General features: G+C 37.1%; 2 long non-coding RNA genes across 2 annotated transcripts; one reads left to right on the forward strand and one right to left on the reverse strand.

Annotated features, from left to right (window-relative positions):
- The first annotated feature begins 27,605 nt into the window (after positions 1–27,605).
- On the forward strand, positions 27,606–28,268 carry LOC125476963. The gene is made up of 2 exons (XR_007258247.1): positions 27,606–27,769; positions 28,014–28,268. It is a non-coding gene; the product is annotated as an uncharacterized LOC125476963 (long non-coding RNA).
- Positions 28,269–32,974: 4,706 nt separating this feature from the next.
- Positions 32,975–34,114, reverse strand: LOC103942946. The gene is made up of 3 exons (XR_007257964.1): positions 33,869–34,114; positions 33,741–33,778; positions 32,975–33,303 (listed from the first exon to the last, which is right to left on the reverse strand). It is a non-coding gene; the product is annotated as an uncharacterized LOC103942946 (long non-coding RNA).
- Positions 34,115–72,089: the final 37,975 nt, after the last annotated feature.

Consider the following 72,089-nt stretch of genomic DNA (forward strand, 5'->3'; position numbering starts at 1 on the left):
TTTGAGTGGTTTTGGGATGTTTTTGGGTGAAGAATGTTCATGGAGCTCTTATGGGTTTTCATGGATATTCTTCATTGTTCTTGATATGTTCTTGCCAAGAACAAAAGGTTTGGTGTTTTGATTCAAAGTTTTGATTTATTTCATAAAGTTTTTGTTTTGAAATATTTCTTATGTTTAAATATATTAGATATTTATTTTGAAAAATTAAAGAAACTTTAGTGGGTAGGTGTGTAATGATTTATTCCATTACACACACCCCACTTACAAAAACTTTGAAATTTTTTTTTTATATACTTTGCTTCAAAACCGGCCACCCTACTCAATTAGGGTCCTTGTGGGGCTTTTGTGCAATTATATAAAGTTTTGATACTTTTGTGTATTTGCATTTTGACCCAAAAGTTTACGTTTTTACGTAAAGGTCCAAAATCACTAAAAGGACAAATTGTTTTGCTCCTTTAATGAAGTTTTATTTTTGTGGAAATTTTTGGGTTCTAGTTGTAATTACATGAAGTAGTGGACTTTTGTGTTTTTACAAAGTGACCCCAAAAGTTTAAGTTTTTGCAAAATAGCCCAAAAGTTGAGGTTAATTGCACTATGGCCCAAACAAGTTGAGGTCATAGCATTTTGGCCCAAATTAGGTAGAGAACAAAAATTGTTTTGTCTCTTTAAATGAGAATTGGATTTTCATTTCATTTAGCTCCATTTAAATCAATTCTATGGATACAAAAACCAAATGAAAATGTTGCATTCAAGTTTAATTAGTTAAAGCGTTAATTAATTAAAGAAAGGGTGATTATGAACCTAAGCCTACTATAATTGAGCTATGTGAAAGGCCGTTTCAAATTTGTTTGAACCATGGGAATGTGTAGATTAAATTTTGGTTGTAATTTGATATGATCAATTGTTGTAAAAGAGCATAAGCTTTTCTTTACTTTAAAGTAATTTGATTTGATCAATTGTTGTAAAAGAGCATAAGCTCTTATTTACTTTGAAGTACTCCTTTCTTGTTTTATTCGATATGCATGAAATTGGAGTAGTTGGGTCCAACGCCCAATAAGACAACACGCCTTAATGTGATTAAATGCGTAACTAAAATCAATCACCATCCCTAGACCGAGATTCAACACTAGGCTCGTGTTGAATCGAATCAAAGGTTCATAGTCATCCTAAGGCCCTAAGGCAACTATATAGTCCATCAATGAATGCAAACCTCATGTTAGTAGTATCATATACTCTTGCTTTAAAAACCGTTTTAAAAGCTTAGTGGGAGTATTATATACAACTAAATCAATCAAATGGACCAATAGTTGTAATAGGACCAAAATGTTTTAATTGGATTAAAATGTTTGTTTATATGTGATGAGACCTAAAACCCTCAACAAACCATTATTAAGTTGATAAGCGAGAGATGCTTTGAATATCTCTTCGTGGCCTTCCACTGTGGTGGGCTCCAATCGTTTGTGACTTGTACACCGGCTTCACCCTATCATGGGGGAGTACAAAGTGCATGCTTACACTTAGGAGGAGTCCATAAACATATGATGAGGTAAGTGTAGGCAACGAGGATAGCCAACATCGTATCATCGTGAGGTTATTCTTGAACCCCTACACGAACTAAGCATGGTGGGAATAACTTAACTAAGTGCAATAGTGCCAACATCGTATCATCGTGAGGCAACATTCTCTAGAGGCCAAACAAGATGGGTAATTACAAACGTTGTAAATGAGTAAAGCGTTATTCTCTCATCATTATTTTTGCTAACCAACATCGTATCATCGTAAGGTGGGCTTGGTAATGGTGAGTCTCCCATACCCCGCTAAGAGTTCAATAAAACTCTCGAATTCCGATGAGGGATATGGAATTTGCCAAAAATAGTGGGTGGTGCTATTTGATTTAAAGACCCGAATCAAATGGCTTAAAATCAATCAATTTATATTCGTTATGTATTTGTTTACCAATATATTTGCAAACGCTATCCAAAACTTGACAAAGAAAAGCCGAATGCTTTAATTTCCGGACTTAGTTCTACAATCCCATAGATTGTCTTTAATGGCTTGTAGATGTAACTAAGTAGTCTCATCCTCACAATCTTCCTATTGATAATGTATCATTGGAAGAATATGTTAGATAAGTCTAACATGAGAAGGACAACACTTTTAATGTCATAATTCTTCAAATACAAATTGTTGTATGAAGAAATAAGAGTTGCTTTGAACAACCCTTAATCAACACAAACTTTAGTGCTTGTCTCTTTGTTACACGAGCAAGGAACTTGAGAAGTAAGCACAAGGGCATGGACACTTTATGTGCCATGATTCTTCACTTACAAATTGTTGTATGAAGAAATGAGAGTTGCCTTGAACAACTCTTGAGAGTTTGTTGTTATGTTTAGAACATAATGGTTGGTTGACAAAAATAGTCCATTTATATGGACTTATGATGATTTTGAATCATTGAGTGTTGAAGTGTTAAACCACTTAACGAGACGGAAACTAGGCAAGGACTTTACCTTTGTGTCCCTATCCTAATGGTTCACTAAGTTTATTGTAAACTATAGTGAACAATAACCGCACGCTCTCCAAATCGTTTGATGTGTATAACACATTTGAAATAAGTTTCAAGAGAGATAGTGGGAGTTTAGGGACCATGACTATTGTAGTCAAAAGGGAAGTCAAATGAAGAAGGCAAAATAACTCCAAGGGAACAAACTTTCTTTATGAAAGGATGGACATTGGAAGGGGTATTTGCAAGAAATGTCTTGCAAGTGTCAAGAACACACCTTTCGAAGGTGTTGTAATATGTTCTTGAAATAGTTCAAAACAGTTGGTTCTTCTACTTGAATGCTTGATTCCGTATTAGTAACTATGTTTTACAATTGTTGTAAAAGTGTGCTAATAAAAAGTAGAAGATTAATGAGAGAAGAGAAAGTACTTCACATTCGGAAAGTGAATAAAACATAGATCTCTGCGAAAGCGGATTGTACTTACTTCCTCATATGAACTACCAAAGAAATTGGAAAATACTAAAGATTGTCTTTACATTCCAATTTTAAGGAACTTAAATCCGTCACTATAGTAGAGATGGATAAATGTTTTGTTTGACAAAACATTGTTCTTTATTAATCAATATTTAGATTATTGTAATTTAATTGGTTGTCTCTATAGTAGAGATGATGTGGTAGTTTAACTGTTTAGAATACGATGATGCTTAAAACCCAAAAGGTTGCAAGGGAGTGACTAATCCCAACTGAGTTGTGAAACCTCTAAAACATAAATTACGAGTTGGTAATAGATGGATGCTTTGGATCGTTAAATCCGGATCCAATGCCTTCTTGTTAAAATTGTATAGAGGCGAAATGTTCGAATCTTTATTCTTTTAGAAGAAAGAATCACAAAGTTGTTGAGATTAATTCACTTAGATGTTAGTGGCCCTTATCCACAACATAATACTACTCATGTTGTATGACGTTCACCAAAGATCACTCTCGGTTGGACTATAGTTTATTTTGAATAAATACAAGTCCGAATACTTTGCAAAAGGTTTCAAAGAATTCAAGAAATGTGAGTTGATGAGTAAGACGTCTAAAGTATTTACCTCCTTGGATTTGATCCAAGGAAAGATAACACTTTAGATGAGTTTCCTTGAAAGATATCAAGGAAAATAGCATCATAAGATAATGAATTTCTCCATTAGGAGAAGAACGAACTTGAATAAAATTTAGTTCGTTGGATGTTATCTATTACCCATATATAGGATATATATATACTTCTAAAAACAATATGATTGTAAATTAGAAGATCTTCCAAAATTTTCATAACTCCATAAGATGTAGTTGGAAAGAAAGACAAATCTTAAACATGTTAAGATTTGGGGTTGTGTGCTAATAAGCAATATTTGTTTCATATGATCAACAAAATAACAACCTAGTTCCCACACCACAAGCTCCAAGGTAGTCGAGAAGGATTTATAAACCGTCTCAGTTGAATGGTTTGAACTTTATGACTATGTCATAGAGTTACACCTCTTAATTCGAAAGAAATAAGAATGAAAATCCTTATGACTACACTGAGTGTATATATATGATATATACTCAAGGAAATGGTAAAGTACCATTTGAATCGAAATAATGAAACCTTAATGGCTAATCAGTAGCTTAAGGTGACTACACTCAAAGAAAATGGTTGACTTTGAAGAAACCGTCTTTGACATAGTCTTAGTTTCAATTAATTTGAAGATTGCTAGAAACAACTAAATGGTGATTCAATGTTTGGACATAATATGGGTTTCCGAAACCATTATCAAGATAGTCTTGATAATATATGTCTAAAACTAAGAATCACAAGACATATAAGTTGTAGAGATCCATCTATCATGAATCTCAGCAAGTTAGTGGGAGCTATAAGCATCTTATGAGAAAAAGGATCAAATCGTTTGATTTCTCATAAAGATGTTGATAGGAGCATATTTAGGCGACTTACTTAGCTTGTTTTCGTGCATCTATGTTGTTAATTCATAGTTGTTTTAGTAGTTTAAGCCATTTTCGTGTGTTTTTAGGTTCATATGGCTAAGGAAGCAAAAAGATGCATTTTGGAGCATTTTGGAGCAAAATTGGGCTTGGAATGGATAGCATATGATTGGAGCCAAAGTGTTGGACGAATTTGAAGGCCTTGTATTCATTTTAGACATAAAACAAAGGGCCTAGCCCATTCTCTCTTAAACCAACCCCAAGGCCATGCATTTCCTTCCAATTCCAAAGCCCACAATCACTTCAAAAGCCATGCAAAGAACCATCCATTCCATCAAAAACAATCCATCAATTCACATGCAAAACCACCATTAACACACATGCACCCAACCAAAGCCAACCTAGCTAACCCTACATGTATTCTTTATGCAACTCTTCATTATTCCACCATTCATTCTTTATTCCACAAACAAGTCACATGCATTTCCACCTTCCTACTTCATCACTTCACCACATTCTCCCTCTTTAACTCATTTCATTATTCATTCACTTTGCATTCATTCAATTCCACCCCACATGCACCCTTTATTCTTCATCATTGCAACCATGGCACATTTACACCAACAAAACAACTCCCATGCCATGGCCTACTCATATTCCCATTTCCTTTCCAACATCTCACATGCATTTCCACCTTCCTACTTCATCATTTCACCACATTTTCCCTTTTATTTCCACATGCAATTCTTCATCATTGCAGCCACAAACACCTTAAACAAATAGCCATATACATCTCCACTCCTCCTATAAATACCCTTGCATTCACTCATTCACAAATCATCTCATTTCATACACAACACACCACAAACACTTCCATCTTCTCCCTAGCCGTGAGTTTCTCTCCATTTTCTGCACCATTTTCTCCACCACTCCTCATCCATTTCCATAATCCCCCAATCCATTCAACACACCAACAACATCCCTTAGTCCTTGTGCCACAATAAAGAGGAAGATAAGAGGGCCTAAACGTTCATACAATTCAAGTTTGAGTTGTTGGAATGTTTACGCGTTTCTTTGATTTCAATGTTTAAATTCAATTCTCTTTGTTTTGTAATATGAGGAATGGAAGAGAAGAGTGCCTAAACGTTCATACAATTCAAGTTTGAGTTGTTGGAATGTTTAGGTGTTTCTTTGATTTCAAAGTTATGAGGAACTAAACCCTTTTTGGCTAGGGGTGATTTCAATACCATGATTATTTATGTAATATGAATTGATGAATTCCGGTTATGAACTCTTGATTCGTGAATGCAATTGGCTTAACTATTTGATGATTAACTTATTTGTGTTTGTTGATTGAGGGTCGACACTTAATTAGCATGCATGAATATGTGGCTAAAGTTTAAGAAGGTTTCACATAATCGTTACTAACTTATACTTGAAAGTAGTGAAGGTCGCTTGTCACGATCGCGTTAAGTTTAATTCTTAGCATGAGTAACATGATGTCATAGTTGCAAATGCTTTGTCAATGCTTATGGTTTTCATTATTCTTAATGATCTTCGATTGTATCTCTATTATGATGACATGTAGGGAACTTTTGAGAATATTTTGGGTTGTCGAATGATGCCATCCAATCCAATAATATAAGGAAAATCTGAGGGTTAACTAGTGATGTCACGGTTAATTTGGGGCATTGTCGTTCATAATTCAATGAAGGAATAACTGGAAATTGATTCATATGCATAAATATCATGTGTGGAGAAAGAACCTCTAGCTAATTCACCAACCATCTTATTTCATCAATTACATTCTGTCTAGTTATTAACTTGTTTCATTATTTCAATTTTCGTCAAACCTCAATCCCCCTTTTGCTTTAATGTTCAATATAGTTAAAAATCAATTTAGTTTGTGTTTTCAAAGCATTTTGATTCTTTTGGTTTGTCTTAGTGTTTTAACGTTTAGTTTCACATTCTTTGAGTCTAGTTTAGTGTTTTATATTGTTTTTACGTTTTTAAGTCAATTTAGAAGGTTTTAGCAAGCCCTCCTAATCCCCGGTCTAGAACGATCCCTCACTTATCCATTCTACTACAATTGTCAAACGAGGATTTAATTTGAGTGTCAAGTAATTCTTGCATCAAATTTTGGCGCGTTGCCGGGGATTAGCAACTTTGCTAGTCCCTTGTCTTTATTTTTATTTATTTATTTTTTTTGTTTTTCTTATTTCAGATTCTTAGTTTGTTTGTTTTCTTGTTTTTCAGGTACTGTGTATGACTCGTAGCTCTCGGCCTATTATAGAGAACATCTCCGACTTTGACGGTGATTTTGAACGCACTTTGAGGAGAACGAGGAGTCAACAAGAGCCACCACAACCTCCACCACAACCTGGGCTTGAAGAAGACGAAGTAGGTGTAGAAGAAAAGCCCACGGATCAGATTTTTGAAGAAGAACAAGCCATGGCAGGAGATAATAGAACTATCAAGGAGCTTTCGGCCTCGGGTTTGGATAATGCATTGCCTCTTTGTATCCAATACCCCACGGCTGCAGAGGGAAAGACTGAGGTGTTTGAACTCAAATCCAGTTTGTTACACCATATTCCGAAGTTCCATGGCTTGTCTATGGAAGACCCCAACAAACACTTGAAGGAGTTCGAGGTGGTTTGTTCGAGCATGACCCCCGTCACTGTGGATGAGAGTATATTGATGATGAAGGCCTTTCCATTTTCACTTATGGACAAGGCCAAAGATTGGCTCTACGAACTAGCCCCGGGAACTGTGACTTCGTGGGAGAGTATGAAGCGTGCTTTCTTGGAGAAATTCTTCCCTACTTCGAGAGTGATTCTCCTACGGAAGAAAATTAGCGGTATTCAACAGAATCATGGTGAGACATTCCCGGCTTATTATGAGCGCTTCAAGGGCCTTGTAGCTTCATGTCCTCAACATCAAATGAAGGAGGAACTTCTCCTTCAATATTTCTATGAGGGCCTCCTTCCTATCGAACGTCAAATGCTTGATGCATCAGCGGGAGGAGCATTGGTGGACAAAACACCAAGGGATGCCAAGATTCTCATAGCCAACCGAGCGCTCAACGCTCAACAATATGAAGGAGTGGGCCAAAGGGAAGCCCCACGGCAACAAAGTGTAAATGAGGTGAGTGCTATTTCTGAAATTCAATCACAACTTGCTAATCTTACTTCTCTTGTTTCTCAGGTTGTGATTGGTCCAAAAGCACAAGAACACCAAGTTTGTGGCGTGTGCTCAATTCAAGGGCATCCATCCGACAAGTGCCCTCAACTAATCGAGACTGGTGGGTGGGAATCTGCCAATGCAATTGGTTTCCAAGGACAAAATCAAAACAACCCATACTCGAACACTTACAATGCCGGATGGAGGGACCATCCAAACTTCAAATGGAGGGAGCCACAACAAGCTGCCCAACAAGGAGGATTTAGGCCAAACCCCCCTGGTTTTTATTCCAAGCCGTATGCACCCCAACAACCCCAACAACCTTCGGCATCATCTCATTCAGGTACGTCCTTGGAAACTGATCAAGCTATGCAATTACTAACCTCTATTTCGCAGGGGTTGCAAAATCAAAACAACCGGATAGCAAATAACGAGAAGGAGATGATGGATATGAAGAAACAAATAGGGCAGATTTCTGAGTTCCTTGGACAGATTAGAGAGCCAGGAAAGCTTCCTAGCTCAACCACAGTCAATCCAAAGGGAGAATTCGAATCCGCCAAGGCCATCACCCTAAGGGGTGGAAAAGAAGTTGGGACCGAGCTAAACAATCCCAAATCTGCCCAGAAAGTAGATGAAGAGACGACACAACCTGAGGAAGTGTCTAGCTCACCCACGGCAAGGGTGAAAAACCCAATGCCGCAGGCCCCCAATCACCCTAACTCGGCCAAATCAGGTAATTTAAGTTCAAATTCATGTACTTCACGTCCTAATCTGCCCAATGTACCTTTTCCTCGCAGGTTCATGCAAGATAAAAAGGAAGAAAGCGAGAAGGACATTCTTGAAACGTTCCGGAAGGTGCAAGTGAACATACCGCTTCTCGATGCAATCAAACAGGTTCCAAAGTATGCTAAATTCCTCAAGGACCTATGCAATACAAAGAGAAGAAGGGCAAACAAAGAGGTAGTAAAGGTAAGCGAGAATGTGTCCGCTGTTTTGCAACGTAAACTGCCTACCAAGTGCAAAGACCCCGGTAGTTTCACGATTCCTTGTGTGATTGGACATAATCGTTTTGAACATGCCATGCTTGATTTAGGTGCATCCATAAATGTCATGCCTTATTCTATTTATGCATCTATGAATTTGGGTGAATTAAAACAAGATGGTGTAATTATACAATTGGCCGATCGTTCTAACGCGTATCCAAAAGGAGTTTTGGAAGATGTGCTTGTGCAGGTGAACCATTTAATTTTTCCGGCTGATTTCTACGTCCTAGACATGGAAGATTCGGCACACTCTCCATCATCACCACTCTTACTTGGACGACCTTTCATGAAAACAGCTCAAACCAAGATTGATGTGGCCAAAGGAGCAGTCACTATGACCTTTGGTGGTGATATGATTAACTTTAAGATTCCTGAATCGATTGATGATACTAATGATGTTCGTTCTTGTTGTGCCATGATGCGAGATTTATACGCACACAAATTAAACCCTCTTTTTGTCAATTGTAGTATAAGTATAAGTAGGGATCGTTCTGGACCGGGGATTAGGAGGGATTGTTAATCACTTGGATTTTTGACTCAAAAACGTAAAAACAATATAAAACACTAAACTAGACTCAAAGAATGTGAAACTAAACGTTAAAACCTTAAGACAAACCAAAAGACTCAAAATTCTTTAAAAACACAAACTAAATTGATTTCTAACTAATTTGACAATAAAGTAAAGGGGGGATTGTGTTTGGACGATATTAAATTAAATGGACAAATTGTAATTAAAGGCAAAACGTAAATATGAATGAGATGAAAATATTGATGATGGAATAGCCAAGGGGTTCATCTCCACACATGTTATACTTGCATACAAAATTGATTCTCAGTTGGTCTTTCGATAAATTATGGAACTCGACACTCCAAGTTAATTAGGTCCGCTTAAATTAACCTTCAAATTTCCCTAGAATCATTGAATTGGATGAATATGCATCGCAAACAAATTATTCCTAACAAGTTCTCTATATGAACAGCATGATAAAGATACAAGTTAGAATCATTACGTTCTTTGGAAATTATAAGCATCGACAAGGCATTTGTAACTATGAAAAGCATGATACTCGTGCCAAGAATTCATTTAACACGATTGTTTATAAGCAACCTCCACTACTTGTGAATATAAGTTCATAACGATTAGGTGAAATTCACTTATATTCTAGCGTCATATTTATGCATGAAAATTAAGCGCGCATTCTTAATAAACATTCATAAATAAGTTATCAATCAAACGGTTAAACAAATTGAATCCAACATTCATGAAATCCCAACCAAAAGTAATCAATTCATATTGCAAGTATAACCATGGTTTCGAATCACCCCCTAGCTAACTAGGGGGATTTAGCCTCTCATGTTCACAAAAAGAGAATTACAAATGAATTTAAACATAAAGCACAAAGGATTGATTACACCTAGAACGCCCAACGAATCCACGTGAATTGGTGCGCGTCGAAGCTCCTCTTTCCTCTTCTCCTTCTGCGGCAGATTGGTTAAATGGATGATTTGGATGTTATTTTGGGTTGGGGATGGATTTAGGGAGGATTGGTGGTGTAGGAAAGTGTGTAAGGTGATGTGTAGAGGTGTGGAATGGAAGAAAAAATGGAATGGGAAGCTACGGCCGAGAATGGAAATTATGGGATATGGCACGGCTTATTGAGTGAATAATGTGTGAAAAGTTTGGTGGAAAGGCTGCACGGTTTTTAGGTTATGGAATGCTGAAATTGATGGGAAAAAGCACGGATGATTTAAAAATGGAAAGTGATAGTTAGGTGGAATGGTGGATGAATCATTAGGGTTAGTGCCATGCACGGATTGTTTTCTTTTTGGTTTATTAGGGTTAATGGCTGATTTGTTATAGGTTAGTGGAATGCACGGATGAAGTGGATGTTTGTTTAAGGGATGGTGGAAGGGAAAAGGTAATGCACGGGTTTTGGGGGGATATGAATGGGATAATGGGAAATGGACGGTTTGAATGGGAAGTGGATGGCTTAATGTGGATGGTGGGAGATAATGGATAATGCATGGAATATTAGGTTAGAAAAATGGCAGATTATTTTAGGGTGAATGGATGCCACGGTTTTGGTTAGAATATGGAGGAATATGGTGGAATAAAATGGGATGAAAGTGTAATGGAATTAATGGGATTTTTGGGTGCATAATCAAATGGTTTATTAGGGTCCAATCTTAATGGGAGGCCACGGCTAGAAAGGCAAAATAGGTTTTGTGGCTAAAGTGCCTATAAGGCCGTCAAAGTGGCTAGAAAATACGGACGTTTAAGTTTAGGAAAGGTAACCAAAACGGGAAACTTAGGGTTAACTTTCCTAAAATAGGAAACCTTGTTTGAGTAGGATTCCTCGTTTTGGTAAGAATTCATCGTTGGAGTAGGATTTCATCGTTTCTTCAAGTCTTCAACTCATTCGTTCCTCTTTCGCTCCAAAAGGCTCCAATTTGCATCTTCTTGCATACTTTGGCCTTATAATCTGAAAATACATAAAAGTGGCCTTAAACACTAAAACAACTAAGTAAACACAACATAAATGCACGAGAACAAGCTAATTAAGTCGCATGAATATGCTCCTATCATGCCATTAATGTAATTGAACACATAGGGACGGAGTATTCAACAAAGATCAAGAAGGAGGTTTCTCGAACTACCACCGAGAAGGAACTTGGAGTAGAGCACAAGGAATGCACGGCTCCAACCTTGAAAGCACCACAATTGGCCATGAACAACCCTTGTGCATCCGTCCATTGTGCTACCACTTCTTTGTCGTACAAAGGTAAGCCACCTATTCCAAATTCGATTCCCATTTCAACTAATAGGTTGTTACCTCGTGTGGTGCAGGTACCTAATCGAATTCAACGTCGTGGGAGAATTCGTGTTGATGTAGAAAAGCAAAACACAACAATAAGAAAGGATCATTATCCCACTCCATTCAAGGACCCAAAACATGAAGTGGTTCGTCAGACAGATTGTAGTTGCACCCCTCCATGCCGTGGGGTTCCATAAACCTTCAAGGGAGCATCGTCCGGCTGTACGACGTTAAAGCAAGCGCTACTTGGGAGGCAACCCAATACAGTAAATAAAACTTTTGCTTGTTCATTGATTTTTTTCGATAAATTACAATTGTATCTAAACATGGCAGAAAGATGGAGCCTTTACAAAGGTTGTGTACGTAAGGCCCCACTACGTGGCAACACTCTTGGAGCAAGAGGCATCGGAGCATGAGGCATCGGAACAGGAGGTCTCGGAGCAGAAGGCATTGGAGCAAGAGGCATCGGAGCGGAAGGCATAGGAGCGGGAGGCACCGAAGATAGATCATTCAAGGTCCCAAACCTTGGTGGAACGCTGGATGACCCAGGAAAGAGGTGCCTCTGGAAGAAAGCTGCAAGCCTTTGACGGTCATCAAGCTCATCAAGTTTCCTCTTCATGCCTGACGAATAATTGTTGGCAAGCACGTGCAAACTTCGGTTCTCGTACTTAAGCTGTTTGATCTCCTGCTTAAGACTCTCCACCTCCGCCATCAAGGATTCAACCTGACGGGAGCGAGCAAGAAGGCGTTGGCCCATGTTGGACACAGAGCCAGCGCACTGAACACTCAGAACCAGGGATTCTTGAACGGCCAACTCATCGGACCGTCCTGAAAGCAGCTGACTGTCTTTGGGAGTGAGGAGGTTCCGAGCCACTATCGTAGCCGTTATGGGATCCGTCATCACAGAGTCCTCATCTGTAAGAGGGCCATGGGAAGATAAGAAAAACGGGCACCATACCTTACCCTGACGAGGCGCGACCGGGTCACTGCTTAGACTCAAATCTAAGCAAATGTTCGATGGGTTGGATGAGCTAGCCATTGTTCAAGAAGTTAAAAGAAAAGGGTTGGATGGAGGAAAATCTCGACGGGCCGAAGATGATTTTTGGGAAGTCTTCAAAGTGTGCAGATAGAGGTGATCGATCACCTCTATTAAAGGAGATGCGTTCACCGATTCAGAAATGAAGAGACGCCACTCTTCAAAACCGGATTTCCCGGCGTAAAGATCGCCAGCTCTTCAGACGCAATCCAGGCTTTTCAGAAAGCGTGTGCAAATTTGTCAAAAGTTCCCAGCTTTTCAGACGACGCGTGGAAGGTGAGAAATCAGCTGCACACTTTAGCCGACAAACGTGGGTGACAAAGCCGAAAGCTCCCGGCTTTCCAGAAAGCGAGTGCAATTTTGTCAAAAGCTCCCGGCTTTTCAGAAGACGCGTGCCACTTTATCAAAAGCTCCCAGCTTTTCAGAAGACGCGTGGAGGACATTGCCGCATCCGCACTGCCATTTGCCATTACAATTCCTATATACATCAACCTTCATGGCAAGGCATACACCCACAAATGCATAATTTTCCTTCTCGGCCGAAAATGTAAGCTGCAACCAACCCTCTCAAACATGCTCAGATTTCTCCTTCTCTTGAGAACACACTTTCAAACATGGATGTATCCCCCAAAGAAGATACCAAATGCCTGCAGTACGAATGAGGAAGAGGAAACGGTGGATCGAAGCATGTGGATTCATTTGCTGCCTCTTCGAAAGCAAAGGTATCTCATATCATCAAGGGCAAAAGCAAAGGTATCTCATATCATGCTCTTTCCCTGTCTTTTCCTTTGTCCTTGATATTACTTGCATGGCAAAGTTAAAGAAGCAATCAGCCGGCACTTGGAGTCTATCTGGACTCTATTCCCTGGTTGCTTACCTAGCTTTGCTGAGCTATCCTCTAACCCTCTTCAATACGAATTGGAGAGATTGAACAAAGAAACAGATAAGAGGAGGAAGCTCAGACCTTCGGGGGAGACCAAAGGAAGCCTGCTGCCCAGTTCAAGAGTAGCACAAAGGAAAATCAACGATGGGAGCAGCGCAGTTCAAGAGTAAGCCTGTGGAATCACAAAGATCCAAGCCTCACTGCAATCACCAAGGAGAAGATAGAACGAAAACTCCATAACCAGATTTGCATCTCTAAACTCTTCTCTTTGTTAGATACATTCTGCCATGTTTAGTATGTGTAATTGCTGTTTATATGTTTGTTTGTGTTTAGTGTGGTTTTTAACATTGAGGACAATGTTTGTTTTAAGTGTGGGGGAGTTACTAAAGTGTTTTGATGCAAATTCGTAGGGTTTTATCCACCATAACTTCAAATGTTGTTTCTTGCTGTTTTTAAGTGTGTTTAGTGTGTTTTGACTTAAAAATTCGAAAATCACATAAAAATTTGAAAAACATGTTTTGAAAAGCCTAAAAAGAGTGGTTTGAGTCGTTTTTGTGTCGTAGGTCACCTTCCAACACAATGATAAGGATTTGGTTTCTAATTGCATGACTGTTGAAAAGAGTTATAAACATGGAGAAAAGTTTGATTTACTCTTGGTATATGCTTGGTTATGGTTATAATGTATGACTTCACATGCAATCATAAAAGAAAAAAAAATTAGTTATGTAACATGCTTGAAGGAAGGAACTCAAACAAACGCTACAACCCTGAGAGACTTGAGCCTATAACGTTCTTTAGAGAGTATAATCTGTGATTTCTTGTTTTCTAAAGTTGTTGCATGATCTCATTATTCTTTGCTTGGTTACTACTTAGAAGGCGTTTCATCATATAGTTCCAAATGCTAGAACTCATGCCCATTTCATTCAAAGCATGTTAATGATTTACATAACATATTCAAGATGAAGTTGTGTAATTGCCACCATAGCCAAATAACCTCACTTCCCATATTTCGTATATGTTGTAAGTTTTACCCCCGTTAAGCTTTGTTTAGCCTTTATTCTTTGTCAACCCACATTATCCTCACCTAGCCTAGTTTAGGACAATCCACACCTTTGTTCTTAGAAGATAGTGAGCATGACTTAAATGAATTCCTTTTGAGTTACATTATGCAAGAAAATGAGTGTGGGAGAAGGAATGCTTGTTCTTAAGTATGTTTTGAGTTTCAAAAGAAAAGAAAAACAGAAAAGAAAAGAAAGAAAGAAAAAAGAGCTTGAAAAAAATGAAAGAATGAGTGATTGAAGTAAGGGCTCAAAACACCAATTCTGGCCCTAAATTGTCCCCCTTTTTGTTCCAAAGTTGAGTTTTCATTCAAAAGTGAATTCTAAGTTGATTCAATTGCCTTGCTCACTATTTCTTTAAGAACCTTTGTTTTCCATATCCCTTCTTTGTTATCCACACGCCCCAAGCTTCATTACAACCCGTGACTTCAATCTTGAGTGTTATGTGTTTCAATTTGTGGAGTTTGAACTTGGTATGAGCATATGGTGTCACTGGTTCTCGCGTCTAAGTAGTAGCATTCCATTCATGAGATCATAATCTAAACATGCTTATTAACTCCAAAAATTGCGTTCTTTGTGATACATATATGTGAGTGTTCGTTTTCATGTTTACATCAATCTTCTCACATATGACTAGATTAGGGTGTGTAGTTAGAAAATCTGAGTGAAAATTGAGTGCATATCTTGTAAGGAATTGAGCAAATTCTCTAAGGCATGTTACTACATTCAAAACATGGTTTTAAATGCTTAATTGTGAACTAGTATGCGGTGACTATGATTAAGAATGTACTTAAGGGTAAAGATGGCTAAATTCTGTGGGAATAATAATTTTTAACTTGTCATGTGCATTGGAAATCCCTGAAACGATTGTTGGAAGGTGTAGGTTGTGTTTTACATGTTTAGTGTCGTTTTGTTTATTTGTTTTTATTCTGTTTTGCTCGAGGACTAGCAAAAGATAAGTGTGGGGGAGTTTGATAGGAGCATATTTAGGCGACTTACTTAGCTTGTTTTCATGCATCTATGTTGTTAATTCATAGTTGTTTTAGTAGTTTAAGCCATTTTCGTGTGTTTTTAGGTTCATATGGCTAAGGAAGCAAAAAGATGCATTTTGGAGCATTTTGGAGCAAAATTGGGCTTGGAATGGATAGCATATGATTGGAGCCAAAGTGTTGGACGAATTTGAAGGCCTTGTATTCATTTTAGACATAAAACAAAGGGCCTAGCCCATTCTCTCTTAAACCAACCCCAAGGCCATGCATTTCCTTCCAATTCCAAAGCCCACAATCACTTCAATGCCATGCAAAGAACCATCCATTCCATCAAAAACAATCCATCAATTCACATGCAAAACCACCATTAACACACATGCACCCAAACAAAGCCAACCTAGCTAACCCTACATGTATTCTTTATGCAACTCTTCATCATTCCACCATTCATTCTTTATTCCACAAACAAGTCACATGCATTTCCACCTTCCTACTTCATCATTTCACCACATTCTCCCTCTTTAACTCATTTCATTATTCATTCACTTTGCATTCATTCAATTCCACCCCACATGCACCCTTTATTCTTCATCATTGCAACCATGGCACATTTACACCAACAAAACAACTCCCATGCCATGGCCTACTCATATTCTCATTTCCTTTCCAACATCTCACATGCATTTCCACCTTCCTACTTCATCATTTCACCACATTTTCCCTTTTATTTCCACATGCAATTCTTCATCATTGCAGCCACAAACACCTTAAACAAATAGCCATATACATCTCCACTCCTCCTATAAATACCCTTGCATTCATTCATTCACAAATCATCTCATTTCATACACAACACACCACAAACACTTCCATCTTCTCCCTAGCCGTGAGTTTCTCTCCATTTTCTGCACCATTTTCTCCACCACTCCTCATCCATTTCCATAATCCCCCAATCCATTCAACACACCAACAACATCCCTTAGTCCTTGTGCCACAATAAAGAGGAAGATAAGAGGGCCTAAACGTTCATACAATTCAAGTTTGAGTTGTTGGAATGTTTACACGTTTCTTTGATTTCAATGTTTAAATTCAATTCTCTTTGTTTTGTAATATGAGGAATGGAAGAGAAGAGTGCCTAAACGTTCATACAATTCAAGTTTGAGTTGTTGGAATGTTTAGGTGTTTCTTTGATTTCAAAGTTATGAGGAACTAAACCCTTTTTGGCTAGGGGTGATTTCAATACCATGATTATTTATGTAATATGAATTGATGAATTCCGGTTATGAACTCTTGATTCGTGAATGCAATTGGCTTAACTATTTGATGATTAACTTATTTGTGTTTGTTGATTGAGGGTCGACACTTAATTAGCATGCATGAATATGTGGCTAAAGTTTAAGAAGGTTTCACATAATCGTTACTAACTTATACTTGAAAGTAGTGAAGGTCGCTTGTCACGATCGCGTTAAGTTTAATTCTTAGCATGAGTAACATGATGTCATAGTTGCAAATGCTTTGTCAATGCTTATGGTTTTCATTATTCTTAATGATCTTCGATTGTATCTCTATTATGATGACATGTAGGGAACGTTTGAGAATATTTTGGGTTGTCGAATGATGCCATCCAATCCAATAATATAAGGAAAATCTGAGGGTTAACTAGTGATGTCACGGTTAATTTGGGGCATTGTCGTTCATAATTCAATGAAGGAATAACTGGAAATTGATTCATATGCATAAATATCATGTGTGGAGAAAGAACCTCTAGCTAATTCACCAACCATCTTATTTCATCAATTACATTCTGTCTAGTTATTAACTTGTTTCGTTATTTCAATTTTCGTCAAACCTCAATCCCCCTTTTGCTTTAATGTTCAATATAGTTAGAAATCAATTTAGTTTGTGTTTTTAAAGCATTTTGATTCTTTTGGTTTGTCTTAGTGTTTTAACGTTTAGTTTCACATTCTTTGAGTCTAGTTTAGTGTTGTTTTTACGTTTTTAAGTCAATTTATAAGGTTTTAGCAAGCCCTCCTAATCCCCGGTCTAGAACGATCCCTCACTTATCCATTCTACTACAATTGTCAAACGAGGGTTTAATTTGAGTGTCAAGTAATTCTCGCATCAGATGTAAATGAATCTTTTGTTTACTAGGTTTACAAAAGATTAGTGGGAGTTAATCATATTCCTAAATTTGAATATATATACATGATATATATTAATTTTGAAAATGAAAGGAATTCTTCATCGTTAAAGTTATGACTTTAAACATTCTATAATGATAGAATGTATATGGGAGACATAGTCTATATACATGGGATGGAAATCTATAATGATAGATTTCAAGATATAATTGGATTATATCAATCCCTAAAATAGACAAGAGATGCTAGGAAGTTGCTCATTTGATGATAAACTTCAATTAGAATGATAATTCTAGTGAGACTAGGAAGTTGTTCTTCTCAAAGGGAATGTACCCTTTGACTCCCAAAGAAATAATGCGTAAATAGAATCCTTTATGCATACGCAGAAAGGTGATTTATGTATTACATATTGTATGAAAACATTGATATAAGTTGTACCTAGAACGGTACAAGATGATATCAGTGCAAGCCCAGGATCAGAACCATGGCAACTGTCAAGTGAATCCTTAGGTATTTAAGAAATACTAAGGATGGATTCCTCAAGAATGAGGAAGAATTAGAGTAACGTAATGGAAGCGTAAATGAATTAGATTATGAATCTAATCCATCATAGAATATCTCTTCATTATGAATGAAGTGATAATGAGATATCTCTTTATTATGACTAAAGAGATATTTGGGTGGAAACGTTAAAAGTAATGACTTTAATGTGTTCCATCATGTATGCAAAATATATTGCCATATAGAAGCTTACAACATTATTGTTTGGATGGGAAAGTTCATTTATGAACTCTCCATTCGGTTCCAACCAGAAAGTGTATGACACTAATGGGGCGATAGCTCAAGCCAAGGAATCAAGGTCTCATCAAGGTCCGAACTCAAATGAGAGACTGAACCACATGATTGAGAATCATGTATAATGGTGACGTCGTTATTCTCAAGGTTGCTTCTATGGATAACATATAGAGAATGAGTTGGTGTGTATGACATCAAGACAAGTACGTAGGTGCTCAGTAGAGAATGAGTTCACTGAACACGATCAACGAAGAGTTCTCATATTCATGTCACATGAGAACTCATGGTTGGGATAATGCAAAGTAGTCCTTTGACCTGAGGCATCACAGCTGTTTTATGGTTAGGTACTTGATCTTTGATTATGTCAAAGTCACTCTATCAGGGTGTCCACGGCATCGTCGGGGTTAAGCCACTTAGCCATGGAGGCAAGTGAATGCGCAACAAGGGATCTCTAACCTTCAAACTGTTTGAGGGAGAATACTATATGATATGATTTAGAATCTCTGGCCAGAGTATGAATGAGATGTTGGAATGCGTTCCAGATCACAATCAAGGTAATCATATAAGTACAAGATTCACATTGGATAATAGACATGAATAAACTATCAAACCAAACAATGTGGTCAAGAGTATTGTATTAGAGAAAGACCGTATTGCATTTGTAATCCTAAAACTGAATAGGTTCTCCACCTCTTCTGATTAGCTTGGGTAACCATGACATGCTGCTAGGCGTCAACCATGGTTTGTGGAAGCCCTAAAAGTGTATTATCACTAACGGGAGAATTGAAAGTAAGTTTCAATTCACAATCGATTAGAAAGAGTTTTAATCGCCCACTGCCTCGCTAAAAGGAACCTAATGGATCGTTCACCGAGTAAGGTAGAGTTTGAAGAAACAACGGAGATGAGTAAGAATAATTAAATGGTTTAATTATTTATCTAAGGCTAGGATTAATTAATATGTTAATTAATCAAACGAATAAGTTCGTTAAAGACCTCGGGTTAGTTTTGGGCCGCAAGGCCCAATGGGATTTGAATATCAAGCCCATTAACTCAAGTTGTATGACAACTTGAATAAACAAAGGGCTTGAAAGCCCAATAAACCTATAGGTCGGCCATGTGTAAAAGAATAGGGCTTTTGGTCCATTAGGTCACTTATTTGAAGGGACTATATAAAGGACTTTATAGCCTAAAATTTACTAAGGGTTATTTTTGGGGGAAAGGATGAGAACACAAGCTCTCCTTTCTCTCTAAAATTTCGGCCAACCTTGGAGGGATCATCTAGCAATCAAACTCCTCCAATGTCACTCATTTCTTCTTCATTATGCCTTGGTGATGAATAATTAGAGGTTCTCAATTTTGGGAACTTGGAGAAACCTTTTCATCCATCCAAATCCATGGATTTAAGATGCAAGGAATGAAGGCCCTCTCTTTGGGTGATTAGCCTTTGCTTATGCAAAGAGGAATCTACAAAGGTATTGATTTCTCAACTCACTTTGTTTTGAGTTGAGTCTTGGTTCACCTATCTACTAGGCTTTGAATTTCATGGGTAAATGTTTTGTTTTAAGTGCATACAAGCATGATTCCGCCTTTAATTGTTAATTGCATGTTATTGATGTTGCTTAAATGAACATGTTTTTCACAAATTTTCCTTCACTTACTTGTGCGTCTGCAGCACCAAACATACATATATGCAACTACTAATGCATAAATAAATAGGCAACCGCTATGCATGGCATTTAAAACATATAAACACTCTATTTCATTTTCTGGGAAAAACCACAAGTATATAGGTATATACGGAAAACCAAAAGCCCACTCACTGATATGTGGAAAGGTCATAAACCCCTTGCCTCAAGTGACTACGCTCGTGCTCCGGATGGGTCTCACCTATATGGAAAACAACTATGAAAACGTCAATTTAAAGCACATAACCAAAACTAGGTAATAACTTCTCATACAATGCTCAATGGGGTGTGTGAATAACCAACGTGATCTACTCAACCTTACGAACATCCCCATATTTTAAAAATAATTTTTGGACTACCCAAGCACCGCCATGCGCGGGCACGTGCCGGGCACACATGTGGTAACTCTAACGGCGTTAGGGAATATTCCATCCAAAAATGTAATATACCGTTATATATACCCTGATGCCGTTAGTATATTCCGTCAAAATTGATGGAATATTCCTTGTCTTCTTTAGTGAGTCACGCCGGCCGCCGCCGTTCGCCACCTTTAGCCGCCGTCAGCGCTGCCGTCTGCAACACGAATTCTCGCTGAAAACTGGAAAATTTTCAAAACTTCATATCTTCTTTATTTCTCAACCAAATTCCATGAAATTGGTACCAAAATGAAGCTTCCAACAAGTAGAACAAAACCTTACCACTTTCAAGCCCTGAAATTCACGGAATCTCGCTGGAGAAACCACAAAATTTTGGCCAAACCTGCAACTCGCCACTCCAGGCCTTCCCGACGTCCAATTTTTTCCAAAATGATATTCCGAACTTCGTGAGAGTATTTAGAAGCTTCCTATGACCTTAGAAACTTCTAAAACCCCCACGATCACGTGTGCATGAAAGTGCACAAAATTGGGGTTCCCTGGTTCTTAGGTTTTCAAGGGTTTCACGTCCAACCAACACCACCAATCGACTCCTGAGCTCGAAGGGAGTCCAAAAACACCAACAATGGTCACAATCCGTGCCAGAAATGGTTGAATGGAAGCTCATCCGTACGAGTTGTAAGGAAAATGGAATGATGTCCGAGAGAGAATAGAGAGAGAGTCACATGAGTGTGTGGTATAGGTGTGTGTGTGTGTGTGTGTGTGTGTGTGTGTCATGTAGAGTCAACCACCAAAAACAACTAAACAACACCCCACAACACCAATTAACGTCCAAGGGCATTTTAGTCTTTTCGCACCTACGATACAAATAATTCGGGACAAGCTGTCATAAATTTAATTAAAAATAATTAAATAAATTGGCAAAGAAAAGAAAACAAAGGAAAATAGTTTTGAAAACCAAATTGTAAAAGCCTAGGGTTCTGCCGTCCCCTTAACAATCATATGTACATTTACCAATTACTTATGAATTACCCATGCAACTTTGAAGGTTAGGTTTTCCTAATGCATTTTCTACTCGTGGTATTCAAGTTAAAACGTATATCAAACATGCAATCCGTTCGTTGTATTCAGATAAAATATAAACATGCATGACTCATTATGCTTTGTGAAAACCCTTTGAAAAATCATGCAACCCTAAGACATGGTATTCATCCTAGGTGAAATTACAACTATCAACCACAAGAAGCAATACTAAATTCCCGGTGCTATTTCGACCGAATTGCATCTGATTACTTATTTAAACATCATAATGGTAGCTAAGCATTAAGATATAGAGACAGTTTAAAGCACAGTAATTAATAATTCAAAGCACGCATGCATAATATCATAAGCAATTAAATAAAAACTACATATTCACGCTAAGGCTTAAGGCATCGCCCTAGCAAACAAAAATTAGCTACTAGCAACCATAAAATAAAAGGAATTTATTGAAGTAGAAAAAGCATAGAAAACACCTTCAAAATACAAAGCGTCAAAGCCTAGCTAAATTCTCCACTTATGTTAGACCTAACATTCATGTCATGTTTCTTGTGTTCATGTCGTTTTCGTGTCATACCCGATAGCTTAACAGGTCGTGTCGTGTAATACCTGTTAAAGTAAACAGATAATATGACCCGACCTGAAATCAACCCATTAATATTATCAGGTAATATGACCTGACCCGTTACCCGTTAAGAAAAATATATTTTAAATCAATAAAAATGAAAATGAAAAACATAATTTGACCCAAAAAAATGTAAAACATAATACTAAATTAGTATATACATACTAAATTTCGGAGTTGAACCCTTTATGAAAGTTGAAAAGCTTTTCATTACGAGTGATTACATTTTTCACACTTTTACAATAATTATTATTAATTTTATTAATTTTGCACTCAAATAGAAAATAATGTTCATGAGATTTGGAGGGTTTTAAAAATCTAAACAAGCATGTAATCATCGTCTAAGTGTTGAGGATGCAATTATGAACGTTTATTATGCTTTCACGTCTTTCAGACTTATACATTAATGATTATGAATTTTGTTTATTTTGAACTCCCTTAAAAATACTATTCATGGGAGTTTGTATGGTTTTAAAAATTCAAACGATCATATACCCATTCTCAAAGCGTAGAGGATGCGATTACGAGCGTTTGTATATTTTTTTTCATATTTTTAGCATATGTAAATTAATTATTATAATTTTTTTATGTGTTTGGTATTTTTAAATTACTTGATATTTTTATTTTTAATGTGTTTTATGATTTTTAATCTCAATCTTTGCCTATAATATACTATAAAAATAAATAAATAAAACTTAAATTTTAAAATTTATATAGAATAATAACTAATAAACAATATATGCATATTCATTATATCTATTGCATTTTATAGTAAGTTTTTTTAGTAGTTTAAAAAATTAAAATCATCAAAATAACTTTTTTCTTATCGTGTCAAAACATGTTACTCGCGTGTTTGATAGGAGCATATTTAGGCGACTTACTTAGCTTGTTTTCGTGCATTTATGTTGTTAATTCATAGTTGTTTTAGTAGTTTAAGCTATTTTCGTTTGTTTTTAGGTCTTAATGGCAAAGGGAGCAAGAAAGTGCATTTTGAGGCTATTTGGAGCATTTTTGGACATGGATTGGATAGCTTAATCATGGAGCAAAGAGGATGGACGAAATTGAAGCCTTGTATGCTCTTTAGGACATAAAACAAAGGGCCTAGCCCAATCAAACAATCCTTTGAGCCATGCAAAACGCCTAGCCCAATCAAACAATCCTTTGAGCCATGCAAAACGCCTAGCCTAATCAAACAATCCTTTGAGCCATGCAAAACCCCTAGCCCAATCAAACAATCCATCAAAGCCATGCAAAACCACCATTCACACACATGCACCCAAACACTTCCTTTGTCGTGCATTCCCAATCCCTTTCCAGCATTTCACATGCATTTCCACCTTCCTACTTCATCATTTCACCACATTCTCCCTCTTTAATCCACATGCATTCATCATCATTCACTCTAGTTTCAATTCACATGCAAACACATGCATTTCAAGCACCAAAACCTTGTTGCCGTGCCTTTCCCTTCCACTTTCCAGCCATTCCATTTCATTATTGCAGCCACCATTCACTCTTTAACTCACATGCATTCATCACCAACCAACCTAGTTGTCACTCATATGCATTCCCTTCAATAAATCAGCCAACACATGCATTTCCAACACAAAACACCTTCCTTGCCGTGCACTCCCACATGCATTTCCAGCTTTCCTCCTTGCAATTCCACATGCATTTCCAACCTAGCAACACCCCTTTAATCATTCCTAGCTGCAATTCACATGCTCTCCCATCCATTCTCTCCCTATATAAACCACACACACTTCATTCATTTGTCATTCAATTCACTCTCCATTCACCTCATTCCATTGTACATACCACAACACAAACACAACTTCCCCTTCTTGTCGTGGCCTTCCTATCCATTTCTGCACCATTCTCTCCTCCATTGCATCCATTTCCATAACTCCCCACTCCATTCCACACTTCCATTCTCCCAAAACACTATCCTTAGACCTTGTGCTACAACAAAGAGGAGGAGAAGAGTGCCTAAACGTTCATACAATTCAAGTTTGAGTTGTTGGAATGTTTAGGTGTTTCTTTTCCTCGATTTCAATGCTTAAATTTACTTATCTTTGTTTTGTACGTATGAGGAACTAAACCCCCCTTAGCTAGGGGGTGATTCGAAATACATGTTTATGCTTGCAATATGATTTGATTACTTCCAATTGCGTTTCATAAGTTGTGAATTCAATTTACTTAACTATTTGATTGATAACCTATTTATGTATGTTTATTGAGAGTGCACGCTTAATTTTCATGCATGAATATGACGCTAGAATATAAGTGAGTTTCACCTAATAGTTATGAACTTATATTCACAAGTAGTGGAGGTTGCTTATAAACAATCGCGTTAAGTAAATTCTTGGCATAAGTTTCATGCAATTCATAGTAACGAATGTCTCGTCAACACTTATGGTTTTCAAAGAACTTAATGATTCCTGCTTGTATCTCTATTATGCAATTCATGTAGGGAACTTGTGGGGAATGCTTTGGGTTGTCGTATGCAATCATCCAATTCATTAACTTAAGGAAAACTTGACGGTTAATTTAAGCGGACCTAATTAACCCGGGGTGTTGAGAATTCATGGTTTATTGAAAAGCAATTAGAAATCATTTTGTGTGCAAGTATAACATGTGTGGAGATGAACCCCTTAGCTAGCTTTCCATTCCATTCATTAAATCCAAATTCGTATTTACAATTTGTTTTCTTTGCAATCTATCCATTTTAGTTTAATCTCGTCCAAACCTCAATCCCCCCTATATTTTTTTTAAATCTTAGTCTTAATCTATCTTATTTTGTGTTTTTAAGTATTTTGAGTCTTTTGGTTTGTTTTGATGTTTTAAAGTTTAGTTTTGCATTCTTCGAGTTTAGTATAGTGTTTTAAACTTGTTTTTACGTTTTTGAGTCAAATCCAAGTGATTAACAATCCCTTCTAATCCCTGGTCCAGAACGATCCCTACTTATACTTATACTACAATTGACAAAAAGAGGGTTTAATTTGTGTGCGTATAATTCTCGCATCAGTGTTACTTTCGTGTAAACTTGTTAAGAACCTGTTATTAACGGGTTATTATTGCGTGACCCGATAATGACCCGAATCGTTATCGTATTGACTCGAAACCCATTATTTTCATATCGTTTACATGTCGTGTTAACAGGTCGTGTGAGAAATTGACAAGTCTAACGTACGTTCCCCCAATATTGCTTAGAGAACCCTAATGGCTAACAAGCCTTACTAATACTACTCTAATTAAAATCCTCCTAGCAAAAGGTCTTAGAATAAAACTAGGAAACATAATTAAATGATAAAACAGAAAATAAAAGGTTTCCTATTTGAACTAGAATTCGGAGTTCTCAGAAAATCATCCTTTGGACTAACCAAATCAACTCCGATTTGGTCCCAAAAGGTCTCTTTTGAAAGCTGAAGACGTCCTCTACAAATGATCAGAAGGAATATTCCTCAAAATACGCCATCTTGACCTCCAAAATACCCAAAACGTCCAAAAACATCAATTTGGAAAAGCTGCGCGTTGGGTCTTTATTTCATCTCCACGATCAAACGGCTTAGTAGAAAAATTTGGAATTTTGACACAATTATCTTGAAAGGCACAAAAACATCCTCCAATTGGCACTCCAAAATTCATTGTTTTGATCACTTTTTGCTCCAGAGAAAGTTGAATGTCTTACATTGAAAATACATAACAAAATATCAAAATTTTAGTAAAATAACTAATAAATTAATAGGATAAAATATAAGCTATAATATGGACTCCAACTTGTCCGATCTGCACATATCTCTTGAACGGCATGTTTTCAGACGATCTGAAAAAATCGAGGCAGAGGAATCGAATAAGATGAGTGAGAGAGGCAAGAGACTCGCTGCCGTCTCCAATTGCTTGGATCTGGAGATTCTGTACCTGTTCAAGACCCCTGAGTGCACCAATGTAGACTCGCCGCCATACCTAATTGCTTTAGTGAGCGTCGTGGTCCTCGCAACCCAGCTGCAGACCCACCGCCTCCATCTCGCTGTTCCTGTTCCCTAGAATTTAAAATTGGAAATGAAATTATCGTGATTCCCAGGCCGAAACTCATTGGAAGTGGAAAATCGTTGATATTCAAATTGAGATTCCTGTCGAAGCCATTGCGGAGCTTCGAAACCTCAGAGGAAGTGCTAGCATTTACTAAACCTTTGAAGATCTTGGTGCTGTTTCAGCTGGGCAAGGTTTTGTAGGGGATTATTGTTGGGAGAATTGGTTTCCGGCGAACTGGGAAAGGAATTCGGTGGGGAGGAAGATGGAGAAGGGTTCTATTTTTATTAATTTTAATTTTATTAAAAATAAATCTTAATTTATTAATATTTAATTAATTTCTTAATCTAATTGGAGAGGGGTGGGTCCACGTCCATCGCTTCAGCAGTTAGCAGATATATTGATAAATTTTTTAACTGAAGTTTGACATTGCATCGAATTCGTAATTTTATTAAAAATAAATCTTAATTTATTAATATTTAATTAATTTCTTAATCTAATTGGAGAGGGGTGGGTCCCACGTCCACTGCTTCAGCAGTTAGCAGACATATTGATAAATTTTTTAACGGAAGTTTGACATTGCATCGAATTCGTAAGATGAGATATGACACTGCAATGTTTAAAATATGAGGTATGAGATTATTGTTCGACTCATCATTGAGATAGTTTTGTGTAATAATAACATTAAGTATGAGTCCCGTTTGTGTATGTGTCTAGATTTCTCGTATAAGTTTCTTAAACAATAGTTGATATAGGACTTTATGATTTGATGATGTTATTTGGACACACAAAGTTAACACACATTAATAACTCTCTATTACATATGTGACTCACATATTATAATAAAGTTTAATTATAATTAAAGAAACGGATATTACTTAATTAGGCGACGAAACAAAATCCTAAACTCTAAAACCTAATTAAGCCTTTACGCAAAGAAACTTTTTGAGGTTCCTCAGGCAAGATTTCACACCCTACGCACCAATTTTTTCCTTGATGCCAAATGTTTGCCTAACGCTGACTTGCCCTACTAAATGACTCAATCGCGCACAGCCTTTGACAAAGCCCTAAATGGTGACCATTTTTGCCCAATCAATTGAAATTTTCGACGGGTAAAATTACATTACCCGACGAATTTTGATTCGTAGAGCAAAAATTTGTAAGGCAAATAATAATTTTCTGGTAGTGTGACAGACTCCTATATTCTGGTCCAATCAGACTTTGTTTTTTTTTTCTTCCACGCTTAATTGCGTAATATATCAGGCATTGACATAGTGATCACTGTCGACATTGAAAACCTCATAAATAATAACAAGAAGAAATTTCATTGTGCATAAATCCATCAACACTTGATTTTGACAGTTTTGTTTTATTATCTCGAAATTATGTGGATGTTTTGTGGATGACGTTATCGGCATGCAGAAACCTTGACCTAGCAATAACATTTGGCTACCTAAAACGCGTTTACATTTGTATAAATAGCTTTCCTTAGGGGAATGAAGGAGAGAAACTTTATATCTCTATTAATGAAAATGGTTCCCTTCTTTGTATTGCTATTGTTATCGTCACAATTAGTCCTTGCCAATGTTTCAGAGGATCCAATACAGAGTTACCCTCTCTCTCTCTCTTTCTCATACATATTAAATTATGTTTAGAAGTTTGATAACTATTCTATCTTTAATTTCAAAAAATAAAAAATAAAACAAAAAGCTGAAAGCTATTTTGTGTGTGTGTGTGTGTGTTTTCATTAGTATGTGCTTTGATTTGGTTTTCAATTTTTATTAAACACTTACCAAGCAAGTTTCTAAAAACTAAAAATTAAAATAGTGAAAGTTTCTTCTGGTTATTGCAGAGGATGCAGGGAAGATGGTCATCCGTAGGTCGCATCTGCGTATGAGGATGGCTATGGCAAATACAGCACCAAGCGAAGACCCTCAGCACCCTGGAACGGGAAATTAGCTACAGTGACATGTGTCGCTGTTGTATTGGTTAAAAGTGCCACATCAACAAGCTTGTCAGAAGGAAGAATGGTTTATTAAGCAGTTAGGCGATCTCTTGGAGAAGAATGATTGGTATCTTTATTATTATTATCAATATTAAATATATATATATATATATATATATATATATATATATCTTTATTATTATCAATATTATGCTACCCCACCCCTTATCCACACGCTCACCACTAGGCTAGCCCTAGTGGCAGAAGGATTGGTATCTTTGTTTGTAAGAGAACTTTTTACATGTTTACAATAAAATAATTCTACATAAAAAAAATAATGAAAAGAATTTGAAAATTTTAAGTTTTAACCATAAGAAAAAAAATAAAGGGTAAAGTGAATATTACCAAGTTTGATTTTTTAGTGTAAAAATATAAATTTTCATTAAAATGAACAGTATTACGTTCTTTTCGTTAAAACTCTCTTCTAAATAAGCATTTATAAGAAAAAGTGTTTCTTCGAGATAAAGTCTCAAACGAATCCTTCATACTAGCTGTAAAGTTGGAAAGCCAAAGATAATTTTATTTTTTCAACGAACGTATGGACGAAAAAGGTAAATCCAAAATAAGAGTTGTTACCTACTATAATCTTTGTTTATTTTTTCAACGAACGTATGGACGAAAAAGGTAAATCCAAAATAAGAGTTGTTACCTACTATAATCTTTGTTTTTTTGTTTTTTTTTTTTTGGGGGGGGGGGGGCGGTGGTTTTGGGGGGGGGGGGGGGGGGAAGAGTGCTAATAAGAATGTTAAACTTTGCTGTAGCTAAATTTTGCGAGGCTTTCCAAGTGCAAGTGTTTAGTAACTCCACAATTTAAAGAAAAACACTTTAAACTCAACTTCGTCGTTATATAAATTTATAGGAGAGAAGGGAGAGAGATTGGCAAAGAGAAATTAAAGAGAGTAAAGACTTGAGGAATTTGGTTATTGATATTCCTAATACTTTGTACTTTTATTTATATTAGTGACGGAGAGAGAAACTTATTCTCTTAGTAATACAAATACTAATGGGAAAGATCTTTTAGGTCTTATAGGATTTATACAATAATCTTTATTTAGGATTTACACGATCAGATTTATAATTAAATTAGAACTGCAACAACACTGTCGAATAAAATAAAATCCATATTTTTGAGACAAAAACATACAATTTCAAAAGAGTACCATTACACTTACCATTTAAATACACCACATTCAGTGTACCACCTTACGTGGCATCCTAGTTGTACAGCCTAGTGTAATTCTTATTTTATTTACAAAATAGAAATTACACTAGGCTGTCTTCATTTGTTACAAAAAATAATATAAAGTTATGATATATTTAGATGGTAATAATATTAGTATTAATTACGAAACTTGCAATTGTCGAAGTTTTCGGTACCATATAATTGCTATAAAGACGAAATCTGACATGCAAAGTAATGAAATTCCCGTTGTAGAGTATTCCTCAGATCCTCCTCCTGGAGCACGCATTTGGTCAGTTGAGTTTGGAAGATTCAAAGTATGACATACTCCTATTTTCTGGTCCAATCTGACTTTTTCTTCCATTCTCAATTCTATGTAGTAGGCAGGTCTGCCCCGCTACTTGGCCATGAGTCATTGATTAAGGGACCCCTTAATTTCATCACATTTATATCTTCATCAAGACTAACAATATAGTAAAAAGTAAGGAAATATCCTAAAATAAGACAATTTCGTAATTTTGGGACAGAACTAAGACAAACTGACCATGCACAAGCCATGCACACCATGCACAAAATTAAAATTACTAAAATACGCACATATAAATACTAAAAATCATCAACCCATTGCATCACTGTTCTCATTTGGAAGAGAGGGTTGTCGAGAGAGCTTTGTGAGCTCTAGGTTTTTGGGTTGAGCTCAGATCTTTTAGCTTTGATTTCGAAAAAATGGAAGTCCAAAGAGAGGCAAGAAGAGTGAGCTGGGTTTTGGGTTGACCTCATATCTCTGATTTCAAACAAAGAGATGTGAGAGAGAGAAGAAAAGTGAGCTGGATTTTGTATCATATTTTCTGTTTTGGCTGAAAAGTTCCAATTTTTTTTCCAGTGCAACTTTGGCAAGCATAGTAAGGTAGGGTGTTTAGTTCCAAGTTCCTTCATCAATGATTTATGGAATAAATGGTTGTTTGTAAGATGAATTATTACTTAGAAGTTAAATTTAGGGTTTGTGTTTCATGTTGGCAGCATATAGGTTATGGAATAAATTTCAAGTTTTGACGTGCTAGAAAATTGGGCTGGAACAATTTCTAGTTCAAGTGTCCAACTGCAGAAATTTGTGAAATTTTTTCCATAATGTGCAAGTGGTGTGCATATGGTGTGCATGGCTAGATCTTAATATGAGTATCAGGAATATTCACTAGTTATGATGCAAGTATGTTGTGCCCTGGAATTTAGTGAGTATGACCACAACTTAGTTGGCCTCAGTGAAAAAAAAAATTTTAAAAAAAAACTTAGAGGACATTAAGGTTCATGCGTGTCCATGAAATAACGACAACGAGTATCATGTTTCCCAAGTGCACAGTTAAGTGATGGTTGACATACGTAACAAGACTTTTCAAACTGTCACTATAACCTTATATATGTAACAATTATGTTTTAATTGTATCCACTATACCAATACGTTGTTGTTAAAGTTTTTCCCGTTCTGTGCATATCATGTGCATGTATTGTACATATTTTGTGCATGTTGTGTGCATATAGCGTATATGGTGTGTATTTACATCCTCGACTCTCTTCGCATTAACGTAGCTTACTACTTTTTCCTTTGATTCAGAGGCAGACCTTGCAAATACAAAAAAAAAGCGAACGAGTTCGTGAAACAATTTCCTTTTATTCAGTCGGGTTCTTTCGTGCCCAATCCTTGAAATATTTGAACCCAATCAAACTGTATATCAAATTCAAATTAATGAATCATCGATTCTTCATATAAAGTTTGGGGTCATTTATCTGATTGCGTCATTTTTCTGATTTCGAAAAGAGGGTTGTGAGCTATGGGTTTCTGGGTTGAGTTCAGATTTGTGAGCATAATATGTGCATGTCATGTGCATGCCATGTGTGTGTTGTGTATATACAGTGTATGAGGGAGCGTAATATGAAGAGAGCAAACGAGTACGCGAAACAATTTCATCCATATCCTTTTCTCTCTTTTCCTTCAAATTAATCTCTTCTCCAAAAGGCAACTAACCTTTAATATGTTTTTTTCATTTAAATGCAGCAAAAGCCAAACCCTATTTTGGTATTTGTAAATTTGGATCGAGAAAGGGAGTAGAAGGAATGAGAAGACAGAAGAAATGAAAACCCACATATAAATCAAAGAAATGATAAAAAATAAAAAATAAAAAATGAAGAATTTGGGCCACCTCCAAGAAATACCAAACGAATTGCTTCAACTCCAAAAATCCATCAATTAAAAATCAAAATTAAGCAAACCCAGTTCACAAAACCTACAAATGAAAAGGTAAAAATCGAAGAAGATGGGTAGGTTAGAGAGAGCTCTTGCACATACTCGAAATATAGAGAGAGGAGAGAGAGAAATAAAGAAAGAAAGAGAGAGAGAGAGAGAGAGAGAGAGAGAGAGAGAGAGAGAGAGAGCTTGGATGAAGAAGATGGGTGGGTTAGAGAGAGAGCTCTTGGATGAAGAAGATGGGCGGGTTAGGGTTCTTCGAATTGGAATTGGGAAAGAGAGATTCTCTCTCTCTCTCTCTCCTCTCTATTTCTCTCTCTACAAAATGAGAAATGAATGCTGGAATTTCTAGATAACCTGTTTATATGTGAGGACAATTTGGTCATTTCAAGGTGTAGGAAAAATCCTATTTCCGTCCGATTGTTGTGCTTGGCGTGTACATATTCAAAATGTCCTATTTTTATCCCAAGATTAAGAAATTGTCCCATTTTAAGGTATTTTCCTAAAAAGTGTTGCGTGTGCAAGAAATAAAAATCTAGATTTGTGTCTCATTTATGCATGAGTTTAGATTTCTTGTTTAAGTTTCTTAAACAATAGTTGACATTTTTGGTCTTTCTCCCTGTCTCTAATAGCATAACATGTCACACATATTATAAATATGTACTCATTTTATGGCCTAAGAGTCATTACACCAAAGTTGAGCTATAATGGCGTGTGATTTATAGCATAGAAATATGCGGGTTTTTTTATTTTTTTTATTTTTTAATATATATATCACGGTTGGTCTCTGAAATTGGACCTTCTAATCAAAATGGTCTCTAAAGTAGAAAATTTATCACTTTAGATCCTAAAAAGGAGTTCTGCAAGTCAATTTGATAATTCCGTTGTCTTTCCATCAAAGTTTATGTTAGTGTACTGATTTCACATGAGTGGGGACTTACCCATCCGATCATATGGTGCCATGTAGATTAATCATAAAAACCAATCTCTAAAAGATTACCACATACATACATACATGTTGTATCAATATTTGGATATTGGATATAGTTCATCCATGTTGTACCAATATTTGGATATTGGATATAGTTCATCAGACCCACTAAAATTTTAGGTTCTAAACCTACCCCAACTTGCTTCAACCTTGGACCAAATATGAGTTTTAACCAAAAATTCATTTTTGGGGCAAATTTAGACCAGAATTCCCACTATTTATGTGTATTTTTTTTTGTTTGTTTTATTTCAACCCTTAACTACTACTCTAGTGTGTCACAAATATTATTTTCATCGGAAAAAATAAAATAATAGACATTTCCAATGGAAATTGAGGCAAGAAATATGTGATTTTTGGTAAAAATTCCATTGAGCATTGTTTAAAGATTGTTTTGTATGATCATTAATAAAAACAAACGTATATAAGATCAATGTGATAAAGCCAATACATTCATTACAAACCTAAGATATCTGTTTGAACATATTAACACTAGTCCTCAAACTCCGAATGCAGACTTGAATTCTTTCAAAGACGTGCAGATAAAAACATCTTCCCTTTTGTATATACAATGTAATGTATGTAGCTCCTTCATCACTCCTTCATATAGCTTTGTCATCACTTTCATATAGCTTTTTCATCACTCCTTCATATAGCTACTTCATGTATCTCACTACTTCATGCAGCTCGCTATAGTTTATGTAGCTCCTTCATCACTCCTTATATCTCACTACACCAAAACCACACAACCACAAATTTAATTATGATACAAATATCAGAACAATTCAAAGAATATATGTGTGTATCTGTGAAAACAAATGTCAAATTAAAGATGATAGGTTGCATGCCAGGCCAATCCTTGTCTCATGTCCTTGTCTATGGAATGCATCAATTTTAGATCACAATTTCATGGCAGCCATTTTTCCTCCCAGTGAAAGCAGTACAGAAAAACTCCCCAACAGAGCTAAGCCAATGCAAAAGTATATCCTTCAAGGCAAATACACAAGTAACTGCCTAAATAAAAAAGTTGTAAAATTTAAAGGAGACAGTAGTAGAGAGACTATTAACAATGAGTACTTCTATCACAATGAGAACACTTGTAATAAACAAATACAAAGGCATGTTAAAAAATATGCATACTAGAAATGAAAAAAAGTTTTGAGGTACCTCAAGCTCTTTGTCATTTATTATTCTACAAGTAAAACCTGAAAACCAGCAAAGAGAAGGAGAACTTTAAAAATAACATAAATGAAATAAAGATTAACACCATCACTAAATAATCATGAAACTATTACCAGTCTACCGCCGTACACATTGCAGATATTTGAATATAAGTCACAAAGGCTTGGATTCTCTGCTGACTCATCCTTATCCCTGACCCTTTCCTTAGGCACCTTCACTATGAAAAAATCAAAACACCAGCAAACCGAAAGTGAGAACCAATAGCAGAAATGTTCTAATTATAGTCTAAGCCATAGAGAGTTTGCCGTCGCCACTTTTAACACAAAATCTTATCGAAGATGTATGTAAAAAAAAAAAAAAAAAAACACCGTTTTCAGCTACAAACCTAAAATTGCAAACACATAAACGGCTTCCTGCAGAAGTTTAGCTGAAACTAAGAGGCTGGGCAAACATAAACAAAAAATTCCAATCTTTCAACCGAATAATCGAAATAAAAGAGGTATACTTGGTTGGCTTTTCTCCTCCCACCCCTGATTTCCTCCCCAATTATGCAGCATCGCCTACTCCTCATTTCCCTGTAACCTAACCACCAAAGTTCATGCCAATTTCCTAAAAATCGGATTTTTCCGCCATAATTGAACCATTCGATGAGAACCTTCTCAATTTTGCGCTTGAGGTGATGAAATTCAATCGAATTCTTAAAAAAAAAATTGCTAATCACCCAAATTTTAAGTCCAATCTAAAAGAGAAATTGCATCTCCAGGCATGAGAAAGAAGAGATTTTTACCTTTTCTGTTGAAACTGAACTAGGTTTACGTGAAGTTTGAATGGATATGAGCAAAAGGTATTTTAGTCTTGAAAACTCAGAAGCATTCTTATTAAACTAAAAGACTTCAACCAGCTATTAAATAGCTTTACATCAACAAAGGAATAACAGCCCACGATAACAACAACCCTAGAATCGTGGTAAATGACTAATTCAAAACAGATAACAAACTTGTCCCTCAAGTATAGGAGGGTTATTAGCACGTCCAGGGAATGAACCCTAGAAACAAGGAAACCTATCAGCTAGACTCTTTGACAACTTCAACATTTCCTCCCTTAAACTGAATACTGTTGATTCAGTTTATTCCAGGCCATCTGCATACACCCATTTGATCTCGCAGTTTCTGAAATGCTTCAAGTTTCAGTGGCTTTGTCATCACGTCTGCAATCTGCTCCTGAGTAGAACACTGCAGTAGCTCCACTACCTCATCCTTGACAAGATCTCGAAGAAAATGAAACCTTACATCTATATGTTTACTGCGACCATGCATTACTGGATTCTTTGACAGCTTAATGGTTGATACATTATCACAGTAAACCTTTGTTGGACCAGTTTGCCTCAGAGTCAAGCAACTCAAAATTCTTCTTATCCACACCACTTGACATGAACTTGAAGCAGCTGCAATGAATTCTGCTTCAGTAGTGGAAAGAGTGACCACTGGTTGCTTCTTCGAGGACCATGAAACTGCTCCTGAATTCATCATAAATACATAACCTGAAGTACTCTTTCTGTCATCTTGATCACCAGCATAATCGCTGTCTGTATAGCCAATGAGTTCTTCATTTCCTCCCTTCTTGTAAAATACCCCAAAGTCACCAGTTCCCTTCACGTATCTTAAGATCCTTTTGACTGCCAACATATGTGTCTCTGTGGGATTCTCCATATACCTGCTAATTAGACTTACAGCGTACATAAGATCAGGTCGTGTAGCTGTTAAATACATAAGACTCCCAACCATTTGCTTGTACATTGTGCTATCTACTTTTGCTCCCCCTTCATCACGAGTGAGTTTGAATCCAGGTACCACAGGGTTGTGCACTGAGTTGCACTGACCCATGTTGAACCTGTCTAACACTTCCTGTGCATATTTGCGCTGACTTATAAAAATGCCATCTGGTTTCTGTGTTACTTCAATGCCAAGAAAGAATCGCATACTCCCGAGATCAGTCATATCAAATTCTGTCATCATGGATCTCTTAAACTTCTCAAACAGCACACTATCATTTCCAGTAAAAATGAGATCATCAACATATAGGCATACAATCAAAATTTTACCTTCATTGGCTGTCTTGACAAACAGTGTGTGTTCAAAGGGACATTTGCTGAATCCCTCTTTGATAAAATATGCCTCTATTCGACTATACCATGCTCGTGGAGCCTGCTTGAGCCCAGATAGTGCCTTCTTGAGACGATAAACCTTGCCTTCCCTTCCCTTCTGTTCATATCCAGGTGGTTGCTCAACGAAAACCTCTTCATTGATCTCTCCATGCAAGAACGCTGCTTTGACATCGAGTTGGTAAATTTTCCAGCTCCTTTGTGCAGCAATGGATATTACCATTCGAATTGTATCCATTCGTGCCACTGGTGCAAATACTTCAGAAAAATCCACTCCATATCGTTGGCAATATCCCTTTGCAACAAGCCGGGCCTTATACTTGTTCACTTCCCCATTTTCATTCAATTTTGTCTTGAAAATCCATTTGACTCCAATGGTTTTTCCTCCTGTTGGTAAGTCAGTCAATTCCCATGTATGATTCTTCTCTATTGCTTCTATTTCTCTATCCATTGCTTGTTTCCACTTCTCACTTTTCACAGCTTCACAATAGCTAATAGGATCACCATTTGTAAACAAAGCTAAGTGAGCCAAGTTCATACCTTCTTCATCAGAGAGACCTTCACCCGTGTCATAGTCTCTCATCCAACTTGGTGGCCTTCGAGTCCGTCCCTCCGGAGGTGCACTGCCTTCAATTATGACATCTTCTTCTGATTCAAACGAATTATTGTCATCTGACCCATGAACAGCAGTTTCTTCCTCATTTCCTTCATCTCCAGTACCTGCTTCTTCATCAAGATCAGCTAGAATATCTTGCTCATGACTGTCATCCCAATTCCATAGTTGATCTTCTTCAAACACTACATCTCGACTTATGATGATTTTATTTGAAATAGGGTCAAACAGTCTATAAGCTTTGGACTCCTCACTTACCCCTAACAGTATGCATTTGAGGCTTTTGTCATCAAGCTTCAATCTCTTGCTATCTGGTACGTGCACATGAGAGATGCAACCAAAAACCCTAAAGTGCTCTACTGAGGGTTTGCGCCCACTCCATGCTTCCTCAGGTGTTTTGCTCTTTACTGCAAGGGTTGGACTTCGATTTAGCACGTGGACAGCCCAGTTCACTGTTTCAGGCCAGAAGGTCTTTGGAATTCGCTTCTCTGATAGCATACATCGAACCATATTCATGATGGTTCGATTCTTCCGTTCAGCAACCCCGTTCTGTTGGGGCGTATAAGCAGCTGTTAACTGCCTTTGAACCCCATTCTCATTGCAGAAATCTGTGAATTCATTTGATGTGAACTCACCACCTCGATCTGTCCTCAAACCTCTGATGAATGATCCAGTTTCCTTCTCCACTTTGGCTTTGTATGTTTTGAACACGGTGAAAGCTTCTGATTTCTCCACCAGGAAATAAACCTAAGTTCTTCTACTATAGTCATCAGTAAAAGTGATGAAATATCTCTTCTTACTGTTTGAGATTGGGTTTATAGGACCACAGATGTCAGTGTGTATCAATTGTAGGATCTTTGAGGCTCTCCATGTACTTTCCCTAGGAAAAGATTCACGATGTTGCTTCCCCACAAGGCAGCCTTCACACACGTTCTGAGAAGCTTTGAGCTTTGGCAGCCCCTTGACCATGTTCTTTTGTTGTAACACCTTCAGACCACTCCAACTTAAATGTCCATATCGACGATGCCAGCGATCAGCTTGATCTGTGGTTGTCATGGAAAGACAGCTTTGTTCATTTCCTGGGCAGCGAGCATTCAAGGCAAACATCCTGTTATATGTCATCTCAGTTTCGAGAATGAGACCTTTCTCAGGGTGAAAAATCTTACACTTTCCATGTTGCATGAGCACTGCGAGTCCCCTCTCTTGCAGTTGACCAATACTCAACAAGTTATTCTTTAATTCAGGGACAAAGAAAACGTCTGTAATCACATGCATGATCCCATGCACCTCCATTCGTACTTTTCCCTTTCCTTGCACACTGAGAATGAAGTTGTTTCCCAGCTTGACTGACTCTCGAAAATTAGCATCTATTTCGATAAATGCTTCCTTTCTGCCACACATGTGATTGCTACATCCTGAGTCAAGAAACCAAATCTGCTCCGTTTCAGTTTCCTTGTCATCCACCAACGCCATTAGCAGCATTTCCTCACTTGTTTCTGCAAAGTGAGCATTGGAGTCCCTAGTTTTCTTAGGACATTCCCACTGAAAGTGTCCTAGTTCGTGACAATTGTAGCATTCTATGATAGATTTGTCGAACCCAAATCTACCCCTTCCTCTACCTCTTCCCCGATAGGAGCCACGGCCACCACTCCTTCCTCCTTGTTGGAAACCAGTGGTGATTTGGAGAGCTTGTTCATCCATCACATGTTGACCCATCCTTTGTTCATGCACAAGCAAACTGCTCTGAAGTTCATCAATGGATAGAGTATCCAAATCATTCGACTCCTCAATCGAACAGACCACATAATCGAATTTTGACGTCATAGACCTCAAAACTTTCTCAATGATCACTATATCCTCCATTCTTTCGCCATGTACCCTCATCTTATTAGCTATAGTGAGAGTCCTCCCAAAATAATCATTGACGGTTTCTCCAGCCTTCATATGCAATACTTCGAACTCCTTTCGAAGTGCTTGCAACTGAGCTCGCTTCACACGTGCAGTCCCTTGGTACTTCTGCTTCAAAGAGTCCCATATGTCCTTTGCCGTGTCCTTCTTCAAGATCGTTTCAAGGATAGAACGATCAATGGCCTGAAACAGATAGTTCTTGGCCTTAAGATCTTTCAACTTCAATTCCTCCTGTGCCTTCTTCTGTGAATCACTCGAGTCCGCTCCTCCTGCGACTGCAGTGATCCCCGTCTCCACCAGGTTCCAATACTCCTTGGAACGCAGAAAGTTTTCCATAAGCATGCTCCAGTGATCGTAGTGCCCGTCGAGCCTTGGAATGGCCGGTTGCACAAAACTGTTCTCGGATGTCATATTCTTGTTCTTTCACGTAAGCAACTGTGTTTGCTGGTTTTGGTCAGGCCCCTGTGATGGGGCTCTGATACCAGATGTTGAAACTGAACTAGGTTTACGTGAAGTTTGAATGGATATGAGCAAAAGGTATTTTAGTCTTGAAAACTCAGAAGCATTCTTATTGAACTAAAAGACTTCAACCAGCTATTAAATAGCTTTACATCAACAAAGGAATAACAGCCCACGATAACAACAACCCTAGAATCGTGGTAAATGACTAATTCAAAACAGATAACAAACTTGTCCCTCAAGTATAGGAGGGTTATTAGCACGTCCAGTGAATGAACCCTAGAAACAAGGAAACCTATCAGCTAGACTCTTTGACAACTTCAACATTTTCGTCCTGATGTAAAACGATCCGGACGTGGACTTCATCCATGGATTGCCAGAACACAAAAGCCCCCAAAGTCATAGAGAAGTAGGTTGCCACGTCCTTCACCATCCTCTTAGCCTTCTCGTTTTCTAGTTCCAAATCTCAAATCCAGGCGAGACCTGAAAATATATATGTCAGACCTCATATGATATAAACTAAAAAACAACATGTGTGAGGATTTCAAGGTTTCTATCATCATCACGTATGGATACTAGAGGATGGAGGATAGAGGCTAGGGTTTTGTTTCGGAAGAGGAAATACAGAGAATGTGCGAGAAAGTGATAATCGGCGTTCTCTTTGGAATTAATGAGTTGAGTTTTTGGGCGCTATGCCAAAATTTTTAAAATAGAGAGCTAAAAATAAAGGCGCCATGCCAAAATTTTGGTAGCTCTCCAAAACAAACGGTAATGATTTAATCTCACATAAGTGAGATTAAATCCTATGATTATTATTGTAGTAAAGTTTTTCAATTAATGTCGAAGTGTGAAAAATATAAGAAAAATATACAAATGCTCATGATGACAATCTCTACAACTTTTGTGAAGAGGTCAACTCTGAAATTTGCCATTATCATCCCATAAATCGTAAATTAAATTTTAGCCGTCGATTGCCATTTAAGTTTACGCTCCATTCTTTTTACAAAATTTCATTTTTCAAATTTTCTTTTCAGAAAACATAATCTCTTCTAGTGAATTCAAAAATATGAACGGTTCGAATCGTTGATATCACGTTCAGATTTTTACGGTTAGTAAAACTATTGCTTTGAATTTATAAAGTCTCTAGACACTATATAACATCAACACATATTTCAGTTAACCGTAAATATCGAAACGTGATATCAACGATCTGAACCGTTCATTTGTTTGCATTCGCTAAAAGATCATGTTTTCAAAAAAGAAAATCTAAAAAGCAAAATCCGGTGTGAAGAATAGAGCGTAAATGACAATCGACGGTTAAATATAAATCTAGGGTTTATGGATTCTGGTATCAGATTTCGGATTTGACCCCTTCACGAAAGTTGTAAAGCTTGTTATTATGAGTGATTGTATAACTTTTTTTACATTTTTCACACTTCCACATTAATTATTATGAGCGTTTGCATTATATTTTTTCACGTTTTTCACACTTGTATATTAATGATTATGAATTTTTTCATGTGCTTTGGTATCTTAAAATTTATTTGGAATTTTTTAATCTCAGGTATGTGATATTCAGAGAATAAAATATTTATGAGTATGAGAGTAAAAAACTTTGCTAGATTAACTCTAAAATTGTCAGCCTAACAATCTTTTCATTGTATACAAGTTGATTTGAATAGCATCCCAGGTAAAATTTATCCCACTTCTTGTAATAGAATAAAAAATAAATAAATTTTAAATATATAATCATTTTTGACGGCATGTAGTTCCTCTCACAAATACACAATCAATTCTAACAACAACTAATAACCATAAAAAATAAAGAAATTACTACTAACGACTGCTTGTTTCCCTTAGAAACAAACAATTACTTTCGATAATTTAAACATGCCCTTGAAAAAAATAAAACTATTACTCACGAATACAAGTAAATAAATATGGCGCCAAAAATTCCCTCCAAAAAAACAGCTATTTCCTACGGTGATGGAACCCTTTTCCAAGGGCATTTTGAGTATAGAAAATAATACGCCTCTTGTCAAAATATTTTCGATGGAGCATGATTTTAGGTCGGAAATAATGATTTTTTCAAGGGTATTCGTAGGTCCTCGGAAAAAGTTGGTCGCAAATGACGATTTTTTTTGTAGTGTGTACGCAACGAAATTTACACGCCTACAACCATATTAATTCAATTAAAATAATAAACTATGTTTGGCCTATGATCCTTTGGCTCCCTCGGTTGGAGATGGTTTTTCGCCACAAGACTATGTTTGGCCTATAGCCCTTTGACCCCCTCAGTTGGAGATGATACAAAATATGATCTAACACTGTTCATTAAAATATAATTTCTTGGATGGCTATAGGGCTAAAGGGAACCCTCTGGTCCTCATTCGGTTAAAGATGGCCTTAGTAATGACGAATGAGTTAGTCGGGGGTTTGGAATATTCAAAGTATGACATTGACAGACTTGTATTTTTGGTCCAATCTACAGACTTTAGTTTTATTTTCTTCCATGCTTAATTCCACATTGGACATTTCGACGTTGAAAACCTCAACCATAATAACAAGAATGTTATAAATATGTCAAAGTTAGAGAGATAACCTTTTAATGATAGGTGTGAGGCAGATGTAAAATGTCACACTAAAACTATAGCACAAGAGGATAACAAATAAATACGGAGGAATAAATTATGTTATTGATCTTTCTTTCTTTCTGTCTGTATATTTCTCTGTATGTTTTTCTGTATCTTTTGATTGCAGTCGAGTGCTTTATTTATAGAGCAACTCATATTACTACATTTGAAATTTACAACACATATTACTACATTTGAAATTTACAACACACTTTTTGACAATATGATATCCTGCATTCCCAAAGTTAGTTTTCAATTTGTTATGGGAATTGACAATGTGTGTGTGTGTGTAGTCATAAACAATGCCAATGTTAAAAACCAATCTGTGAAGGCATTGAAAAACTCCACCAAGACACTGTGGGCAATCACTGCCCATCAGCATTTTCGACACTCCCCTTTGGATGCCCACATATCAACATCAGTTGCCTCGTTAAAACCTTGCTTGGAAAAACCCAGTGGGAAAAAACCATAGCGTAGGAAAAAGAGTACAACTTTTCCTGGATTGTTGATATAGTGTTAAGTATGCTTATGTTGCCTCGTTAAAACCTTGATAGGAAAAACCCAATGGGAAAAATCCTAGTCAAAGGAAAAAGAGTACAACAAGCATGTATCATGGATGCTCCCCCTGATATGTATCTCCTCCTGATTCCGCATTCTCTAAAGTTAGCTATTTGGTAAGTCAACGTAATCCAATACTTTGCACTAACTTCTGAAACGTGCATTTTGGTAGAGATTTGGTGAACAAATATACCGGATTTTCATTAGAACAGATTTGTCTGACTTCAATAACTTTAGCCTTCTGAAGCTTATGTGCACTGAAAAACTTTGGAGATATGTGTTTAGTCTTATCGCCCTTGATGAATCCTTCCTTCATTTGGGCAACACAGGCTGCATTATCTTCATGAATGACAGTTGGATTGTCTGTCTTCGAATTTAGACCACATGAATTCCGGATATGATGGATCATTGATCTTAACCAAGAACATTCACGACTTGCTTCATGTAAGGCAATTATTTCTAAATGATTTGAAGATGTAGCAACTAATGTTTGCTTGGTTGAGCGCCATGAGATTGCTGTATCTCCATTCTTAAACACATATCCAGTTTGTGAGCGGGCTTTATACAAATCAGAGAGGAAACCAGCATCTGCATATCCAACAAGGACTTGGTCATTTGTGGAGTTCTTTGAGTAGAAGAGACCCATGTTTGTTGTCCCATGAAGGTATCGCAATACATCTTTGATACCCTTCCAATGGCGAATTGTTGGAGCAGAGCTATACCTTGCTAACAAGTTAACTGAAAAAGTTATATCTGGTCTAGTACATTGTGCTAAATACAACAAAGCACCTACTGCACTCAGATATGGTACTTCTGGACCAAGGACCAGCTCATCATCTTCTTTTGGACGGAATGGATCTTTCTTAATGTCTAAAGAACGAACGACCATTGGTGTGCTGAGTGGATAAGCCTTATCCATACCAAATCGCTTCAGAATTTTTTCAATGTAAGCTGATTGATGGACCAAAATTCCACTAGCACAATGCTCGATTTGCAGGCCGAGACAAAATTTTGTTTTTCCAAGGTCTTTTGTTTCAAATTCGCTTTTCAGATATTCAGCAGTTTTATTGAGCTCTTCAGGAGTTCCAACTAGGTTTATATCATCAACATATACTGCCACTATAGCGAATCCAGAATTGGATTTCTTAATGAACACACAAGGGCAAATGACATTGTTGATATACCCTTCTTTGATCAAATACTCACTAAGACGATTATACCACATTTGTCCAGATTGTTTCAGCCCATACAATGATCGCCTTAATTTGATCGAGAGCGTACCTCGTGGTTTGTTAATTGTTTTAGGAAACTTAAGTCCTTCTGAGACTTTCATATATATGTCAGTATTTAATTTTCCATATAGATACGCAGTGATGACATCCATAAGTTGCATGTCAAGTTTTTCTGAAACCACTAAAACTTATTAAGTAACGGAACGTAATTGTGTCCATTACAGGAGAGTATGTCTCCTCATAATCAATTCCAGGTCCTTAAGAAAAGCCTTGTGCAACGAGTCGTGCTTTATATCTTGCAATCTCATTTTTCTCATTGCATTTCCTTGTGAATACCCATTTGTAACCCACAGGGTTTACACCAGGCGGGGTTTGGACTACTGGTCCAAAAACATTCCGCCTTTCCAAGGAATTTAATTCTGCCTGGATTGCATTTTTCCACTTAGGCCAATCCTGTCTTTGTTTGCATTCATTAACAGAGTGGGGTTCAATATCATCACTTAAGGTGATTTCAGTGGCTACTGCGAATGCAAACATATCATCGATGATTATTTCATTCCGATCCCACAATTCATTTGTACATGCATAATTTATGGAGATTTCTTTCCTTTCATGTACTTCTATCTCTTCAGGGACATGTGTCTCATCAAGGACATTTTCTTTTTTTGGAAGTCCAGAATCATGAATTATGGATTTATCATTCATTTTCTCTTCCTGAATTATTTCATTTAGATTCAGCTGTACCCTCGACTTTCTCTTTCAAGGGGCTGAATCTTTTGAACCTGGGGGTTTACCACGCTTTAGGCATGCACCAGATGAATCATTCGCTGCCACTTTATTTTGTCCAACACGGACATCAATTCTTGCAGGTGCATTTGCAGTTGGTATATGTGATTTTGTCACTCTCATAGCATCATTAAATACATCTAGCATTTGATCGGCAATGCTTTGAAGATGAACGATCATTTTCACATTGAATGCTGCGAAGATCAAAATGAGACAAGGTGGGAACAACCCATGTTAGCTCTTTCCGTTCTTCTGGAACGGTCTTTTCTCCCCTAATTATGGGAAGATTGTCTCATCAAAGTGACAATCAGCAAAACGAGCTGTAAACATATCACCTGTTAAGGGTTCTAAATATCTAATGATAGATGGTGAATCAAAACCCACATAAATTCCCAGTCTACGCTGAGGTCCCATTTTAGTGCGTTGCGGCGATGCAATAGGCACATAAACAGCACAACCAAAAACTAGTAAATGTGAAATGTTTGGCTGATGTCCAAACACGAGTTGTATTGAGGAGTATTGATGGTTGGCTATAGGTCTCAATCAAACCAATGATGCAGCATGTAAGATGGCATGTCCCCATGCAGAGATTGGCAATTTGGTTTTCATAAGTAGAGTGCGAGCTATTAACTGAAGCCGCTTGATCAATGTTTCTGCTAAACCATTTTGAGTATGAACATGAGGAACAGGGTGTTCAACATTAATGCCCAATGTCTTGCAGTAATCATCAAAGGTTTGAGACGTAAATTCACCAGCGTTATCAAGTCGGATTGACTTAATGGGATAATCTGGGAACTGTGCTCGTAACTTAATTATTTGAGCAAGAAGTCTCACAAAGGCTACATTCCGAGTAGACAAGAGACAAACATGTGACCATCGGGTAGATGCATCAACCAAAACCATAAAATATCGAAATGGTCCACAAGATGGTTGAATAGGCCCACAAATGTCCCCTTGAATTCTTTGCAGAAATGATGAGGATTCAGCATCAACTTTTAGTTGTGATGGTCTAATTACCAACTTCACTTGAGATCAAGCTTTGCAAGGATTATCATTTAAGATAGCAATGTGTTTGCTCACTAATGGATGTCCATTAGAGTTGGTAATGATCCTACGCATCATGGTGGATCCTGGATGACCTAGACGGTCATGCCAAAGCATGTAAACCTTTGAATCAATGAACTTCTGGTTCATGACAGCATGTGATTCAATTGTCCTTATGTATGTATAATACAATCTACTCGACATACCACGCAAGTTCTCCAATATATGCTTCTGGGTATCATTGGAGGTAATGCATATATACTCCATATTTTCTGCACTTTTCGTTTCAATGTGGTATCCATTTAAACGTATGTCTTTGAAACTCTACAAATTTTGAGTAGATCGAGTAGCATACAATGCATTCTGTATGGACAATATTGTTCCATTTGGTAACATAATCTGGGCTTTCCCTGAACCTTCAATTACATCTGAAGGTCCTGATATTGTTGTTACCTCTACTCTTGTAAGTATTAAGCTTGAGAAATACTTTCGATCATGAAGTATTGTATGTGTGGTTGCGCTGTCTGCAAGACAAATATCTTCGCCATTTCTCATGTTCTGAGAATAACCACAGTTTTTATCCATGCTTTCTGAGTAAATGGAATCACAGTTAACAAACAATTTATAATAGGAAATGCCACTTTTATTGAACTGAAATGCTAGTTTTCAGCATAATAAAAGTACATTAAACATAAATGATTTAGTCGGACCAGTATACTTCATTCCCCTTTTCCACAATAAATTCTGAACCATCTAGGTGGGTTGTGTGCAACTGCCCTGATAAGTCAAACACTGGATCAGGTATATCCATTGGTCTAGCCTGGTCGATAAAATTGGTCTTGACACCTTTCTCCTTAAGGGAGGCTTGATACAGATCCACTAGATGTTTTGGGGTACGATAAGTACGCGCCCAATGCCCATTGCCACCACACCTATGGCAGGCTCCTTTAGAGTTCTTGGGAGCATTGTTCATATGAGCTTTGCCTCTGTGGCGATTCACATTTTTAAAGTTCGGGCCTGAATTATGCCTAGGAACCTGGTTGTGAAACTGAACTCCATGGTTCTTGCCTTTCCTATTCCACCGACCTCGCTTGTGGCCACGTCCTCGTTTATGATTATCACCACCAGAGGATGTGGCGTTCACTTCAAGGGAAGCAGCATTCACTTCTGGGAATGGTGCAGATCCAGTAGGTTGGGAATGATGGTTTTTCATCAGGAGCTCATTGTTCTGTTCAGCTACTAAGAGCACAAATATCAGCTAGTTGTACTTAGTGTAGCCTTGCGCTTTATACTGCTGCTGCAGGAGCACGTTAGAGGCATGAAATGTGCTGAAAGTCTTTTCCAGCATATGTTTCTCAGTGATAGTATCCCCACAGAGCTTCATCTGAGAGGTAATTCTAAACAACGCAGAATTGTACTCTGCCACTAACTTGAAGTCCTAGATCCTCAGATGAGTCCACTCATAGCTGGCCCTTGGAAGAATCACCGTTGTCTGGTAATTGTATCTGTTTCTCAAGGCATTCCAGAGAGCTAATAAATCTTCAACCGTTAAGTACTCGCTCTTTAGCGCCTCATTAAGATGGCGACGAATGAAAATCATGGCCTTCGCCTGATCTTGAGAGGATGAGCTACTCTTTTCCCTGATGGTAGCTCCAAGATTCCCTGCTTCCAGATGGATCTTGGTATCCAGTACCCAGGTAAGGTAATTCTTCTCGGTAATATCCAGGGCAGCAAATTCAAGCTTTGCCAAGTTCGCCATTTTCTTTTCTGAAAGAAAATGAGATGTGTAAGAACTTGCAATAATATGTATTCCTGGAGGAATATAGTGTTAGAACTTCTAGTTCTTACAAATTTTTCATTTTGATCTTCAGGCCAAAATGATAAGCACTCGAAACTTCTGGCTCGAGATTTTCAGGGTAAATGGGGAGGGTGATTGTACCGCACCATTCTCATTGAAATAATGTAACATAGAATGGGAGATTATTCCGCACCACTCAAGTAGCAGGAAAATTTAAATACACAGAGCAGGGTGGGCGATTATGCTGCACCACCTAAAATTGCAATGAAATTAAATAGCAGGCAAATTGAAATATGCAGGGTAGGGTGGGCGATTATACCGCTCCACCTAAAATTTGCAGTAAAATTAAATCTGCAGTCCAAGATAGGCAATGATACCACACCGTCTTGGATCGCAGTAAGAATAAATTTGCAGTTCAAGATGGGCGATTATACCGCACCATCTTGGATTGCAGTAAAATTAACATAAACACTGGGTTAGTAATCAATATCCAAACCAAACAAGAAATCAAAGATATATGTAACCGTTAGGTTGAGAACTAGGAGCAGGCATGGAGCAAACAGTTCGTCGCGAAGGTATACCGCGCAGTTGAGGCAGAGGAAGAAGATGAACAGTAAAAGCCTTAGGGGAAACATTTTTTTTTCTTTCGTTCGGCGAAGAGAAATGAGAGAAGGATTATATTTTAGAGACTCGTGCTGATAACATGTTATAAATATGTCAAAGTTAGAGAGATAACCTTTTAATGATAGGTGCGAGGCAAATGTAAAATGTCACACTAAAATTATAGCACAAGAGGATAACAAATAAAGACGAAGAAATAGATGATGCTATTGATCTTTCTTTCTTTTTGTCTGTATATTTCTCTGTATGTTTTTCTGTATCTTTTGATTGCAGTCGAGTGCTTTATTTATATAGCAACTCGTATTACTACATTTGAAATTTACAACACACTTTTTGACAATATGATATCCTGCATTCCCAAAGTCAGTTTTCAATTTGTTATGGGAATTGACAATGTGTGTGTGTAGTCATAAACAATGCCAATGTTAAAAACTAATCTGTGAGGGCATTGAAAAACTCCACCAAAACATTATGGGCATTCATTGCCCATCAGCATTTTCAACAAAGAAGAAATTTCCATAAATTCATCAATACGTGATTTTGATAATTTTGTTATCTTGAAATTAAGTGCAAGTCATTTGGACATAAATTCGAGTGGGGCGTTCATAGATGACTTAATGGCCTTGCAGGATCCTTGAATCAACGTTTCAAATTTCTTCAATACGATCTATATTTTTGTGAAAATATTCGTAAAATTAGAGAAAGAAATAGAAATAAGAGTGAAGTCTAACCTTCACCCTATATAGGAGAAACTCTTGAATTTAAGTTAAAATCGACAGATTTCGTCGACATTTCTCACATATCGGTTAAATATAAGAGAAATTCTTGTAATTTTTTCTAAAACAATGTTTGACATTCCTTAAAACTTCATTTCAAATTTTCACAAGTTCCGTCTAAAACAACCGATATTAATATCAATATCGATATATCCATGGATATCCATCAATATATCCATCTTTACCTATTACCTTGAACTAACAATAACATGCAATAATCGGTTCCATGTCAAATAAGTATTAATAAAAATTGGCTATAGATAAAATGCGTTTAGATATGTGGTGTACATTCCTTTCGTGATAAAACTCGCATACTATATGTGTATAACAAAAATTGGAATTAAATAGTTTTAATTGAATGAAAAATAAAATAAAAAAGGTAAAAAGTAGGAAGTGGGAGGAGAAAGTGGAAGAGTAAAACTATGGTCACATTTGGGTAAGAGGATAAAAATTGACAAAAAAATTTCCCCAATTTATATTTCTATTTTATTTGTGATATTTTTATTGAAATGTAAATAAAGAACCAAATTGTTTTTTTTTTTCGATCTGTTTTAGTTGATAAATAAAATTTTGTTAATAGTCTATATTATAAAATAATGTAGTTTCAATCGTTTACCACATATTTCTATTTTTTTTGTTCTCTTTTATTTTTACTTTTATTTTTAATTTAAAAAAAAATATAGATTCGTACCTTTACATGAACAAAAAGAAAAGAAAGAAGCAAAGACAGCTGCCGGATATTTGATGTTAAAACAAGGAGATTGATTTATGAAATATATAAGGGACTTAAAGAATGAGGAGTATGAAAGAGAAAAAATGAAAGAGAAAAAATGAATGAGAAAATCACCTCTTAATAATTAATTCACCAAGCTTGTAAGTGTATTCTCTATAAGAGAGAGATGGCGACTAGGAATTATTACATGATATTAATCTTTCAACTTTGTAAGTAGGAAGAAATTTTTTTGAGTATCCAGTATTCAAGCATGTACTTCGCGTGTTATAAAATAAATAGAGGGACACAAAAACCATATATTTTTCTCTACTTATATTCTGACACATAAAGTACCGCTCGGTTGAATAACTCAATAGCATTCATTGGGAATGAGTTAGTTTGGGGTTTGGAAGATTCGAAGTATGGCATTCATAGGCTCCTATTTTCTGGTCCTATCATACTTCTATTTTCTTCTATGCTTAATTACATGATATAGCAGACATTGACAAGGTGATCACTTTGGACATTTCGACATTGAAAACCTCATACATAATAACAAGAAAAAATTTCGTTTTGCATAATTTTATCAACACTTGATTTTGATTTATTATCTTGAAATTATGTGCAAGTCGTTTGGACATGAATTTGAGTGGTTTATGGAGGACTTAATGGGCATGTAAAAACCTCGACCTAGCACGCAATACTCAGTTCTAAGAAATTACTTGAACAAAAACAAAAGAAAAAAAAAACTTAAAATGTGTATGGAAATTAATGGTTTGTTGTTAGTCGCATTGATAGGAGCATATTTAGGCGACTTACTTAGCTTGTTTTCGTGCATCTATGTTGGTAATTCATAGTTATTTTAGTCCTTTATGCTTCTTTTGTGTGTTTTTAGGTTCTAAGGGCTTAGGGAGCAAGAAAGTGCATTTTGAGGCTATTTGGGGCACTTTTGGGCATGGATTGGATAGCTTAATCATGGAGCAAAGAGGATGGACGAAATTGAAGCCTTGTATGCTCTTTGGGGACATCAAACAAAGGGCCTAGCCCAATCAAACAAATCCTTTGAGCCATGGAAAACCTCTAGCCCAATCAAACATATTATGCCATGCAAACCAACCTATTTTAGGCCCATTCTATGTACTTAAACCCTAGCCCTTTAAACTAGTCCATTTATCACTTATCACTTCCATTCAATTATCACTCACCACATATCATTCATTTATCACCACATATCATTCATTTATCACTTATCAAACCTTTCACTTATCACTTATCATTTCCATTCACTTATCACTCACCACATATCATTCATTTATCACTTATCATACTCATAATCATCTACACATTTCAAACATATGCATTTCATCTCACATGCACACCCACCTCTTTCCAAACTAATTCACATGCATACCTATTCTTTAAATCAACACATGCATTCACACACATGCACATCATTCACTCACATTTCCACCATTCATTCTTTATTCCACAAACATCTCACATGCATTTCCACCTTCCTACTTCATCATTTCACCACATTCTCCCTCTTTAACTCATTTCATTATTCATTCACTTTGCATTCATTCAATTCCACCCCACATGCACCCTTTATTCTTCATCATTGCAACCATGGCACATTTACACCAACAAAACAACTCCCATGCCATGGCCTACTCATATTCCCATTTCCTTTCCAACATCTCACATGCATTTCCACCTTCCTACTTCATCATTTCACCACATTTTCCCTTTTATTTCCACATGCAATTCTTCATCATTGCAACCACAAACACCTTAAACAAATAGCCATATACATCTCCACTCCTCCTATAAATACCCTTGCATTCATTCATTCAAAGATCATCTCATTCACAACACAACAACACACCACAAACACATTCCTTTCTCCCTTAGAATCCAAAAACCATCTTCCATTTCCACCAATCCTCATCCATTTCCATAATTCCCCAACACTTCCATCCCCCCAACCAACCTATCCTTAAACCTTGTGCTACAACAACGAGGAAGAGAAGAGTGCCTAAACGTTCATACAATTCAAGTTTTGAGTTGTTGGAATGTTTAGGTGTTTCTTTGATTTCAAAGTTTCATTTTAATTCTCTTTGTTTTGTACGTATGAGAAATGGAAGAAAAGAGTGCTTAAACGTTCATACAATTCAAAGTTTTGAGTTGTTGGAATGTTTAGGTGTTTCTTTGATTTCAAAGTTATGAGGAACTAAACCCCCTTTAGCTAGGGGGTAATTCGAAACTATGTTTATGTTTGTAATATGATTTGATTACTTTTAATTACGTTTCATAAGTTGTGAATTCAATTTGTTTAACTGTTTGATTGATAACCTATTTATGTATGTTTATTAAGAATGAACGCTTAATTTTCATGCATGAATTTGACGCTAGAATATAAGTGAGTTTCACGTAATAGTTATGAACTTATATTCACAAGTAGTGGAGGTTGCTTATAAACAATCGTGTTAAACATATTCTTGGCATAAGTTTCATGCAATCATAGTAACGAATGCCTCGTCAACACTTATAGTTTTCATGATGCTTAATGATTCTTGCTTGTATCTCTATTATGCAATTCATGTAGGGAACTTGTGAGGAATGCTTTGGATTGTCGTATGCAATCATCCAATTCATTAACTTAAGGAAAACTTGACGGTTAATTTAAGCGGACCTAATTAACCCGGGGCGTTGAGAATTCATGGTTTATTGAAAAACAATTAGACATCATTTTGTATGCAAGTATAACATATGTGGAGATGAACCCCTTAGCTAGCTTCCCATCAATTCATTTCCGTCAAATCCATATTTACAATTTGTTTTGTTTCCAAGTTTCCATTTTTAGTTTAAAGTTGTCCAAATCCAATCCCCCTTTACTTTATTGTTCAATTTAGTTAGAAATCAATTTAGTTTGTGTTTTTAAAGCATTTTGAGTCTTTTGGTTTGTCTTAGTGTTTTAACGTTTAGTTTCACATTCTTTGAGTCTAGTTTAGTGTTTTATCTTGTTTTTACGTTTTTGAAGTCAAATCCAAGTGGTTAACAATCCCTCCTAATCCCCGGTCCAGAACGATCCCTACTTACATCCATACTATAATTGTCAAAAAGAGGGTTTAATTTGTGCGCGTATAATTCTCGCATCAAATTTTGGCGCCGTTGCCGGGGAGGACCACAATGCAGAGTGTCCCTACATTTGGTGCTTCATATAGGCAAGGATTTCAAGCCAATCAATGTCCACAAAGAGATTGGAGGGATCATTTAAACTCTATGTGGTGGGAAGCTCAACAAGTTCAAAGTGAAGCATATTGGCAGCCATATGAGGAGTTCTATTCAAGACCTATGCACCCACCACAACCTCCTATGCAATATGCTCAATTAAATTCAAGTTCGTCAATAGATTATAATCAAATTCTTAATGAATTAAATTCTTTGGTGCAGGGGTCACAAAATCAAGCCAAGGAGGCTCAACAAGAAGCATATTGGCAACCTTACGAGGAGTTCTATACAACACCTATGCAGCCACCACAACCTCCCCCACCACAATTCCAATCAAGTTCAAGTATGTCCATGGAAAGTGATCAAGCTATGCAATTACTAACCTCTATTTCGCAAGGGTTGCAAAATCAAAACAACCGGATAGCAAATAACGAGAAGGAGATGATGGATATGGAGGAGCAAATTGGGCAGATTATGGAGTTCATGAAACAAATTCAAGAGCAAGAAGTGGATGAGGAGCTGCTAATTGAGGAGGAGAAAGAAGACATGCACACGGCAAGGGAAGAACAACCCTTGCTGCAGCCCCCTAAGCCCTCTAAACCACCCACCACAAGTAAGGACGTCCCAATTCCATGTTATTCTGATGTTATTCCACCCAATGTCCCTTTTCCTAGCAGGTTTTTGATTCCCAACCAAGAAGAGAGTAAAAAGGACATCGTGGAAGCCTTCCCAAAGGTTCAAAATGTTATTCCAATTCTTGGTGCAACACAGCAAGTTTTAGATGGTGTTGAATTCTTCAAAGGACTTTGTACACCAAGAAGAATGATTCAAGAGAAGGTAGTGGCTGGAGAAGATGTAGAAGGCATCAAAGAGGACATTAGACAAGGATCAATTCTCACATGCAATCTGGCCAAGTCCAATATCCCTGAAACTTTAAAGGGAGTGGTGTTTATTCTTGAGTTTATGTCAGAGCACACAGGTAAGCCGCCTCCCCGAATTTCAATTTTCTTTTATACTAATATGTTGTTAATGATCCAGGCACCCACTTTAGAATTTGAACCATTACCGGATCATCTCAAGTATCACCCCCCATTCAGAGATAAATTCCATGTCATGGGTCCTAAATGAGCCTAAGAAGGTTTTGTCCGGCTGTACGACGTTAAAGCAAGCGCTACTTGGGAGGCAACCCAATACAGTAAATAAAACAAAGTTTGTTCATTGATTTTTTCGATAAATTACAATTGTATCTAAACATGGCAGAAAGATGGAGTCTTCACAAAGGTTGTGTACGTGAGGCCCCACTACGTGGCAACACTCTCGGAGCAAGAGGCATCGGAGCAGGAGGCATCGGAACAGGAGGTCTCGGAGCAGAAGGCATTGGAGCAAGAGGCATCGGAGCGGAAGGCATAGGAGCGGGAGGCACCGAAGATAGATCATTCAAGGCCCCAAACCTTGGTGGAACGCTGGATGACCCAGGAAAGAGGTGCCTCTGGAAGAAAGCTGCAAGCCTTTGACGGTCATCAAGCTCGTCAAGTTTCCTCTTCATGCCTGACGAATAATTGTTGGCAAGCACGTGCAAACTTCGGTTCTCGTACTTAAGCTGTTTGATCTCCTGCTTAAGACTCTCCACCTCCGCCATCAAGGATTCAACCTGACGGGAGCGAGCAAGAAGGCGTTGGCCCATGTTGGACACAGAGCCAGCGCACTGAACACTCAGAGCCAGGGATTCTTGAACGGCCAACTCATCGGACCGTCCTGAAAGTAGCTGACTGTCTTTGGGAGTGAGGAGGTTCCGAGCCACTATCGTAGCCGTTGTGGGATCCGTCATCACAGAGTCCTCATCTGTAAGAGGGCCATGGGAAGATAAGAAAGACGGGCACCATACCTTACCCTGACGAGGCGCGACCGGGTCACTGCTTAGACTCAAATCTAAGCAAATGTTCGATGGGTTGGATGAGCTAGCCATTGTTCAAGAAGTTAAAAGAAAAGGGTTGGATGGAGGAAAATCTCGACGGGCCGAAGATGATTTTTGGGAAGTCTTCAAAGTGTGCAGATAGAGGTGATCGATCACCTCTATTAAAGGATAGGCGACACAATCACCAATTCAGCATTGAAGAGACACCGCTCTTCAAAAAACCGGATTTTCTGGCGTAAAGATCGCCAGCTCTTCAGACGCAATCCAAGCTTTTCAGAAAGCGTGTGCAAATTTGTCAAAAGCTCCCAGCTTTTCAGAAGACGCGTGGAAGGCGAGAAATCAGCTGCACACTTTAGCCGACAAACGTGGGTGACAAAGCTGAAAGCCCCCGGCTTTCCAGAAAGCGAATGCAACTTTGTCAAAAGCTCCCGGCTTTTCAGAAGACGCGTGCCACTTTGTCAAAAGCTCCCAGCTTTTCAGAAGACGCGTGGAGGACATTGCCGCATCCGCACTGCCATTTGCCATTACAATTCCTATATACATCAACCTTCATGGCAAGGTATACACCCACAAATGCATAATTTTCCTTCTCGGCCGAAAATGTAAGCTGCAACCAACCCTCTCAAACATGCTCAGATTTCTCCTTCTCTTGAGAACACACTTTCAAACATGGATGTATCCCCCAAAGAAGATACCAAATGCCTGCAGTACGAATGAGGAAGAGGAAACGGTGGATCGAAACATGTGGATTCATTCGCTGCCTTTTCGAAAGCAAAGGTATCTCATATCATCAAGGGCGAAAGCAAAGGTATCTCATATCATGCTTTTTCCCTGTCTTTTCCTTTGTCCTTGATATTACTTGCATGGCAAAGTGAAAGAAGCAATCAGCCGGCACTTGGAGTCTATCTGGACTCTATTCCCTGGTTGCTTACCTAGCTTTGCTGAGTTATCCTCTAACCCTCTTCAATACGAATTGGAGAGATTGAACAAAGAAACAGATAAGAGGAGGAAGCTCAGACCTTCGGGGGAGACCAAAGGAAGCCTGCTGCCCAGTTCAAGAGTAGCACAAAGGAAAATCAACGATGGGAGCAGCGCAGTTCAAGAGTAAGCCTGTGGAATCACAAAGATCCAAGCCTCACTGCAATCACCAAGGAGAAGATGGAACGAACACTCCATAACCAGATTTGCATCTCTAAAACTCTTCTCTTTGTTAGATACATTCTGCCATGTTTAGTATGTTTAATTGCTGTTTATATGTTTGTTTGTGTTTAGTGTGGTTTTTAACATTGAGGACAATGTTTGATTTAAGTGTGGGGGAGTTACTAAAGTGTTTTGATGCAAATTCGTAGGGTTTTATCCACCATAACTTCAAATGTTGTTTCTTGCTGTTTTTAAGTGTGTTTAGTGTGTTTTGATTTAAAAATTCGAAAATCACATAAAAATTTGAAAAACATGTTTTGAAAAGCCTAAAAAGAGTGTTTTGAGTCGTTTTTGTGTCGTAGGTCACCTTCCAACACAATGATAAGGATTTGGTTTCTAATTGCATGACTGTTAAAAAGAGTTAGAAACATGGAGAAAAGTTTGATTTACTCTTGGTATATGCTTGGTTATGGTTATAATGTATGACTTCACATGCAATCATAAAAGAAAAAAATTAGTTATGTAACATGCTTGAAGGAAGGAACTCAAACAAATGCTACAACCCTGAGAGACTTGAGCCTATAACGTTCTTTGGAGAGTATAATCTGTGATTTCTTGTTTTCCAAAGTTGTTGCATGATCTCATTATTCTTTGCTTGGTTACTACTTAGAAGGCGTTTCATCATATAGTTCCAAATGCTAGAACTCATGCCCATTTCATTCAAAGCATGTTATTGATTTACATAACATATTCAAGATGAAGTTGTGTAATTGCCACCATAGCCAAATAACCTCACTTCCCATATTTCGTATATGTTGTAAGTTTTACCCCCGTTGAGCTTTGTTTAGCCTTTATTCTTTGTCAACCCACATTATCCTCACCTAGCCTAGTTTAGGAATCCACACCTTTGTTCTTAGAAGATAGTGAGCATGACTTAAATGAATTCCTTTTGAGTTACATTATGCAAGAAAATGAGTGTGGGAGAAGGAATGCTTGTTCTTAAGTATGTTTTGAGTTTCAAAAGAAAAGAAAAACAGAAAAGAAAAGAAAGAAAGAAAAAAGAGCTTGAAAAAAAATGAAAGAATGAGTGATTGAAGTAAGGGCTCAAAACACCAATTCTGGCCCTAAATTGTCTCCCTTTTTGTTCCAAAGTTGAGTTTTCATTCAAAAGTGAATTCTAAGTTGATTCAATTGCCTTGCTCACTATTTCTTTAAGAACCTTTGTTTTCCATATCCCTTCTTTGTTATCCACACGCCCCAAGCCCCATTACAACCCGTGACTTCAATCTTGAGTGTTATGTGTTTCAATTTGTGGAGTTTGAACTTGGTATGAGCATATGGTGTCACTGGTTCTCGCGTCTAAGTAGTAGCATTCCATTCATGAGATCATAATCTAAACATGCTTATTAACTCCAAAAATTGCGTTCTTTGTGATACATATATGTGAGTGTTCGTTTTCATGTTTACATCAATCTTCTCACATATGACTAGATTAGGGTGTGTAGTTAGAAAATCTGAGTGAAAATTGAGTGCATATCTTGTAAGGAATTGAGCAAATTCTCCAAGGCATGTTACTACATTCAAAACATGGTTTTAAATGCTTAATTGTGAACTAGTATGTGGTGACTATGATTAAGAATGTACTTAAGGGTAAAGATGGCTAAATTCTGTGGGAATAATAATTTTTAACTTGTCATGTGCATTGGAAATCCCTGAAACGATTGTTGGAAGGTGTAGGTTGTGTTTTATGTGTTTAGTGTCGTTTTGTTTATTTGTTTTTATTCTGTTTTGCTCGAGGACTAGCAAAAGTTAAGTGTGGGGGAGTTTGATAGGAGCATATTTAGGCGACTTACTTAGCTTGTTTTCGTGCATCTATGTTGGTAATTCATAGTTATTTTAGTCCTTTATGCTTCTTTTGTGTGTTTTTAGGTTCTAAGGGCTTAGGGAGCAAGAAAGTGCATTTTGAGGCTATTTGGGGCACTTTTGGGCATGGATTGGATAGCTTAATCATGGAGCAAAGAGGATGGACGAAATTGAAGCCTTGTATGCTCTTTGGGGACATCAAACAAAGGGCCTAGCCCAATCAAACAAATCCTTTGAGCCATGGAAAACCTCTAGCCCAATCAAACATATTATGCCATGCAAACCAACCTATTTTAGGCCCATTCTATGTACTTAAACCCTAGCCCTTTAAACTAGTCCATTTATCACTTATCACTTCCATTCAATTATCACTCACCACATATCATTCATTTATCACCACATATCATTCATTTATCACTTATCAAACCTTTCACTTATCACTTATCATTTCCATTCACTTATCACTCACCACATATCATTCATTTATCACTTATCATACTCATAATCATCTACACATTTCAAACATATGCATTTCATCTCACATGCACACCCACCTCTTTCCAAACTAATTCACATGCATACCTATTCTTTAAATCAACACATGCATTCACACACATGCACATCATTCACTCACATTTCCACCATTCATTCTTTATTCCACAAACATCTCACATGCATTTCCACCTTCCTACTTCATCATTTCACCACATTCTCCCTCTTTAACTCATTTCATTATTCATTCACTTTGCATTCATTCAATTCCACCCCACATGCACCCTTTATTCTTCATCATTGCAACCATGGCACATTTACACCAACAAAACAACTCCCATGCCATGGCCTACTCATATTCCCATTTCCTTTCCAACATCTCACATGCATTTCCACCTTCCTACTTCATCATTTCACCACATTTTCCCTTTTATTTCCACATGCAATTCTTCATCATTGCAACCACAAACACCTTAAACAAATAGCCATATACATCTCCACTCCTCCTATAAATACCCTTGCATTCATTCATTCAAAGATCATCTCATTCACAACACAACAACACACCACAAACACATTCCTTTCTCCCTTAGAATCCAAAAACCATCTTCCATTTCCACCAATCCTCATCCATTTCCATAATTCCCCAACACTTCCATCCCCCCAACCAACCTATCCTTAAACCTTGTGCTACAACAACGAGGAAGAGAAGAGTGCCTAAACGTTCATACAATTCAAGTTTTGAGTTGTTGGAATGTTTAGGTGTTTCTTTGATTTCAAAGTTTCATTTTAATTCTCTTTGTTTTGTACGTATGAGAAATGGAAGAAAAGAGTGCTTAAACGTTCATACAATTCAAAGTTTTGAGTTGTTGGAATGTTTAGGTGTTTCTTTGATTTCAAAGTTATGAGGAACTAAACCCCCTTTAGCTAGGGGGTAATTCGAAACTATGTTTATGTTTGTAATATGATTTGATTACTTTTAATTACGTTTCATAAGTTGTGAATTCAATTTGTTTAACTGTTTGATTGATAACCTATTTATGTATGTTTATTAAGAATGAACGCTTAATTTTCATGCATGAATTTGACGCTAGAATATAAGTGAGTTTCACGTAATAGTTATGAACTTATATTCACAAGTAGTGGAGGTTGCTTATAAACAATCGTGTTAAACATATTCTTGGCATAAGTTTCATGCAATCATAGTAACGAATGCCTCGTCAACACTTATAGTTTTCATGATGCTTAATGATTCTTGCTTGTATCTCTATTATGCAATTCATGTAGGGAACTTGTGAGGAATGCTTTGGATTGTCGTATGCAATCATCCAATTCATTAACTTAAGGAAAACTTGACGGTTAATTTAAGCGGACCTAATTAACCCGGGGCGTTGAGAATTCATGGTTTATTGAAAAACAATTAGACATCATTTTGTATGCAAGTATAACATATGTGGAGATGAACCCCTTAGCTAGCTTCCCATCAATTCATTTCCGTCAAATCCATATTTACAATTTGTTTTGTTTCCAAGTTTCCATTTTTAGTTTAAAGTTGTCCAAATCCAATCCCCCTTTACTTTATTGTTCAATTTAGTTAGAAATCAATTTAGTTTGTGTTTTTAAAGCATTTTGAGTCTTTTGGTTTGTCTTAGTGTTTTAACGTTTAGTTTCACATTCTTTGAGTCTAGTTTAGTGTTTTATCTTGTTTTTACGTTTTTGAAGTCAAATCCAAGTGGTTAACAATCCCTCCTAATCCCCGGTCCAGAACGATCCCTACTTACATCCATACTATAATTGTCAAAAAGAGGGTTTAATTTGTGCGCGTATAATTCTCGCATCACGCATTATACCTTATTGGGAAGAGAGGATACTCTCTTGAGACTCTCCATGGATTATTTACCACCTCATAATTTTAATGTCAATTCTCGTGTCATCGTTATAAAACGTGTGTAAAAAATATGAGATGACAGAGAGTTTTACTTTTGATCTCCTTAGCATTTCTCGTAAGTTTATTCTTTCTTTTGGTCTCCATAGTATGTTTAATATATACTAAACTATTTTGTATAGTATTATAGTTCAACTAAATTGATATTTGATGGTGTGGAATTAGTGGTCCCAAGTACTCTAATTAGGACCAGAGTCCAAAGTGATTCATTTAGTAATGACTCGCGCTTGTGAAATAGGAATTGATCGAGATGTTGGACTCTTTTGATACGGAGTTGGAGTAATGCTTTGGAATCTAGGTAGGGATTTTTTGAGAAACTTATTATCATTGAGGTATTTGTCTTATTTAAACTTTGTGAAATATGTGTTATACTCGATATGTTTATAACTGTTATAATTGCATGTTTGGAACTTGGTATATTATTGTTGTTGCGAGTAATGTGGATGTTATGATAACGGTGATTATATGCATCTGTCATTGCATATTGGAGTGGATGGAAATATTATTTTGAGTGGTTGAGTTCGACTCTTGTAGGTACCAGCTAGGGTGGAAAAAGTGAAATTATAGAAATTGTATGAAGTAGTGGGGACTCTGGCTACCAAGAGGAGAACAAGATAGCTAATAAAATGAGAATTGTGATGATTGAATTACGGGGGTTACTTTGTAGAATAGAGCATTCAGACCACCGTTGTAGTGGTAAAATGCATGGCATGAGACATGCTATTTTGTGAGTTAACGGGAATGACAAAGAGGTTTGTTCTATTTTATGAGTTATAAATAGGAATAGCCAAAGAGTATTTCATTCTATTCACGCATTGTTATTGATAATGATTTTTTATTTGATTCTATGATTATATGACACTTAATTTAGTATTGTCAATTTACTATGGTAATGTTATGCCCTTATTGAGTTGTTGAAGCTCACCCCTCTATTGTTATCCAGGTTTATGAACTAGACAATCAAGAGGGTAGGCAGGATGAGATCGAATTAGATGTGTTGCCACAAATTTATTTATCTAATTTGGCATTGTAAATAATTCTTGATTTTTATTTATAAAAGAACTTTTTTCACCCCTTTTGTTGCAATCATATTTGGAATACAAATGCGATTGTGTAAATCTTAGTGTATCTAGGAGTATCTTTTATATTCTTTTTGGTAGTCTAATTGCTATTAGAGTTGTAATCCTAAAAGGGTAAAGATTTAACCTATCCTACTACTATAAATAAATGCACAATGGGGTGATACAACACACACCACACAATTAAATCTCTCTATTCTCTGTCTTATTACCGTCGACCTCCCCCTCTCTATTCCCCTAGAATAGTTCTGTTAAATAGGTCTACAACACGTTATCAGCACGCTCTTACCAAAAGCAAAGGAACTGAAGGATCGTAGGAGAAGGCTTTCTTCTACAAAATTCAAGGGCTCTTATTTGTTTTCACGCTTAAAATAAATGAAGATATTTGAAACGTCCATGAAGCATGAAAACATTCCCCATGATGCATAAACCCCTCTATGTTTATATTTTTTTTCCTATATATATATATATTGTATATGTTTCATATATTTTTTAATATATATATATATATATGTTTCATGCATTACGCAATTCTATTGCTATGTGGAATTGTGAGTCAAAGCATATAAATAAGTTAGAAGCATGTTAGGGTTTTTCAAACCCTAGAAAAGTCAGAAAAAAAAAATCTGGGAAATCATGCAGCACGGTTGCTGTACCACCGTCGTGGCATTACCACTGTCCTCCGTGCTAGCCTGCAGCCTAGCCGCGTTGAGCACTCCACCAAGACGAAGTCATTCCATCGTTAGGACCATAACAACAACCTTTTGGGCTTTGCTGCAACTACACGGACACACCAGGCCTTCGGCCTGGCTTACTTACCCGCCCGGGCTTGAAGCCTATCCCATCTCATTAGAAAGCATGTAGCCTTTCTTGAACTTGTCCATGTGTTCCAGGTTTAACGTGTTAGCAGCTTTTGTTGCTGTGCTTTGTCCTGCATCCTTGGCCCGCCTGCAACAAGCCCATCTGCTTGTTGGGCTTTGACCTCGCCTAGGCCTGCTTGCCCGCAGCATTTGCTGCTGGGCTTGGCTTGCCCTTACCCGAAACCAAATTTGGCTAGGTTTCCAGGAGCAACCCAAGGCCAGCTTTTGCAGGGCTGGCACCCGTGTCCAATTTTTGGCCTAATGTTAGCAACCTTGGCTCCTAGGCTTCCCAGGCCACATGGCCCAAGGCTTGCAGCTCTCACTGAGGCCTAATTAGCCTACAACCGTACCTGTAAAGCCCTTTCCCATGTTTTTTTTTTACTCAATGTCAATTTTTGGCATCCTCGCTTCATAAATCCTGCCTAAAATTTTTTAGGGCCCTTTGGTTTATGCTAATTAATTCTAATTTAATTATCACTTGGTTTATCACCAACCGAATCTAATATGACCCGTTTGTCATTATTTTGCTTCCATGATCGACCCCGTTTGGTCCCGATCTATTGAATTAATTAAAAGTGACTTGCAGTCCATTAATCTGATAATTAATCCAAAATTATTGACCTGAATATCACTTTTGGACATTAATGATTCAATAATGTTTTTTAATACTTTGAACCATTGACATCTTTTCGTCGTCCCAAAGTTCTCACACTTAAGTTCCTGAAGCAACTCAAATCCACTACACTTAAATCAACATATTGCATTCTATGTTCTTGCATGAACCTCTCCTTTATGAACTAATCGTTCATAACACTAAATTGAACCTGTAGTTTCATATTTAGTGCCCTTGAGAAACTCGAAGTTTTTCATTCAAAACTTACCACATGAAACATGTAACTTTCATGCATAAATTAAATCAATACATGTTTAGAGAACCCTGAATGTTTTACGATGTATGTTTATGGATTACCAAATGACTAACCACTTTTTGTTGTACCCTCCGTTTTAGGGACATGTCGAACTTGAACAAGCTCGATTTCACCGCTCTCAAAGTATCTGGAAGAAACTACCTGAAGTGGGTTCAAGACGTGAAGCTCCATCTTACTGCAAAGAGTCTTAGAGCCACCATCAAGGAACTAATCGACGGAGCTCAGAAAACTATTGCAATGATCTTCATTCGAAGACATATCCATGATGCTCTACAAACTAAGTACATCGCTGAGGAGGACCTACGCACCCTCTGGCTTGCTTTGGTCCATCGTTTCGATCACCAGAAAGACATCTACTTGCCTAAAGTGAGACACGACTGGCAGCATCTTTGCTTCCAAGACTTTAAGTTCATGAATGAATACAACTTTGAAGTTTGTAGAATCCGATCATTACTGAAGTTCTATAAAGTGGACTTAACCAAATCAAATCTCCTAAAGAAGACCTATTCGACATTCCATGCCACTAATATTGTCTTGCAGCAACAATATAGGGCACAAAAATTCACCAAATTTTTGGATTTGATCTTCGTTTTACTTCTCGCTGAAAAGTAGAACCAGGTTTTCATGAAGAATCATCAAGCTTGACCTATTGGCTCAAACACTGCGCTTGAAGCGTATGCAATCAATTTTAGCTGCCACAAACATGCAAAAATTGTTGTGGCCATGGCAATGGGCGGCAAGCCCCACTATAGGTCCAAGGTCAACAGAATCAAGGCCTACCCAAGGGAGGAAATTTGACCCAGAAGCACCAACCCTTTGCCCCCAAGACCCCAAACTTTAAGAACAAGGGAAAAGCTGCAGTTCAATCGACTTCCATTAAAGTGGACATGTGCTACCGCTGTGGATCAAAGGATTATTGGTCATGCGTATGCAGAGCTAACCCCGAGGATTTTGCAAAGTATCATTCTCATCGTGAGTCTAACTTTGCACTTGTGGATCATCCGGAAGATGCGACTACATCTATGGAGATATCAAACTTTTAGGAGGCATACGCTCCTATGGGTGAATAAATTTAGACATGTTTTAGGGTGTTTTACCCATAGTGGCCGAACCCACTATGAGTGGCTTGACCCCCCCTATTTTCTTGGTTTATGGTTTAATTTTGGACAATTTTTCTAAGTATTTAGAATAATTTGTCTGGTTTTGGTTTGTTTTGAGTTATGGATGATTATTTTATGGATATGATTTCGCAAATTGATTAATTCAATGAATGGAATTATATTTATGCATGTGACCAATCCAATCAATTTATTTCTAGGTATATGTCTAGTGGGAAAGTTAGTTGTCTGGCTGATAGTGCTACCACGCACACCATATTGCGTGAGCGACACTATTTTACTAACTTTATACCTAAGAACACCCATCTGATAACTCTCTTAAGCTCATCCAACCTAATTGAAGGATACAAAAATGCCCGTATCATAATTTCTTATGTTACAGTCTTAACCATTAAAGAGGCACTCTATTCTCCACGCTTCAGAAGAACGTTGCTAAGTTTTAGAGATATTCGAGATAATTAATATCATATTGAAACCACTGAAGATAATATATCTGAATTTCTTTATATCACTTTGTACAAATATGGCCAGAAGCATATTCACGAGAAGTTGGAACGTTTCCCGACTGGGTTGTACATAACAACCATTCGTGACGTAAAAGGCTACCATGTGGCCGACCTTGTGCCTGAGTTCCAGAGCACTTTGCTGCTTTGGCATGACCGTATGGGACATCTCGGACGTGACATGATACGCCATATCCTCAAATCATCACATGGGCATCATTTACCTCCATATATTAGATTCCCGCCATGCAAAGTGTGTTCTTTAGAGAAGTTGAATACAAAACCCTTATTTAGAAAGATTATTCATAACCTCCCTAAGTTTCTTCAGAGGACTCAAGGGGATATTTGTGGACCTATCCAACCAACATACAGAACATTTAGATACTTTATGGTGTTGGTTAATGCCTCGACTCGATGGTTACATGTTTGCCTATTGTCCACATGCAACGCTTTATTTGTGAAATTCCTAGCATAAATTACTAAGCTAAGGGCTCACCACCCTGATTATCCAATTAAGTCGATTCGATTGGATAACGCTGGAGAGTTTACATTACAGACTTTTGACGATTATTGCATGTTAGTAGGGATTGAAGTGGAACATCTTGTACCCCATGTTCTGACCCAAAACAGCCTGGCAGAAGCTTTCATAAAGTGCCTCCAATTAATAGCTCGAATTTTGGTTATGCGAACCAAACTGTCGGTATCTAGCTGTGGCTATGCAATATTGCATGCAGCTATATTGGTCCGCCTGAGGCCCACAGCTACCCAACCTCATTGTAAACATGAAAATTCTATAACGAATAAAACGAGAACATGTGTGCAAAGTAAATTTGTATTGATGAATCTGTAGGGTTACAATCTTTATTTACAACTTTCCTCTGATTTGGTGTTCAAATTTGATGTAGATACGTATGTTGTTGATCCAAGGGTCGCAATGACTTGATCTCAGATGAATGATTGAATGATTGCTTTATGTTTTGAGGTTGAAACAATGCGTGGATAGTTTTCACCTCAAAGTTACAGCAAAGGGTGATGTTGATGCAGGATTTCGTTGCTTCAACAGTCTTTGACGACTTGATCTTGAAACGAACGTCGTTACAAGCTTTAAGCTTGCAACAAAGTCTAGAAAGAATCAGTACAAGTGCTTGTTAATTCTTTAAGGGAGTGCTTTGGCTTTGGTCGATAGAAAGCTTCGTCTTTGGTTGCGCGTTCTTTGAAGAGAGCTTTGGCAGTGTATTAGTCTTCAAAGATTTATGCAGAGGTTCTTCTCAATGTGTAATTTTTGACCCCTTTGGGTCCTTGTATTTATAGACTTCCCAAGCCATGCCTTTGGAAGGATTTGGCTTTGATTTATGTCTTGATTCATCCATGAGAAAATTTAGGCATGTTTTGTATCTTTAATTTCAGTCACCTTCCTCATATTGGCTGAAATTTACAAGCCTTGTTGCCTATTTGTGAGCAATCTTCAATTCTTGCTTATTTTGTGAATATGTTTTGGCTTTCTTTTTGGTTTTGAGAGATTTTGGGCCCCTGCCGATTTTAAGAGGGATTTTCCCCTTTCTACTGAATTTTGGGAATGTTTTACACTTCCTTTGCTTGATTTGTGCCACATGTCATTGATGACTTGTTCATTTGTGATGAGTCATATGCCACGTGGAGCTTTGTGATGCATCATTTGTATGCAATGAAATTTATACGTCTACATTCATTCACTGTTATAGTTGGTTACTGGATATGAGCCTAACGTCTTGCATTTACGTGTGTTTAGGTGCGCAGTTTATGTGCCAATAGTGCCTCCACTATATACTAAAATGGGTACTCAGGGAAGAATAGGAATCTATGTTGATTATGATTCGCCATCAATTGTTGGCTACTTAGAACCCTTGATAGGAGATCTATTTACCGCACGTTTTGTAGATTGTCACTTTAATGAGACAGTCTTCCCGTCGTTAGGAGAAGATAAACATACTAATGTTCCTGGAGAACGCTGAGAATTATCATGGTATGCTCCCACTGTGTCTAATTTAGATCCTCGTACTGCCCAGTCTGAAACTGAGGTGTGATGAATTATAGATCTTTAGAGCATTGCTCAGAGCATACTGGATGCTTTTACTGATCAAGTTAAGGTGACAAGATCACATATACTTGCTGCAAACGCACCTGCAAGGATAGATGTACCCTGTGTACATCATAACACTGCCTGGGAAGGCTAGACTGTAATACCTTGAAAATTTAAATATATGAATATGTGGAGAAAAATCGAAAATAAATTGATTTATGGGTTTGGAAAATTGAATTGAGAACTTTAGATGTTTTGTTTTTGGAAATTTATATAATTTACGTCATAAAATTTACCGATAAGAGGAAGATGACGAAAATGACCTATTTGGTTTAACGTAATTATATGAGGACGTATTTTATCCTCATATATTTTATCGGATTTCTTGACATATTTGGATAGAGGATGATTTCACGAGCGTGCAGGTGCAAACTGTTCGAAAAATGGAGTTACAACGAATGAGTTATTAATGATTGAAGTTGAGGACAAAATGGTCAATTTATCATTTTTGGTAGGCTCCAGATATTAGGAGAAAAATCTGGGATGCCACGTGTGTGGCTGTAATGAAGAGGGAAGGAAAGAAAGGAGAGAAAGGAGGGAAATGAGAGGGTGACCAACCAATCAGGGAGAAAAGAAAGAAGATAAAGCAGGGAAGAGAGGAGGAAGAAAACCGAGTCCTTCATTGACTCGCTGACTTAACACGGACGGATCTTTCGATTTTGGCTATTATTGATGACGATACCGGTGTCAAAATGATCCTTACATTGAACCCAATTGTTCTCTCTCCCATTTACACCCGAAAAACTTAAGAAAATGGGTTGATTTTAAGAGGAACCGCATTGTGGGTGCAGCAATATTGGCTTTGATTCGCCAAAACTCGAAGCTAACTCCTACCATTACCACCACCAATAGTCTCCCCTCAATGTTGGGAACAAAGGCCAAGCAATGGTTAGGGTGTCGGAGTGTGTTTTGAGGTTGAATCGAGAACACCTATTTCTAGGGTTTTTGGTGGTCCAAGGATGATTTCAGGTGTTTCCAGGCCAAATTGGACTTTGGCCTAGGTATGAAAGTTGTTCCTTTCACTAAGCTCTACATTCCTGTAAAATTCGAGAATTTTTTAAAAATAGTGAAATTTTTCGACGAGTCGGGACGGCCGACCGCCACTTGTGGCGGCGCACAGACAGGAAGCTAACGTTGTATTTTATGTGGATTTTGTTATTCCAATTATGTTTTTATTATCTACTTGATGTGTTTCGATTATTAACACGAATATGGAATATTTTGGATTAATTGATTTCTTAGTAAATTGGATTGAAATTAAAATGTGAACTACAAAAGGCTTGATCCCACTCCAGGGTACGTAGACAGTCTAACAAAGTTTAGATGCAGCCTTAAGTGATCGAGACAAATCTTTTGTTGAGAAATTCAAATAAGAAAAAGAATTTGGTGAATAAACTGAGTTTTAGCCTTATGCTTTGGTAAATAAATGTATTCACAATTTTTGTGAGGGATTAAGGTAATTAAGTAAGGAATTGTGTTTAACGGTAGTTAACTAAACAATAATTTAGTTTGGGTCCTATCACCGATATTTTTTCCCGAAAATAAATATTTCGGGGCGGGGCATTACAAATGGTATTAGAGTGAATGATCCTGCTCTACGATATGCAAAATTTCTCGAGTCTTGTTGGTGTGAATTATGATATGCATTGTGGTTGCATGATTTCATAATTTTTGTGAATAAAGTTGCATTCATGTGATACATACATATATATATATATATGTGTGTGTGTGTGTGTGTGTGTGTGTGTGTGTGTGTGTGTGTGAGCGCGCGTGTGTGTGTCAGATACATATATGATTTGCATTGTGTTTGTGGTGAAATTTCCATGGTGATTATGAAAATTTTGTTAATGGGAATTATGATTTGCATTGATATTGCATTATTCACTAAGTTCTTTGTGTAGTGAGAAAGTTATGTGGAATACATATATATCTTGTGAATCATCATGAAATGAAGGGAATTGGATTGACATTGTGTGATGCATTATGGAAATTTTGAATGTTAAGGTGATAGTGGAATTGTGAGAAGTAGATGGAAGAGTTGTATTATTGATAGGAGCATATTCATGCGACTTAAATGGCTTGTTCTCGTGCATTTACGTTATGTTTCTCTAGTTATTTTAGTCCTTTATGCTTCTTTTGTGTGTTTTCAGGTTCTAAGGGCAAGGTATGCAAAAGGATGCCTTTTGGAGCCTTTTGGAGCAAATTAGAGATTGGAATGGATATCATATGCTTGGAGCCAAGAGGATGGACGAAATTAAAGACTTGAAGTAGGAAAGTTAAATCCTAAAAGACCTCATGTTTAAGCATCATTGAAAACTCCTACGCATTTTAGAACACAAAAACAACATTCCTTGCAACCTTAGGACATTGTCGTGTGTTTCCTTGTGTCTCCGTTCCTTGCCATGCAAGGAAGGGTTTTGTTCCCTATTTTTAAACACTTAAAGCATTCACTTATCATATCATTCACTTAACATATCATTCAATTATCATATCATACATTTATCACTTATCACTTCCATTCACTTATCACTCACCACATATCATTCATTTATCACTTAACATATCATTCACCATTCACTTATCATAACCATACAAAGTTCACTTATCATACTCATAATTATCTACACATTTCAACCATTTAAACATATGCATTTCAACTCACATGCACACCCACCTCTTTCCAACATCTCACATGCATTTCCACCTTCCTACTTCATCATTTCACCACATTCTCCCTCTTTAATTCCACATGCATTCACTTCATCATTCCACCATTCATTCTTTATTCCACAAACAAGTCACATGCATTTCCACCTTCCTACTTCATCATTTCACCACATTCTCCCTCTTTAACTCATTTCATTATTCATTCACTTTGCATTCATCACTTCCACCCCACATGCACCCTTTATTCTTCATCATTGCAACCATGGCACATTTACACCAACAAAACAACTCCCATGCCATGGCCTACTCATATTCCCATTTCCTTTCCAACATCTCACATGCATTTCCACCTTCCTACTTCATCATTTCACCACATTTTCCCTTTTATTTCCACATGCAATTCTTCATCATTGCAACCACAAACACCTTAAACAAATAGCCATATACATCTCCACTCCTCCTATAAATACCCTTGCATTCATTCATTCAAAAATCATCTCATTCACAACACAACAACACACCACAAACACATTCCTTTCTCCCTTAGAATCCAAAAACCATCTTCCATTTCCACCAATCCTCATCCATTTCCATAATTCCCCAACACTTCCATCCCCCCAACCAACCTATCCTTAAACCTTGTGCTACAACAACGAGGAAGAGAAGAGTGCCTAAACGTTCATACAATTCAAGTTTTGAGTTGTTGGAATGTTTAGGTGTTTCTTTGATTTCAAAGTTTCATTTTAATTCTCTTTGTTTTGTACGTATGAGAAATGGAAGAAAAGAGTGCTTAAACGTTCATACAATTCAAAGTTTTGAGTTGTTGGAATGTTTAGGTGTTTCTTTGATTTCAAAGTTATGAGGAACTAAACCCCCTTTAGCTAGGGGGTAATTCGAAACTATGTTTATGTTTGTAATATGATTTGATTACTTTTAATTACGTTTCATAAGTTGTGAATTCAATTTGTTTAACTGTTTGATTGATAACCTATTTATGTATGTTTATTAAGAATGAACGCTTAATTTTCATGCATGAATTTGACGCTAGAATATAAGTGAGTTTCACGTAATAGTTATGAACTTATATTCACAAGTAGTGGAGGTTGCTTATAAACAATCGTGTTAAACATATTCTTGGCATAAGTTTCATGCAATCATAGTAACGAATGCCTCGTCAACACTTATAGTTTTCATGATGCTTAATGATTCTTGCTTGTATCTCTATTATGCAATTCATGTAGGGAACTTGTGAGGAATGCTTTGGATTGTCGTATGCAATCATCCAATTCATTAACTTAAGGAAAACTTGACGGTTAATTTAAGCGGACCTAATTAACCCGGGGCGTTGAGAATTCATGGTTTATTGAAAAGCAATTAGACATCGTTTTGTATGCAAGTATAACATATGTGGAGATGAACCCCTTAGCTAGCTTCCCATCCATTCATTTCCGTCAAATCCATATTTACAATTTGTTTTGTTTCCAAGTTTCCATTTTTAGTTTAAAGTCGTCCAAATCCAATCCCCCTTTACTTTATTGTTCAATTTAGTTAGAAATCAATTTAGTTTGTGTTTTTAAAGCATTTTGAGTCTTTTGGTTTGTCTTAGTGTTTTAACGTTTAGTTTCACATTCTTTGAGTCTAGTTTATTGTTTTATCTTGTTTTTACGTTTTTGAAGTCAAATCCAAGTGGTTAACAATCCCTCCTAATCCCCGATCCAGAATGATCCCTACTTACATCCATACTACAATTGTCAAAAAGAGGGTTTAATTTGTGTGCGTATAATTCTCGCATCAATTGGGCGAAAGTTGCCCTGTGAATGATGAATTGGGCGAAATGACCCGTGAAATGTGAAGTAACGGATATGTGGGCACAAAGACCCAATGTTTTCAGGAAGAAGCTCTATGTGTGGGCTGTGAGAATGAATTATGGAAGTGATAAAAATGTGTGAAGTGGTCAGGTATATTACAATCTTTTCCAGCCTACTAGTCCTCATTTGAGCTAATAAGATAATGGTGGTGGAATCATTGTTTTGACAATGATAAGTATGGCTAGAAATTTTAAAATTTTGTGGCCAATGATAATTATGGTTGAAAATTTTAGTACTTATTAAAGTTGTAATGACTTATTGAATGGCCAATCATAAGCCTCATTCTTTATCTCCTCAAGCTCATTCAATTGAAGCTTCCTATGGATTCCAGCAGCATCAATTTCCATAGTGAAAGTTTTGACAGCCCAATGTGCTTTGTGCTCCAATTCAATGGGAAGATGGCATGGTTTCCCATAGATGAGCCAAAATGGGGACATCCCAATTGGTGTTTTGTAGGCTATACGATATGCCCACAATGCATCATTCAAATGCAAGCTCCAATTCTTCTGAGTTGGCCCAACGGTCTTCTCCAAAATTTGCTTGATTTCTCGATTAGAAACCTCGGCTTGCCCACTTGTTTGAGGATGATAAGGTGTTGAAACCTTATGCGTGACATTATACTTCATGAGTAACGCCTCTGTGGTCCGATTACAAAAGTGAGAACCTCCATCGCTTATTAGTACTCTTGGCATCCCAAATCTGGAAAAAATATTAGTTTTGACAAAATCTGCAACCACTTTGGAATCATTAGTACGGGTGGCTTTTGCTTCCATCCATTTCGACACATAATCAACCGCAAGTAAAATGTAATTAAAACCATGAGATGAAGGAAAAGGACCCATAAAGTCAATACCCCAAACATAAAAAATTTCGATAGAAAAGATGGGATTTTACAGCATTTGGTTATTTGCACCTGTATTGCCCGTTCTTTGACAACGATCACAAGTCACACAAAAAGTTCTAGCATCCTTAGATATAGTAGGCCAATAAAATCCATATTCTAAAACTTTATGTGTCGTTCATTGAGTGCCAAAATGACCCCCACATGCATAAGTGTGACAGAAAGTTAAAATTGAATTAAACTCCGATTCATGCACATACCTACATAGAATCTGATCAAGGCAATATTTCCTTAAATAGGGTCATCCCACACATAAAACTGTGCATCCTTTTTAAGTTTATCACGTTGGTGCTTATTTAGGTTGCTTGGAACTTGTTTAGACACCAAATAGTTCACTAAATCGGCATACCATGGCACACTTACCTCGATGGACAACAGCTGTTCATCTGGGAATGTCTCT

Source organism: the organism of the source record quoted next, unplaced genomic scaffold (assembly GCF_019419815.1).
Source record: "Pyrus x bretschneideri cultivar Hongxiangsu unplaced genomic scaffold, Pyrus_bretschneideri_v1 Contig2, whole genome shotgun sequence".
NCBI classification, from domain to species: Eukaryota; Viridiplantae; Streptophyta; class Magnoliopsida; order Rosales; family Rosaceae; genus Pyrus; species Pyrus x bretschneideri.